The following is a 68,357-nucleotide window of genomic DNA, read 5'->3' as shown; positions in this document are numbered from 1 at the left end:
GGTGATTAAAAACCCTCCTGAGGGACTGATCAACATTGAGGGCCGTGTTGAAAGTGTAAGTTTACTCAACACACAAATGTATGTTTAAATATATATTTAAAAAAGTGTTCCCTTGCTTAAACACTGTCTGTTTGTTCCAAATTAGAAACAGCAGAGCAGATTGGTCTCTGTGCGCGGGGCTCGGTTGGTGCCATTGAGCATCATTTTCGTGAAACAAGTAATTGATTTGTCGACTTTACTGTTATTGTACTTCACACATGCGCGTACTGAAGTAATATTTGGTTTCAAACTATTGCAGGAAGAAGCTGTGGTGAGAGTGGCGGTGTGGAGGGAGGCAAACGTGACCCCAATCAAGGTCGGGGCACTTTATTCATTTTCACACCTAAATGCTGTGACAAATGAATTTGGACTGTCCCTCAACACGACCCAACATTCAAAGATATCTGTGAGTAGAAAAAGGCTGTGAAAAGGAATTTAATAAGTTTAGGTTGTTTTGAATGAACGAGTATAATATCACGAATGCCGGCTTTCCGTACAATCTCGTTCACATTTTACAACTTTACGAGAAAGGCTGTTGAATTGTGACCAGCGTGTCTGCGAACAACCCCCCCCCCCCCAGGTGGGGACAAAACGGTACAGATAATGGAAGGACTTCATGGACACCCTGTGAATTAGTAATTGCATGTGATGTGACAGTGATGAATTCACCTTTAACTTTATTGACTTGTGACCTTTTGAGGTATATAATTCTTCAGTTTTCACCTGAGCAAACCTAATTGTGTTTTTCTTCACTAGCTCTACGAGTCAACTGTCCAGTTCATTGCGATTGGAGTAATGATGGGAGAGGAGGAGATCAAGTTGGTGGATGGGGAGGGGGTAGAAATTAGTATTGGCGTGAATGTTTGGCGCCAGGCTTTCCCCCACATCCCAAAAATACCCCAAGAAGGACTCTCCCTTAAACTGGTGTACTCAGAGGGAGAAGTTTCTGAAATATATCAATAAACATTCTATTTAGCCAATGCTGTCCATTTGCCTACATTAATTTCTGCCAAAGTTTGGGGTTGGATGGGGTACAGTTGCACTATTCATTGGGAAGAGTTTAAATTTTCTGATTGAAAGTACAGCTCTTTGTGCCACTTAAATATTTGACTGCAATATTTTGTCAGATGCGGTGAAATCTGCTACAGTTTGGGGTTGGATGGAATGCAGTTGTGCCTTTCATTGAGAAGCGTTTTAATTTTCAGTTTGAAAGCATATCTGCGCACAACTGAAAAGTTCATGTAATGCTTGCTGCCATTTTTCTAATTCATAACATTTACTGTTAAGCTCAGTTAGTAGAGAATGAAATATTCAACATGTGCCATGATCCTGAGTGGGTTCGAATCAGATGTCTGACAACTTTTATCATGATTTCTTTCCTTAACATTAATTTTTTTATTCATTCATTTAATTTTAATTTAAAAACATTTACCATTTTTATTTCTTGTTTAATACCATCATTTCACCGCAGCAACACTGAGTCACCGTTTAGCTCAGTTAGAAGGGAATGGCCCATTCAACACGCTCCACGTTCCCGTGTGGGTTCGAATCTGATAGCCGCTGCTACTTTTTATTCATTTATTCAATCATTTTCATTCATTGAATTTTAGTTTAAAAACATCATTTTAATAATCCATTTGTCATTTCTTGTTTAATAGTATGATTCCACCATGTTCTACCGCTTTCATAGTTGTCTCTGTTTAGCTCAGTAAGAAGAGAATGGGGCCGTACGTACGAGCGCTGTTCCCGTGTGAGTTCGAATCCCGCTTGGCCAATAATGTTTTTTCATTCATTCAATTTTAACACATCACTTTAATAATTATTTTCATCATCATCATTAATTTCCCATTTTTATTTTATTTAATCATCAATTTACCATTTTTATGTCATTTAATCATCATTTCGAGTCCCACAATAGTGTGAAGTGCCTTCGCCTTCACACGCAATTTCTCCAGAAATTGCCAATTCTAGTTATTAGTGTGAAGGTGAAGACCTTCACACTATTGTTATTCCTGTCCTTTATTATTATTAGTGTGAAGGTGAAGACCTTCACACTATTGTTATTCCTGTCCTTTATTATTATTTTACTTATTCTGCCTGTTTTTTCGGCGCTTAACTACTTCCACATACTTCAACCAATTCACTCCGTTCCACTTTTCACTTATTCCAAATATTCAGGAATCGCGCGCTCACATTTTATACATTCAAAAAAATTTCCGTTTTCACAAAATTCACAAATTTCCGGCAATTTTTCCCCATTCATTCTTAATGGCAGATTCAACATTTCACATTTACGTTGTTCCAGTTTGAAATTCACATAGTTCAACACATTCAAATCACATTGGGGACATTCCCAAACTTGGAAAATTCAAAACATTTCACATTTACGTTGTTCCAGTTTGAAATTCACATAGTTCAACACATTCAAATCACATTGGGGATATTCCCAAACTTGGCAAATTCAAAAATTTCATGTTTTCACGTTTCAAATTTTCACAAAATTTCACTAAATTTCACAAAATTTCCTTTTTCACTTCTAATTTCAACATACTTCAACCGATTCAACTTGTTCCAACTTTCAACTGTTCATCTTTTCCCTACCTATTCCACACCTTCCCATTCAGCAAAAATTTCACATTTTTCAAATTTGAAATTCAACCAAATTTTCCAAAATTTCCTTTTTCCACTCTAATTTCAACATTCTTCAACCGATTCAACCCATTCCAATTTTCAACTCTTCATATTCTTCCTACCTATTCCCCAAATTCCCACTTAACAAAAATTCCACATTTTTCAAATTTGAAATTCAACCAAAATTTCCTTTTTCCACTCTAATTTCAACATTCTTCAACCGATTCAACCCATTCCAATTGTATTCACTTTGTTCAACTTATGCATTTTCGCTAACTTTTTCAATTTTTGTCCGATTCAACCCGTTTCAACATTTAACTCCGAAAGTGACAACTAGAAAGCCGTATATTTCGTTTCGTTCCAAATTTCAATACTTTTTGGCGCAATTTTTTTTTTAAATTCCCATTCATTCTCAATGGGGATTTATCATTTGCTCTAACTTCTACATTTTTCAACCGATTCAACCCATTCCAACTTTCAACTCTTCATATTCTTCCTAGCTATTCCCCAAATTCCCACTTAACAAAAATTCCACATTTTTCAAATTTGAAATTCAACCAAATTTTCCAAAATTTCCTTTTTCCACTCTAATTTCAACATTCTTCAACCGATTCAACCCATTCCAATTTTCAACTCTTCATATTCTTCCTACCTATTCCCCAAATTCCCACTTAACAAAAATTCCACATTTTTCAAATTTGAAATTCAACCAAAATTTCCTTTTTCCACTCTAATTTCAACATTCTTCAACCGATTCAACCCATTCCAATTGTATTCACTTTGTTCAACTTATGCATTTTCGCTAACTTTTTCAATTTTTGTCCGATTCAACCCGTTTCAACATTTAACTCCGAGAGTGACAACTAGAAAGCCGTATATTTCGTTTCGTTCCAAATTTCAATACTTTTTGGCGCAATTTTTTTTTAAAATTCCCATTCATTCTCAATGGGGATTTATCATTTGCTCTAACTTCTACATTTTTCAACCGATTCAACCCATTCCAACTTTCAACTCTTCATATTCTTCCTACCTATTCCCCAAATTCCCACTTAACAAAAATTCCACATTTTTCAAATTTGAAATTCAACCAAATTTTCCAAAATTTCCTTTTTCCACTCTAATTTCAACATTTTTCAACCGATTCAACCCATTCCAATTTTCAACTCTTCATATTCTTCCTACCTATTCCCCAAATTCCCACTTAACAAAAATTCCACATTTTTCAAATTTGAAATTCAACCAAAATTTCCTTTTTCCACTCAAATTTCAACATTCTTCAACCGATTCAACCCATTCCAATTGTATTCACTTTGTTCAACTTATGCTTACCATATTCAGCCCCTTCAACCCCACTTCCACTATGCTTCCAAAATTCAACCATTGACCCCCACTTCCACTGTGGTGGCCATCTTGGATTGACCCAGAAGTGACCCCAATGACCCCTGAATGGACCGGAAGTGACCCCAAATGAACTGGAAGTGACCTCAGGCAAACCGGAAGTGACCCTTAATAGACTGGAAGTGACCTCAGGCAAACCGGAAGTGACCCTAAATAGACCGGAAGGGACATTAGGCAAACCGGAAGTGACCCCAAATGAACCGGTAGTGACTCCAGATAGACCGTAAGTGACCTCACGCAAACCGGAAGTGACCCCAAATAGACCGGAAGTGACCTCAGGGAAACCGGAAGTGACCCCAAATAGACCGGAAGTGACCTCAAATGAACCGGAAGTGACCCCAAATAGACCGGAAGTGACCTCAGGCAAACCGGAAGTGACCCCAAATGAACCGGAAGTGACCTCAGGCATATCGGACTAGACCCCAAATAGACCGGAAGTGACCCCCAATGAACCGGAAGTGACTTCAGGCAAACCGGAAGTGACCCTAAATAGACCGGAAGTGACCTCAGGCAAACCGGAAGTGACCCTAAATAGACCGGAAGTGACCTTTGGCAAACCGGAAGTGACCCTTAAAAGACCGGAAGTGACCCTAAATAGACCGGAAGTGACCTCAAATGAATCGGAAGTGACCCCAAATAGACCGGAAGTGACCTTTGGCAAACCGGAAGTGTCCCCAAATGAACCGGAAGTGACCTCAGGCATATCGGAAGTGACCCTAAATAGACCGGAAGTGGCCCAAATAAACCGGAATTGACCTCAGCTAAACTGGAAGTGGCCCAAATTGAATCTGAAGTGACCCAAAAAAAACTGAAGTGACCACTGCTAAACCGGAAGTGGCCCAAATTGAACCGGAAGTTACCCGTGCTAAACCGGAAGTGACCTGTGCTAAACTGGAAGTTACTCAAATCTAACCGTAAGTGACCCTATTCCAAGACAAAGTGCACCAAATAGCTACATTTTCGCCAACTTTTGCAATTTATGTCCGATTCAACCCGTTTCAACATTTAACTTCGAAAGTGAAACTTTTGAAGCCGTATCTTTCGTTCCGTTCCGAATTTGAAAACATTTTGGCGCAATTTTTTTTAAAAGTTTTTTCCCCCCTCGCGTTTACGTGGATGCCACAAGTATATCGAACACAATGTTTTGATTATTCTTAAGCATACTGTAAAATAAATACATTTTGTTGTTTACTCGTCAGACAACGCATCTTGACAACCGGTTGTGTTTCACAGTGCCCAATGTTGAAAAATCAATGTATATTTTGGATTGTTGCGTTGGAAAGTTACGTCACCACGCCAAGTCTCGCGTGAGTTATATCCGCTTATCGCGATTGTTGCCGCCCGCGCGCAGTGCTAAGTCACAGACGGCGGATATCGAATGAGACTGTAGCTGTGATCTTGCGCGTATTTGCCAAAAAGTGAGTATAAATATTTAAGTGTTAATCCTCTTTACGGTTGTGCTGTTTGTGTAATCCCAGATTGTCTCGTGTGTGCGCTGTTTGGTTGGTAGCTTCGGCGATGTTCACAAAAGAAGTCATTTTCATTACAATCGTTTGAGAATCAAAAAAGCCCTGGTTCAATTTCTCTGTGTAGCATCGCCACGAGCTAGCATTAGCGAAACGGACAATAGCAACTACCTTGGTTGGAGCTCGGCTCCGGAGTTCAATAGGCGTAAAGAGGTTTAACATAAGAGGTGGTTGCTGTGTCGAATTATTTTTTTTATATATAACTTTGATTCTTTCAATAATCGTAATAAAATGTTAAGTCTTTATTTCATCGAAATTTTGACGGTGGCGCACGGAGACAGGATATGGCGTCATATTGTAGTTTTTTTTCCCCCTCGTGTTTGCGTGGATACCACAATTATTTCGAACTTAATGGTTTTAATTATTCTTAAGCATACTGTTAAATAAATACATTTTGATGTTTCCTTGACAAACAACGCATCTTGACAAGCGGTTGTGTTTCACAGTGCCTTATGTTGAAAAATCAATGTATATTTTGGGGCTGATTGTTGCGTTGGAAAGTTACGTCACCACGCCAAGTCTCGCGTGAGTTATATCCGCTCATCGCGATTGTTGCAGCCCGCGCGCAGTGCTAAGTCACAGTCGGCGGATATCGAATGAGACTGTAGCTGTGATCTTGCGCGTATTTGCCAAAAAGTGAGTATAAATATTTAAGTGTTAATCCTGTTTACGGTTGTGCTGTTTGTGTAATCCCAGATTGTCTCGTGTGTGTGCCGTTTGGTTGGTAGCTTCGGCGATGTTTCACAAAAGAAGTCATTTTCATTACAATCGTTTGAGAATCAAAAAGGCCCTGGTTCATTTTCTCTGTGAAGCATCGCCACGAGCTAGCATTAGCGAAACGTCCAAAAGCAACTACCTTGGTTGCAGCTCGGCTCCGGAGTTCAATAGGCGTAAAGAGGTTTAACATAAGAGGCTGTTGCTGTGTCGAATTATTTTTTTTATATTCAACTTTGATTCTTTCAATAATCGTAATAAAATGTTTAGTCTTTATTTCATCGAAATTTTGACGGTGGCGCACGGAGACAGGATATGGCGTCATATTGTAGTTTTTTTCCCCTCGTGTTTGCGTGGATGCCACAATTATTTCGAACTTAATGGTTTTAATTATTCTTAAGCATACTGTAAAATAAATACATTTTGATGTTTTCTTGACAAGCGGTTGTGTTTCACAGTGCCTTATGTGGAAAAATCAATGTATATTTTGGGGCTGATTGTTGCGTTGGAAAGTTACGTCACCACGCCAAGTCTCGCGTGAGTTATATCCGCTTATCGCGATTGTTGCAGCCCGCGCGCAGTGCTAAGTCACAGACGGCGGATATCGAATGAGACTGTAGCTGTGATCTTGCGCGTATTTGCCAAAAAGTGAGTATAAATATTTAAGTGTTAATCCTCTTTACGGTTGTGCTGTTTGTGTAATCCCAGATTGTCTCGTGTGTGCGCTGTTTGGTTGGTAGCTTCGGCGATGTTTCACAAAAGAAGTCATTTTCATTACAATCGTTTGAGAATCAAAAAGGCCCTGGTTCATTTTCTCTGTGAAGCATCGCCACGAGCTAGCATTAGCGAAACGGACAATAGCAACTACCTTGGTTGCAGCTCGGCTCCGGAGTTCAATAGGCGTAAAGAGGTTTAACATAAGAGGCGGTTGCTGTGTCGAATTTATTTTTTATATTCAACTCTGATTCTTTCAATCACTGTAATAAAATGTTAAGTCTTTATTTCATCTAAATTTTGACGGTGGCGCACGGAGACAGGATATGGCGTCATATTGTAGTTTTTTTTCCCCTCGCGTTTGCGTGGATGCCACAATTATTTCGAACTTAATGGTTTTAATTATTCTTAAGCATACCGTAAAATAAATACATTTTGATGTTTTCTTGACAAGCGGTTGTGTTTCACAGTGCCTTATGTGGAAAAATCAATGTATATTTTGGGGTTGATTGTTGCGTTGGAAAGTTACGTCACCACGCCAAGTCTCGCGTGAGTTATATCCGCTTATCGCGATTGTTGCAGCCCGCGCGCAGTGCTAAGTCACAGACGGCGGATATCGAATGAGACTGTAGCTGTGATTTTGATTCAGCGTGATTGATCCCACGCGGCTGGACCACTGGCGTGACAACTTCACAACCATCACACTCAGCGACATCATGCGGCAGAAAGACGATATCGCCTTTGCCGAACTGCTGAACCGACTCCGCGTCAAAGAAAAGTCTGACGAACTGTCGGAACTGGACAGAGCTCTCCTTGCCACGAGGTACACTTGCCCGGAAATGTGTCCAAAGCATATTCTGCACGTTTTTGCCACCAATAAACAGGTGGATGGCCATAACTCCGCGATGCTGAATCTGCTTCATAAGGACATTGTGCAAATTGACGCGGATGACTACAAGAAAGACAAAGGTACTGGCAGAATGGCAAGGCAAGCTTACCCTGTGCAAGGCGCTAAGAATGAGCTCCCGGACTCAATCAAAGTTGCCTTGGGCGCACGTGTTATGATCACTATGATGCATGAGAGAATTTATAAGCATTTAATCATGAATATTTTTTTAAAATAATTTGGGATTCTTTGAGTTATTTTGCCACATGTTTCTTTGCTTTAGCTTTCTTCTCTTTCTTGGTGTTAATCCCGAGCTGCGTGGCGTCAAGAGCAGATCTGGACCTGGTTAGGTGGTTGACGATTGGTCGCTTAAGCTTGCTGTGGCCCATCTCTGGATCGGAGCGTACGGCCCGTGCTTGGGCAGACTGAGCAGAACCACTCAGCAGGTTGGGTTGAGAACATGAGTGCAAATTCGAAGACTTGATGAATCGGCTTGGCGTCACCCCTGCCGACATGGGCAGGTGATCACTGCTGGGGTTGGAGACCGTACCACTATTTGACATCACAATATGGTGCCAAGAGCTGAGAGGAGTAGCCGAGAAGCGATGAGGACCGGTGGAATCTTCTTTGGTGTCTCCTGGAGATATGACCACCGAGCCGTGCGGCGTCACCGCTTCCACGGCGCTCTGGAAAGTCTTGAGGATGCGATCGCTCTTGTGCTTCTCTTTCTTCTGACGGGATGCGACCTTGCGCAGTTGTCGCCGGTGATTCTGCACCATCTGCTTTCTGGTATCGACCAGTCCTCTGCAGAGAATGAACCAAGCTAAACATTAAACATAAACTAAATCTAATCATCAATCTAAAATAACTTTATTTGGTGAAACATTTAAAGTTTCTTTAAATTTCTGTACCACACAGAAACCTCACAGAGTATGACTACATAACGTTTTCGAGTCATAAATGAAACTGTTTGACAACATCATTGACGAATAAAAACAGTTGTTTGATGAGAGAATAGCCACCTCTCCATGCTTTATGACAATACACTGAGAAGAGCAATGAAAAAGACAAATATATGTCAACATTATGAGACATTGTCACCTGTAGTCCACCATTCCCGTCCCGTCGCGATCGAGCCTTTGGATAAGTTCCTCAATTTGAAATCGATCCAAGGGAATGCTTGATTGCTGTTCAAATTCCAAAAGGAAAGAAGAAATATATTAAAAGTCTCTTTCTTCTATTTTTATAGACCAGAAGGCAGTTCTTTATAAACGCACTTTACGGTCCATAAACCATAGTGGATGTTTAAAAAATATGGCCAATCATTGGTCAAACCTGAATTGCGTTCCTGAAATCGACCACAGAAACTCGCATGGTGGCATCTTTGTCAATATTTCGGAAGAAATCCCACAGACGTAGCTTGTGTTGATCCAGATAGTCCTTCAATAAATGCAAAATAAATGTATCATAAGACATTGGATATACTTTTCATGAAGACATATAACTAACCTGGATGATTTTCATTGGGTCGATGCGTTTTACTGGTTTCTTAGCAATAAACCCTCCAACTCCTCCGTACTGCACATCCAGATCAGGATGATCTTCGCTCGTCACCTCCAGCAGATGTAAAAAGGTTTCATTGACCAATACATTCTGCTCGGATCAAAAATGATAATAATAAAAGGAGTGGAAAATACATCATTGATGAGTCTATTCTCACTTACGCATATATTAATCTCCTCCAAGGTCGTTTTCGACATTTTCTTCACCATATTGAGAAGGGACAGCGCTCCCTCTACTGTTAGTGAATTGTAAGCCAGCTGTGGGAACAATTAGAAACATGATTTTATATCAGACTGTCGTCTGGTTACCACTAGTTTACTCACCATCAGTACCCGTAGGGTGTCGTTGTATTCGAGACCCCTGCAGAGCAAGCTGACACCTTCATTGGTGATGCGATTGTTGTTGAGATTGAGGTGCACCAATGTGTGATTGAATTTCAGAGCTTCACCTATAGCTAGGGCTCCTTCGTTCCCAAAACCATTCCATGATAGGTCAAGGTGCTTTAACATTGTATTCACCTAAATATGGAGAGAAGCAATATTCACACCGGGGCCGATTTATATTCGTTCAAGTGTTATATTTTAAGGCTCCAAGGCCCATGTACCTTGAGTCCGGCGCAAAGCGCAACAGCTCCTTTCATTCTGAGTTGATTCCAACAAAGATTCAGCACCTCCAGATGCTCGGCATTTGCTGTAAATATGTAAAATAGGAATAAACCTTCAGCTATTATCCAACGGTCATGCCAACGCATTAACAAAAACATGCTAGCATACCTAACAACAGTCCTAGATACTCTCCTCCTCGTCCACAAAACTTATTATGGCTGACGTCTAATTCCTTAATACTTACGTTGACCTAAATGTGAAAATATTTGTATCGTAAGAAAAGAATGCAAGGGTCAGATGTCAACGGATCGAAGAACTCACAGAAAAAGCTTCTGCAAAATATTTTGCATCATCGTCTATAAATCCATTTCCTGTTGGATGAGACAAAACATAATGACAAACTAGGTACAATAGCTATAGCTTGCTAATAATATTATTGACAGTGATAATATGACATGCAATGACATTGATTGATAATATATCCAATCCAGTAATGAGTATTGTCCACATTATGAGTTCATAACAGTATAAAAATAGAATTTAAACATTTATATCATTATATACTGCACATACCTGAAAGTTTGATTGATTTTAGTGAAAAGCTGTCCAGCAACATTTTACCCACATGCTCTTGTTGACACTTAGTCGTTTTTTCGCCGATTTTGCTGGGACCTCCAGGCGAGGACCGGCGTTTTTCGTCTTCCGGGTCCGACCCGGGAACCAGCACCGAGCGGACACATTCGCTCGCAAGTGCCGTTGGCACTTAGAAAATTTTTCGTTTGTCATGAGCTCCGGGCGGAGACCGGCGTTTTTCGTCTTCCGGGTTCGACCCGGGAACCAGCGCCGAGCGGACACATTCGCTCGCAAGTGCCGTTGGCACTTAGAAAATTTTTCGTTTGCCATGAGCTCCGGGCGGAGACCGGCATTTTTCGTCATTCGAGGCCGACGGGGGAACCAGCCGGAGCGGACACGTTTGCTCGGAAGAGCCGTTGGCACTTAGAAAAAATTCCGTGTCTCGTGAGCTCCAGGGGGGACAGGCTGGTTTTATTCATCCGTAGCCGACATGGGAACCAGCGCGGAGCGGATTGGTGTTGCGCTGGCATATACCTCATCTCTCTCAGGAGTCCCCCCCTTATACGTGCCGATTGTGTTTTGGAAAACGGGGGGTAACTGGATGAGTACACTGACTAGGGGGACCAGTACACTAGCGAGTGGGACCAGTACACTGACTAGTGGGACCAACACACTATGAGCGCCTGGTACCTAAAATGGAAGTATAGAGGCCGAATTTCGGGCAAGATCACGCCGGGTTAGGCTTCCAGGACCTCGGCTAAGCAATTTTAACGGGTCGCCCGGTTCTTTTTTGATCCAGCCCGGTTCTTTTTTTTATCCAGCCCGGTTCTTTTTACACTTCCAGCTGGAGCTCGGGAGCGGCTTTTTGCACAAGATCACGCCGTGTTAGGCTTCCAGGACCTCGGCTAAGCAATTTTAACGGGTCGCCCGGTTCTTTTTTTTATCCAGCCCGGTTCTTTTTTTATCCAGCCCGGTTCTTTTTACACTTCCAGCTGGAGCTCGGGAGCGGCTTTTTGCACAAGATCACGCCGTGTTAGGCTTCCAGGACCTCGGCTAAGCAATTTTAACGGGTCGTCCGGTTCTATTTTTTATCCAGCCCGGTTCTTTTTTTTATCCAGCCCGGTTCTTTTTACACTTCCAGCTGGAGCTCGGGAGCGGCTTTTTGCACAAGATCACGCCGTGTTAGGCTTCCAGGACCTCGGCTAAGCAATTTTAACGGGTCGCCCGGTTCTTTTTTTTTTATCCAGCCCGGTTCTTTTTTTATCCAGCCTGGTTCTTTTTACACTTCCAGCTGGAGCTCGGGAGCGGCTTTTTGCACAAGATCACGCCGTGTTAGGCTTCCAGGACGTCGGCTAAGCAATTTTAACGGGTCGCCCGGTTCTTTTTTTGATCCAGCCCGGTTCTTTTTTTATCCAGCCCGGTTCTTTTTACACTTCCAGCTGGAGCTCGGGAGCGGCTTTTTGCACAAGAACACGCCGTGTTAGGCTTCCAGGACCTCGGCTAAGCAATTTTAACGGGTCGCCCGGTTCTTTTTTGATCCAGCCCGGTTCTTTTTTTTATCCAGCCCGGTTCTTTTTACACTTCCAGCTGGAGCTCGGGAGCGGCTTTTTGCACAAGATCACGCCGTGTTAGGCTTCCAGGACCTCGGCTAAGCAATTTTAACGGGTCGCCCGGTTCTTTTTTTTTTATCCAGCCCGGTTCTTTTTTTATCCAGCCTGGTTCTTTTTACACTTCCAGCTGGAGCTCGGGAGCGGCTTTTTGCACAAGATCACGCCGTGTTAGGCTTCCAGGACGTCGGCTAAGCAATTTTAACGGGTCGCCCGGTTCTTTTTTTGATCCAGCCCGGTTCTTTTTTTATCCAGCCCGGTTCTTTTTACACTTCCAGCTGGAGCTCGGGAGCGGCTTTTTGCACAAGAACACGCCGTGTTAGGCTTCCAGGACCTCGGCTAAGCAATTTTAACGGGTCGCCCGGTTCTTTTTTGATCCAGCCCGGTTCTTTTTTTTATCCAGCCCGGTTCTTTTTACACTTCCAGCTGGAGCTCGGGAGCGGCTTTTTGCACAAGATCACGCCGTGTTAGGCTTCCAGGACGTCGGCTAAGCAATTTTAACGGGTCGCCCGGTTCTTTTTTTGATCCAGCCCGGTTCTTTTTTTATCCAGCCCGGTTCTTTTTACACTTCCAGCTGGAGCTCGGGAGCGGCTTTTTGCACAAGAACACGCCGTGTTAGGCTTCCAGGACCTCGGCTAAGCAATTTTAACGGGTCGCCCGGTTCTTTTTTGATCCAGCCCGGTTCTTTTTTTATCCAGCCCGGTTCTTTTTACACTTCCAGCTGGAGCTCGGGAGCGGCTTTTTGCACAAGATCACCCCGTGTTAGGCTTCCAGGACCTCGGCTAAGCAATTTTAACGGGTCGCCCGGTTCTTTTTTGAACCAGCCCGGTTCTTTTTTTTATCCAGCCCGGTTCTTTTTACACTTCCAGCTGGAGCTCGGGAGCGGCTTTTTGCACAAGATCACGCCGTGTTAGGCTTCCAGGACCTCGGCTAAGCAATTTTAACGGGTCGCCCGGTTCTTTTTTGATCCAGCCCGGTTCTTTTTTTATCCAGCCCGGTTCTTTTTACACTTCCAGCTGGAGCTCGGGAGCGGCTTTTTGCACAAGATCACGCCGTGTTAGGCTTCCAGGACCTCGGCTAAGCGATTTTAACGGGTCGCCCGGTTCTTTTTTTTTTATCCAGCCCGGTTCTTTTTTTATCCAGCCTGGTTCTTTTTACACTTCCAGCTGGAGCTCGGGAGCGGCTTTTTGCACAAGATCACGCCGTGTTAGGCTTCCAGGACGTCGGCTAAGCAATTTTAACGGGCCGCCCGGTTCTTTTTTGATCCAGCCCGGTTCTTTTTTTTATCCAGCCTGGTTCTTTTTACACTTCCAGCTGGAGCTCGGGAGCGGCTTTTTGCACAAGATCACGCCGGGTTAGGCTTCCAGGACCTCGGCTAAGCAATTTTAACGGGCCGCCCGGTTCTTTTTTGATCCAGCCCGGTTCTTTTTTTTATCCAGCCTGGTTCTTTTTACACTTCCAGCTGGAGCTCGGGAGCGGCTTTTTGCACAAGATCACGCCGGGTTAGGCTTCCAGGACCTCGGCTAAGCAATTTTAACGGGTCGCCCGGTTCTTTTTTGATCCAGCCCGGTTCTTTTTTTTATCCAGCCTGGTTCTTTTTACACTTCCAGCTGGAGCTCGGGAGCGGCTTTTTGCACAAGATCACGCCGTGTTAGGCTTCCAGGACCTCGGCTAAGCAATTTTAACGGGTCGCCCGGTTCTTTTTTGATCCAGCCCGGTTCTTTTTTTTATCCAGCCTGGTTCTTTTTACACTTCCAGCTGGAGCTCTGGAGCGGCTTTTTGCACAAGATCACGCCGTGTTAGGCTTCCAGGACCTCGGCTAAGCAATTTTAACGGGTCGCCCGGTTCTTTTTTTTATCCAGCCCGGTTCTTTTTTTATCCAGCCCGGTTCTTTTTACACTTCCAGCTGGAGCTCGGGAGCGGCTTTTTGCACAAGATCACGCCGTGTTAGGCTTCCAGGACCTCGGCTAAGCAATTTTAACGGGCCGCCCGGTTCTTTTTTTTATCCAGCCCGGTTCTTTTTTTTATCCAGCCTGGTTCTTTTTACACTTCCAGCTGGAGCTCGGGAGCGGCTTTTTGCACAAGATCACGCCGGGTTAGGCTTCCAGGACCTCGGCTAAGCAATTTTACCGGGTCGCCCGGTTCTTTTTTTGAACCAGCCCGGTTCTTTTTACACTTCCAGCTGGAGCTCAGCAGCGGCTATTTGCACAAGATCACGCCGGGTTAGGCTTCCAGGACCTCGGTTAAGCACTTCTAACGGGCCCTGGTCCACCCCTGCCAGCGCAATTCAAAACTTGGCATTAATTTCGACCTAAGAGACGAAGTCTGATTTTTTTCTACCACTTGGGCGGCCTTTTTGCACCCAGAACACCCGCACCGGCACCATAAATTCGAAGGGTGCCGAGTGCGTCGGCGCAGATTCTGCGACGGAGTGACACTTCCCTCTTGTGGACATTCGGCGGTAGGTGAAATGCGCACTCGGTCTTCTCTTTTCTTTTCCTTCCAGTGAAACTTTGGCAACATTCTGCGAGCTGCTGGCTTCCAGAACCTCGGCCAAGCAGGTGGAGGATTTTTTTCCACTTCCAGCTGGAGGTGAGGAGGGACTTTTTGGGCAAGATCACGCCGACTTAGCAAGCAAGGTGGAAGTGCCAGCATGCTCCGTGGCTGGAAGTGTGGATGTGCCAGCACCCTCCGTGCCTGGAGCTATGGAAGTGTGGAGCTCCAGCACCCTCCGTGCCTATGGAAGTGTGGAGCTCCAGCACCCTCCCTGCCTATGGAAGTGTGGAGCTCCAGCACCCTCCCTGCCTATGGAAGTGTGGAGCTCCAGCACCCTCCCTGCCTATGGAAGTGTGGAGCTCCAGCACCCTCCCTGCCTATGGAAGTGTGGAGCTCCAGCACCCTCCCTGCCTATGGAAGTGTGGAGCTCCAGCACCCTCCCTGCCTATGGAAGTGTGGAGCTCCAGCACCCTCCCAGCCTATGGAAGTGTGGAGCTCCAGCACCCTCCCTGCCTATGGAAGTGTGGAGCTCCAGCACCCTCCCTGCCTATGGAAGTGTGGAGCTCCAGCACCCTCCCTGCCTATGGAAGTGTGGAGCTCCAGCACCCTCCCTGCCTATGGAAGTGTGGAGCTCCAGCACCCTCCCTGCCTATGGAAGTGTGGAGCTCCAGCACCCTCCCTGCCTATGGAAGTGTGGAGCTCCAGCACCCTCCCTGCCTATGGAAGTGTGGAGCTCCAGCACCCTCCCTGCCTATGGAAGTGTGGAGCTCCAGCACCGTCCCTGCCTATGGAAGTGTGGAGCTCCAGCACCCTCCCTGCCTATGGAAGTGTGGAGCTCCAGCACCCTCCCTGCCTATGGAAGTGTGGAGCTCCAGCACCCTCCCTGCCTATGGAAGTGTGGAGCTCCAGCACCCTCCCTGCCTATGGAAGTGTGGAGCTCCAGCACCCTCCCTGCCTATGGAAGTGTGGAGCTCCAGCACCCTCCCTGCCTATGGAAGTGTGGAGCTCCAGCACCCTCCCTGCCTATGGAAGTGTGGAGCTCCAGCACCCTCCCTGCCTATGGAAGTGTGGAGCTCCAGCACCCTCCCTGCCTATGGAAGTGTGGAGCTCCAGCACCCTCCCAGCCTATGGAAGTGTGGAGCTCCAGCACCCTCCCTGCCTATGGAAGTGTGGAGCTCCAGCACCCTCCCTGCCTATGGAAGTGTGGAGCTCCAGCACCCTCCCTGCCTATGGAAGTGTGGAGCTCCATAGCTCCATACTTCCAGAGCTCCATAGCTCCATACTTCCATAGCTCCATACTTCCATACCTTCCATACATTTAACTTCGAAAGTGAGCAAATTCTGAATGTACTTAACTAAATATCTAAAACATTTTCAAAAAGATGACAAAAATGACTTACATGCGGATTCCTTCCACAAATATGCCATTATGATTACTCCTCAGGAACCACTCTTTAAGATTAATAGCATTCTCCTGCCAAGGAAAAAAACAACAACAAAAAATGTAATCTGCCTGTAGATTGATTTTAACAACAATAAATTACATTGTAATATTATAAAAATAATAGTCACTCTTGAAAATTTTAAATCATAATTTCACAAGTTACTTTATTTTCGTGACAACCTCTCCACTTATAACTGATGTGCCTCATAAATATGAATCTTATCAAAAGTACCAAAAATAAATAATGTTTTTTTTTTTAGGAGGAATTAATTTTTATTCAACTTGTACTCACATAGGGTATTTTTGTCAAGTTTTCCTTTTGCTTGTTCTTGAACAGTGAGTTGTGTTTCTTTGGAATGGAGATGGAGGGCTCGTTGAGGAGGATGGGATCGAAAAAAATATTCTCCGACGTGACATTGAGGGGAGAGTCCTCTTCGTGATGGAGTGTTTCTGACTGGTTGTCTGCAAACCCCTGGGTGACTCCTGGCCCAATTTCCGGCCTATGACATCCAACTAATCATAAACAATAATAAACACATCGAACACTTGTTGATTTTATGATCAGGCAAAGAATTTTGTGGTTAAGCATTACCTCCATCAGGGGGTTCACCTGGTTCTTGGCAATCTCTGTTGTCTTGTTCTCTCTCTCTTCTGGTTACTCTCTCTTTCATGAAAGCGAATATCTTAGCGGGAGACATGAGTCGTTCCAAAGAGACACTGCAACCTTTGCGAATATATTAATGGATTACTTAAAATAAGTACTGCATAAATGACAAGCAGGTTTCAGGCAACACTGTATTCAAATTGCCTTACTTTCCATCTCACGTGTTTTCTTTGGGGTGCAGTGATACCCAACTGGAGCATTGCACGGCTTTGCTTTGGACCGCCGTTGGGGGAGCTTCTTGGGTTGACTTGACGGGAGTGCATTGTCAGTTCTGGACTCTTCATCGACGGCGTGGCGGCTCGGCATCTTCACTGCTGCTTTGGGTGAAACAGAGTGATTGGCTTCAGGTAGACTTTGAAACTGACTACGCTTGCGAAGCGGCCTCTTGTCTCTTTTCGGTGTCGATGACGGAACGCTATCTCTGCTGGATTCGCTTTGTGTGTGACCTAGAATCATAAATACAGTCATTTTTATTTTTTATGATTTGATTTCTTTATTGGCATGGTAAAAGTCTATGTGACTTTAAGTGAACTGCTTTGAGTTTATTCAAGGTGGCAAACGTTTGCTGCTCAAATTAACATTTACCTTTATCACTGAGAGGGATAGCCTGGGCAGTTTTTTTAGACTTTTCCTGAGGCACCACTTTTGAAACATCCTGCTAAAAGCCAAATAAAAATGATCACAAATTCATCACACATTGGGGCATCTGTTGTAAATGTACACAAGAAAAACAATGGCATCACTAGTTTGTACTTACGGAGTTGAGGCTAGGGCTGTTGTAATCGTCATAGATGGTAGCATTCATGTCTGCATCCAGGAAGATCCTGCCTCCTTTCCAGTATTCCAGGGGTGGTTTGATCGTCCGACCGCTCCGGGTCACTTTTTGGAAAAACGCGCTGGTGTTTGCTACAGAAAAAGAGAGTGTTGAAATGTTAAATGCTGGAGATTGATCAATATTTAAATTTGATCAATTATTCCCTTCTTCTACTTACTCGTCTGGACAGTGGCTTCCTTGTGTCTTTTTATTTTTGGGGTGGGAGCAGACTTCTCAGTTGTTTTACTTGCCTTTACGGTGTTTGCTTTTGTCCTGTTGCTAACATAAATCAAACCCAGCCTTTATTATTTCATTGAAATAAAGGGGGTCCCAACCAAGACAGTCCCCCAACATGCAAGATTTTGAGGTTACAGAAGGCACTCGGTCGCTCATTTATTATCCTACTTGACTGTTTCTCGTTTATTGTAACATTGTCAGAAGAATATACGGGTCTGAAATTTTGCAGAAAAAACTTCTTACTCTTTAAATTCTGCAAAAAACTTGTGGTAAAGCGCTTTCCAATTTTCAGGGAATCCATGAGAAAACATCCTCAAAAGCCAGCGGGGAAAGTCTAACAACAAAATGTGACTCATGAGTCAGTGAAAGGATCACACGCAACGTTAGGTACACCATTACAATTCAGTATTCCATTTATCTTACCACTCTTCACGTGCAGATTCATCTTCCCCACCAAGATGTAAACATTGCCGGACAACGTTTTCAACACAGTGCTGGAAATTCTCTCCACAATGATGTTGCTGTTCCACGGTGTCCTGTTCTCCCTGTGCCAGATGAAACACACACACAAAAAAAAACAAATTCTGAATGTACTTAACTAAATATCTAAAACATTTTCAAAAAGATGACAAAAATGACTTACATGCGGATTCCTTCCACAAATATGCCATTATGATTACTCCTCAGGAACCACTCTTTAAGATTAATAGCATTCTCCTGCCAAGGAAAAAAACAACAACAAAAAATGTAATCTGCCTGTAGATTGATTTTAACAACAATAAATTACATTGTAATATTATAAAAATAATAGTCACTCTTGAAAATTTTAAATCATAATTTCACAAGTTACTTTATTTTCGTGACAACCTCTCCACTTATAACTGATGTGCCTCATAAATATGAATCTTATCAAAAGTACCAAAAATAAATAATGTTTTTTTTTTTAGGAGGAATTAATTTTTATTCAACTTGTACTCACATAGGGTATTTTTGTCAAGTTTTCCTTTTGCTTGTTCTTGAACAGTGAGTTGTGTTTCTTTGGAATGGAGATGGAGGGCTCGTTGAGGAGGATGGGATCGAAAAAAATATTCTCCGACGTGACATTGAGGGGAGAGTCCTCTTCGTGATGGAGTGTTTCTGACTGGTTGTCTGCAAACCCCTGGGTGACTCCTGGCCCAATTTCCGGCCTATGACATCCAACTAATCATAAACAATAATAAACACATCGAACACTTGTTGATTTTATGATCAGGCAAAGAATTTTGTGGTTAAGCATTACCTCCATCAGGGGGTTCACCTGGTTCTTGGCAATCTCTGTTGTCTTGTTCTCTCTCTCTTCTGGTTACTCTCTCTTTCATGAAAGCGAATATCTTAGCGGGAGACATGAGTCGTTCCAAAGAGACACTGCAACCTTTGCGAATATATTAATGGATTACTTAAAATAAGTACTGCATAAATGACAAGCAGGTTTCAGGCAACACTGTATTCAAATTGCCTTACTTTCCATCTCACGTGTTTTCTTTGGGGTGCAGTGATACCCAACTGGAGCATTGCACGGCTTTGCTTTGGACCGCCGTTGGGGGAGCTTCTTGGGTTGACTTGACGGGAGTGCATTGTCAGTTCTGGACTCTTCATCGACGGCGTGGCGGCTCGGCATCTTCACTGCTGCTTTGGGTGAAACAGAGTGATTGGCTTCAGGTAGACTTTGAAACTGACTACGCTTGCGAAGCGGCCTCTTGTCTCTTTTCGGTGTCGATGACGGAACGCTATCTCTGCTGGATTCGCTTTGTGTGTGACCTAGAATCATAAATACAGTCATTTTTATTTTTTATGATTTGATTTCTTTATTGGCATGGTAAAAGTCTATGTGACTTTAAGTGAACTGCTTTGAGTTTATTCAAGGTGGCAAACGTTTGCTGCTCAAATTAACATTTACCTTTATCACTGAGAGGGATAGCCTGGGCAGTTTTTTTAGACTTTTCCTGAGGCACCACTTTTGAAACATCCTGCTAAAAGCCAAATAAAAATGATCACAAATTCATCACACATTGGGGCATCTGTTGTAAATGTACACAAGAAAAACAATGGCATCACTAGTTTGTACTTACGGAGTTGAGGCTAGGGCTGTTGTAATCGTCATAGATGGTAGCATTCATGTCTGCATCCAGGAAGATCCTGCCTCCTTTCCAGTATTCCAGGGGTGGTTTGATCGTCCGACCGCTCCGGGTCACTTTTTGGAAAAACGCGCTGGTGTTTGCTACAGAAAAAGAGTGTGTTGAAATGTTAAATGCTGGAGATTGATCAATATTTAAATTTGATCAATTATTCCCTTCTTCTACTTACTCGTCTGGACAGTGGCTTCCTTGTGTCTTTTTATTTTTGGGGTGGGAGCAGACTTCTCAGTTGTTTTACTTGCCTTTACGGTGTTTGCTTTTGTCCTGTTGCTAACATAAATCAAACCCAGCCTTTATTATTTCATTGAAATAAAGGGGGTCCCAACCAAGACAGTCCCCCAACATGCAAGATTTTGAGGTTACAGAAGGCACTCGGTCGCTCATTTATTATCCTACTTGACTGTTTCTCGTTTATTGTAACATTGTCAGAAGAATATACGGGTCTGAAATTTTGCAGAAAAAACTTCTTACTCTTTAAATTCTGCAAAAAACTTGTGGTAAAGCGCTTTCCAATTTTCAGGGAATCCATGAGAAAACATCCTCAAAAGCCAGCGGGGAAAGTCTAACAACAAAATGTGACTCATGAGTCAGTGAAAGGATCACACGCAACGTTAGGTACACCATTACAATTCAGTATTCCATTTATCTTACCACTCTTCACGTGCAGATTCATCTTCCCCACCAAGATGTAAACATTGCCGGACAACGTTTTCAACACAGTGCTGGAAATTCTCTCCACAATGATGTTGCTGTTCCACGGTGTCCTGTTCTCCCTGTGCCAGATGAAACACACACACAAAAAAAAACAAATTCTGAATGTACTTAACTAAATATCTAAAACATTTTCAAAAAGATGACAAAAATGACTTACATGCGGATTCCTTCCACAAATATGCCATTATGATTACTCCTCAGGAACCACTCTTTAAGATTAATAGCATTCTCCTGCCAAGGAAAAAAACAACAACAAAAAATGTAATCTGCCTGTAGATTGATTTTAACAACAATAAATTACATTGTAATATTATAAAAATAATAGTCACTCTTGAGAATTTTAAATCATAATTTCACAAGTTACTTTATTTTCGTGACAACCTCTCCACTTATAACTGATGTGCCTCATAAATATGAATCTTATCAAAAGTACCAAAAATAAATAATGTTTTTTTCTTTAGGAGGAATTAATTTTTATTCAACTTGTACTCACATAGGGTATTTTTGTCAAGTTTTCCTTTTGCTTGTTCTTGAACAGTGAGTTGTGTTTCTTTGGAATGGAGATGGAGGGCTCGTTGAGGAGGATGGGATCGAAAAAAATATTCTCCGACGTGACATTGAGGGGAGAGTCCTCTTCGTGATGGAGTGTTTCTGACTGGTTGTCTGCAAACCCCTGGGTGACTCCTGGCCCAATTTCCGGCCTATGACATCCAACTAATCATAAACAATAATAAACACATCGAACACTTGTTGATTTTATGATCAGGCAAAGAATTTTGTGGTTAAGCATTACCTCCATCAGGGGGTTCACCTGGTTCTTGGCAATCTCTGTTGTCTTGTTCTCTCTCTCTTCTGGTTACTCTCTCTTTCATGAAAGCGAATATCTTAGCGGGAGACATGAGTCGTTCCAAAGAGACACTGCAACCTTTGCGAATATATTAATGGATTACTTAAAATAAGTACTGCATAAATGACAAGCAGGTTTCAGGCAACACTGTATTCAAATTGCCTTACTTTCCATCTCACGTGTTTTCTTTGGGGTGCAGTGATACCCAACTGTATCAATGTTGTCATCTTCGATTTCTGATGTGACATTTGCATCGCAGCAAATCTTGTTCAGCTCCTCTGCTTTTCTTCTCCGCTGTTTCTTCTTCGCAGGGGAAAAATTGGACACTGAAGCCATGCAGGAGTCAGTAGGAGAGATTTCATTCTCCAAGCTGGCGACGTTTTTGTCAATCATCTGTCGAGGGTCTCTTGTTGAACGTGGGTCCGTGCAGACGCGAGGTTCATACGTCGACCCCAAAAAACGTCCCATTGGTGTTTTGAATCGATGTAAAGCGTTGGTTGTATATGGGAGCTCCACTGCCTTTGAATAACCAACGCTTTTTTGGGGAGTTTTTATAGGCGAAATAGTTAAAGCCTCTTCCTCACCAAACTTGTGCTGAAGTTCATTCGAGTCCCAGAAATTGTCTCTTCCGCTCCAACCTCGCGTTCCATATTGTCCAACTCTACACGTCGTTTGTTCTTCGCCCTGTACTTTGTTTTTAAGTTTGGCAAATACTTTAGCCGGAGATTGGTACAGAGTGTGTGGACATTGTAAGGCACATTGATACGACGCCATGGCTACTTTAAACTTTGTATGGTCGCCTAGTTGTTGTTGCTAAAGACTAGCTTAAAATTTAAAACGACCGCCTTTGGGCGGTGACGCATGACGTATTACGAAAAATAAGACGTCACTTCCGTTCTTAGTTTTTTTTTCTTTATTGAAAAATTATTTCAGAACAGCCATCTATCCATTCATTATCTGAAAAAAAAATGCGGATTATTCCTTCATTTTTATTCTATTCATATTCTATACTATCTAATGTCTTTCAATAGGGGAACTCTGATGCCTGCTCAACAAGACACACATGACTGATGATGCATGAGAGAATTTATAAGCATTTAATCATGAATATTTTTTTAAAATAATTTGGGATTCTTTGAGTTATTTTGCCACATGTTTCTTTGCTTTAGCTTTCTTCTCTTTCTTGGTGTTAATCCCGAGCTGCGTGGCGTCAAGAGCAGATCTGGACCTGGTTAGGTGGTTGACGATTGGTCGCTTAAGCTTGCTGTGGCCCATCTCTGGATCGGAGCGTACGGCCCGTGCTTGGGCAGACTGAGCAGAACCACTCAGCAGGTTGGGTTGAGAACATGAGTGCAAATTCGAAGACTTGATGAATCGGCTTGGCGTCACCCCTGCCGACATGGGCAGGTGATCACTGCTGGGGTTGGAGACCGTACCACTATTTGACATCACAATATGGTGCCAAGAGCTGAGAGGAGTAGCCGAGAAGCGATGAGGACCGGTGGAATCTTCTTTGGTGTCTCCTGGAGATATGACCACCGAGCCGTGCGGCGTCACCGCTTCCACGGCGCTCTGGAAAGTCTTGAGGATGCGATCGCTCTTGTGCTTCTCTTTCTTCTGACGGGATGCGACCTTGCGCAGTTGTCGCCGGTGATTCTGCACCATCTGCTTTCTGGTATCGACCAGTCCTCTGCAGAGAATGAACCAAGCTAAACATTAAACATAAACTAAATCTAATCATCAATCTAAAATAACTTTATTTGGTGAAACATTTAAAGTTTCTTTAAATTTCTGTACCACACAGAAACCTCACAGAGTATGACTACATAACGTTTTCGAGTCATAAATGAAACTGTTTGACAACATCATTGACGAATAAAAACAGTTGTTTGATGAGAGAATAGCCACCTCTCCATGCTTTATGACAATACACTGAGAAGAGCAATGAAAAAGACAAATATATGTCAACATTATGAGACATTGTCACCTGTAGTCCACCATTCCCGTCCCGTCGCGATCGAGCCTTTGGATAAGTTCCTCAATTTGAAATCGATCCAAGGGAATGCTTGATTGCTGTTCAAATTCCAAAAGGAAAGAAGAAATATATTAAAAGTCTCTTTCTTCTATTTTTATAGACCAGAAGGCAGTTCTTTATAAACGCACTTTACGGTCCATAAACCATAGTGGATGTTTAAAAAATATGGCCAATCATTGGTCAAACCTGAATTGCGTTCCTGAAATCGACCACAGAAACTCGCATGGTGGCATCTTTGTTGTGCCACTTATCCCCAGTCAGCACAGCACAGGTGTGGCTCATCCCAATCAACCAAGCTGTTCCACATCATCTCGTCGGAGGCGGTCTACAAAACCCCCTGAGAGACAGTGCTCGACGCTTCGACGTTAACCTTCCGTGGTCAGCGCTCAACTACACGTCAAACCAGCGTCTCCTCCCTCCTATCCACTTTGGATCACCCCTTTTTTTGTGAGAGAAGTAAATATATTGTTTTTTGCCCTAAAACCTCAGTTTTTGTGTCTTGTCTCCTGGGTTCTCTGCATTTTTGGCTCACCACCCCAGCTGAGCGTAACAGAACGTCGAAGCCATCATGAGCCAAGCCGGGACCCCGGGGGCCGGGCAGCCAAGATCATCCGAATTACTTGGTTCTGTGGCAACACTTTCCAACCAAGTGCAGTCTATTGCAGGAGCGCTATCTGGCATTCAACGGTCCCTGGATGCACTTACTGTCCGTGCCTCAGCCGAAGGAAATCCCGCTCCCGTTCATGGCCCTGCCTCTGCTTCCAACCAACAACCCAGCCCTGTCCTTCCCAACCCACAGCAGTCTCAGTCCGAGCCTGGCCTAGTCAGCCCTAGGCCTTTCAACGGTGACTTCAATCTGAGCAGAGGTTTTTTGGCACAATGTGAGTTACTTTTTACCCATCAGCCCTCTAAATATTCCTCTGACGGGTCTAAAATTGCTTTTGTCATGTCCCTTCTGGTCGAGGACGCCCTCCGCTGGGCCATTGCGGCAGTTGAGAACAACCCAGTTTTTTTTACCGACTACTCTCAGTTCAAGAGTGAGTTTCGGGCTGTGTTTGATCACCCTGCAGATGGTCAAGATGCTTCTAGCCGCCTGCTGGTTATCCGCCAGGGGTCGCGTTCAGTGGCTCAATATACGCTGGAATTTCGGATCCTTGCTGCAGAGAGCCGTTGGAATGACCAAGCCCTCCTCAGTGTCTTTCGCAAGGGGCTGAGGGATTCTATTAAGGACCTCATTGTCCGTGACAGCCCGGAGACCCTTAACGGGCTAATATCCCTGGCTCTCAAGATGGACGCACGACTTCAGGAGCGGCGTACAGACCGAGCCCAACGTAGCCCCCTACAGTCTGTCCCCCGTCGTTTTGCTTCTGTGTTCCCCACCTCACCTTCCAGGCCAACTCCTCATACTCAGGACCCTATGCTTCCCCCGTTCCTATCTACTTCAGGGTCTGGGGAGCCCATGGAGGTTGGCCGATCACGGATCTCGCCAGCAGAAAAGCAGCTGAGGCTGAGCGATGAACAATGTTTCTACTGTGGAGAATCAGGACATTTTCATCCGGTCCTGCCCAAAAGGCCCAGCTCGCCAGTAGGGGCTATACAGGTGAGCAACACCACCATTCCCCAGCCCAAGGTTTGTTCCAACCGTCTTTTCCCCGCAACCCTGGCCTGGGGCAAAGAAACATTGTCTGTTAGTGCATTTATTGATTCTGGTGCGGACGAGAGCCTTATGGACATTTCCTTCGCACGCCAGGCCGGAATTCCTTTGGTTCCCTTAGATCAATCCCTGTCTCCCAGAGCCATCGATGGTCACTCGTTAGGAACCATTTCCTTCTCCACTGAACCTCTTATGCTCACGCTCTCAGGGAATCATACTGAGCCCATCCGTTTTTTTGTCCTTCATGCCCCTACTGCTCCCTTGATATTGGGGAGACCTTGGTTGGAGAGGCATGAACCTCACATCTCCTGGGCCTCTGGTCGGATTTTGGGATGGAGCACAGCCTGTCATGCGACCTGTCTACGCTCTGCCCTTTCACCTCCAAGTAGTCCCAGACCCATGCCCGTAACCCCTGATATCTCTGGAGTTCCGAGTATTTACCATGACCTTGCCTCAGTATTTAGTAAGGATAAAGCCCTTTTACTTCCCCCTCACCGGCCATACGATTGTGCGATCGACCTCCTTCCCGGGGCCCCCTATCCTAAGGGGCGACTCTACAACCTCTCCCTTCCAGAGAAGGAGGCGATGCGCAATTATGTTGCAGAGTCCCTGCTCTCAGGTTTCATAAGACCATCATCATCTCCCTTAGGGGCAGGTTTTTTTTTTGTGGACAGGAAGGATGGCGGCCTGAGACCTTGCATTGACTACCGTGGTCTTAATGACATCACAGTAAAAAACAAGTACCCTTTGCCCCTTATTAGTTCCACTTTTGAGCCTCTTGCTCATGCCCGGGTGTTCACCAAGCTAGATCTCCGCAACGCCTACCACTTAGTCCGGATCAGAGAGGGCGACGAATGGAAGACAGCTTTCAACACCCATCTCGGCCATTTTGAGTACCTCGTGATGCCTTTTGGCTTGTCCAACGCACCAGCAGTTTTCCAATGCCTGGTAAATGATGTGTTAAGAGACATGTTGAACATCTTTGTGGTGGTGTACCTGGACGACATCCTCATCTTCTCCAGGTCATTGAAGGAACACCACCAGCATGTGCGTTTGGTTCTCCAACGGCTGTTGGAGAATCGCCTGTTCGTTAAAGCCGAGAAGTGTGTCTTCCACTCTGACTCTGTTACGTACCTGGGAAACATAGTGGAGGCTGGACGGATGAGTGTCGATCCCTCCAAAGTCAAGGCTGTGGAGGAGTGGCCGCGTCCTACCAACCGGACTCAGCTCAGACGATTCCTGGGTTTCGCAGGCTTCATACGCCGCTTCATCAAGGGATATAGTCAGATCGCTGCCCCTCTCAATGCCCTGACCTCCATCACACGCCCCTTTTCCTGGACGCCCGAAGCCGAGACGGCCTTCACCAGACTCAAGGGTCTGTTCTCTTCAGCTCCAGTGCTTGTCCACCCTGACCCTGAGAGACAATTCATTGTGGAAGTGGATGCTTCTGATACGGGCGTTGGGGCAGTCCTCTCCCAGCGGTCGGAGGAGGATCAGAAGGTGCATCCGTGCGCTTATTTCTCTAGAAGTTACGACCCAGCGGAGAGGAACTATGATGTGGGAAACAAGGAGCTGCTGGCGGTCCATGATGCCCTGAGGGAGTGGAGACACTGGTTGGAGGGAGCAAAACTGCCTTTTGTCGTGTGGTCAGATCACAAGAACCTGACCTACTTAAGAACAGCAAAAAGGATCAACTCCAGGCAGGCCCGCTGGGCTCTGTTCTTAAGCCGGTTTGATTTCACTCTCACATACCGCCCAGGGTCAAAGAACGTCAGAGCTGACGCCCTTTCCCGTCAGTTCTCTGAGGGCCCTGCTGTCCCGGAGATATCCGACACCATCCTTCTTCCTGCCCGTGTGGTTGGGGCAGTCTCCTGGCCCATAGATTCTGTTGTAATGGAGGCCCTGCAGACCCAACCTGACCCTGGCAATGGACCCCCGAACAGGCAGTTTGTTCCAGATGCTGCCCGTCCTCGAGTGTTAGAGTGGGGTCACTCCAGCCGTGTTTCATGTCACCCCGGAGAGCGCCGGACAGCGGAGTTCGTCGGCCGGAGATTCTGGTGGCCCACCCTTAAGAAGGATGTGAAGGAGTATGTTGCTGCCTGCACAGTCTGTGCCCGTAGTAAGGCTTCCCATCGCCCTCCAGCAGGCCTCCTACAACCCCTTCCAATTCCGAGTCGGCCGTGGTCTCACATTGGCATGGACTTTGTCACTGGACTTCCCTTGTCCCAGGGTTATGACACCATCCTGACTGTGGTCGACCGGTTCTCTAAGGCCGTCCACTTCATTCCCCTCCCCAAGCTTCCTTCTGCTGCTGAAACGGCTGACCTCCTCACCCTCCATGTCGTACGCCTCCATGGTATTCCCTCAGACATTGTGTCGGATCGTGGTCCCCAATTCATCTCCAAGGTGTGGCAGGCTTTTTGCAAGGGAATTGGAGCCACGGCCAGCCTTTCCTCCGGGTACCATCCTCAGTCCAATGGGCAGACTGAACGCGCCAACCAGGCAGTGGAAGAGACCCTTCGCTGCGTTGCCTCCAGCAACCCCTCTTCCTGGGCTAAGTACCTACCCTGGGTTGAGTATTCCCTCAACACATTGGAGAGCTCTGCCACCGGAATGTCTCCATTTCAATGCTCTCTGGGTTACCAGCCTCCCTTGTTTCCTCAGCAGGAACTGGAGGTGGCAGTTCCATCCACCAGGGCCCACCTCCGCCGGTGTCGACACATCTGGAGGACTGCTCGGGCTGCGCTACTCCGTGCCTCAGTACGATCTCAGCGTGATGCTAACCGGCGGAGGAGGCATGCCCCGGTTTACCAGCCTGGCCAGAAAGTTTGGCTATTGGCCCGGGACTTGCCCCTCCAAACCTCTCAGACGTCTACCCGCAAGTTGAACCCTCGGTTTGTCGGTCCCTACACCGTGGACCGCATCATCGGCCCTTCCGCAGTGCGTCTGAATCTCCCTCCTGCTCTCAAAGTGCACCCAGTTTTCCATGTGTCCCAGCTGAAGCCAGTCGCCACCAGTCCCCTGGCACCGGCGGTTTCTGCTCCCCCGCCACCTCGACTACTGGCTGATGGTGATCCTGTTTGGTCGGTTCGTAAACTGCTGGCCGTCCGTCGCCGGGGAAGAGGCCTCCAGTTCTTGGTGGACTGGGAGGGCTTCGGCCCTGAAGATCGTAGCTGGGTGCCCAGGTCCTACCTTGCTGACCCTTCGTTGTTGGATGACTTCTACCGGGACAATCCGGGTGCCCAGGGACGGTCGTCCGGTGCCTCCCCTCAGGGGGGGGGTACTGTTGTGCCACTTATCCCCAGTCAGCACAGCACAGGTGTGGCTCATCCCAATCAACCAAGCTGTTCCACATCATCTCGTCGGAGGCGGTCTACAAAACCCCCTGAGAGACAGTGCTCGACGCTTCGACGTTAACCTTCCGTGGTCAGCGCTCAACTACACGTCAAACCAGCGTCTCCTCCCTCCTATCCACTTTGGATCACCCCTTTTTTTGTGAGAGAAGTAAATATATTGTTTTTTGCCCTAAAACCTCAGTTTTTGTGTCTTGTCTCCTGGGTTCTCTGCATTTTTGGCTCACCACCCCAGCTGAGCGTAACAATCTTTGTCAATATTTCGGAAGAAATCCCACAGACGTAGCTTGTGTTGATCCAGATAGTCCTTCAATAAATGCAAAATAAATGTATCATAAGACATTGGATATACTTTTCATGAAGACATATAACTAACCTGGATGATTTTCATTGGGTCGATGCGTTTTACTGGTTTCTTAGCAATAAACCCTCCAACTCCTCCGTACTGCACATCCAGATCAGGATGATCTTCGCTCGTCACCTCCAGCAGATGTAAAAAGGTTTCATTGACCAATACATTCTGCTCGGATCAAAAATGATAATAATAAAAGGAGTGGAAAATACATCATTGATGAGTCTATTCTCACTTACGCATATATTAATCTCCTCCAAGGTCGTTTTCGACATTTTCTTCACCATATTGAGAAGGGACAGCGCTCCCTCTACTGTTAGTGAATTGTAAGCCAGCTGTGGGAACAATTAGAAACATGATTTTATATCAGACTGTCGTCTGGTTACCACTAGTTTACTCACCATCAGTACCCGTAGGGTGTCGTTGTATTCGAGACCCCTGCAGAGCAAGCTGACACCTTCATTGGTGATGCGATTGTTGTTGAGATTGAGGTGCACCAATGTGTGATTGAATTTCAGAGCTTCACCTATAGCTAGGGCTCCTTCGTTCCCAAAACCATTCCATGATAGGTCAAGGTGCTTTAACATTGTATTCACCTAAATATGGAGAGAAGCAATATTCACACCGGGGCCGATTTATATTCGTTCAAGTGTTATATTTTAAGGCTCCAAGGCCCATGTACCTTGAGTCCGGCGCAAAGCGCAACAGCTCCTTTCATTCTGAGTTGATTCCAACAAAGATTCAGCACCTCCAGATGCTCGGCATTTGCTGTAAATATGTAAAATAGGAATAAACCTTCAGCTATTATCCAACGGTCATGCCAACGCATTAACAAAAACATGCTAGCATACCTAACAACAGTCCTAGATACTCTCCTCCTCGTCCACAAAACTTATTATGGCTGACGTCTAATTCCTTAATACTTACGTTGACCTAAATGTGAAAATATTTGTATCGTAAGAAAAGAATGCAAGGGTCAGATGTCAACGGATCGAAGAACTCACAGAAAAAGCTTCTGCAAAATATTTTGCATCATCGTCTATAAATCCATTTCCTGTTGGATGAGACAAAACATAATGACAAACTAGGTACAATAGCTATAGCTTGCTAATAATATTATTGACAGTGATAATATGACATGCAATGACATTGATTGATAATATATCCAATCCAGTAATGAGTATTGTCCACATTATGAGTTCATAACAGTATAAAAATAGAATTTAAACATTTATATCATTATATACTGCACATACCTGAAAGTTTGATTGATTTTAGTGAAAAGCTGTCCAGCAACATTTTACCCACATGCTCTTGTTGACACTTAGTCGTTTTTTCGCCGATTTTGCTGGGACCTCCAGGCGAGGACCGGCGTTTTTCGTCTTCCGGGTCCGACCCGGGAACCAGCACCGAGCGGACACATTCGCTCGCAAGTGCCGTTGGCACTTAGAAAATTTTTCGTTTGTCATGAGCTCCGGGCGGAGACCGGCGTTTTTCGTCTTCCGGGTTCGACCCGGGAACCAGCGCCGAGCGGACACATTCGCTCGCAAGTGCCGTTGGCACTTAGAAAATTTTTCGTTTGCCATGAGCTCCGGGCGGAGACCGGCATTTTTCGTCATTCGAGGCCGACGGGGGAACCAGCCGGAGCGGACACGTTTGCTCGGAAGAGCCGTTGGCACTTAGAAAAAATTCCGTGTCTCGTGAGCTCCAGGGGGGACAGGCTGGTTTTATTCATCCGTAGCCGACATGGGAACCAGCGCGGAGCGGATTGGTGTTGCGCTGGCATATACCTCATCTCTCTCAGGAGTCCCCCCCTTATACGTGCCGATTGTGTTTTGGAAAACGGGGGGTAACTGGATGAGTACACTGACTAGGGGGACCAGTACACTAGCGAGTGGGACCAGTACACTGACTAGTGGGACCAACACACTATGAGCGCCTGGTACCTAAAATGGAAGTATAGAGGCCGAATTTCGGGCAAGATCACGCCGGGTTAGGCTTCCAGGACCTCGGCTAAGCAATTTTAACGGGTCGCCCGGTTCTTTTTTGATCCAGCCCGGTTCTTTTTTTTATCCAGCCCGGTTCTTTTTACACTTCCAGCTGGAGCTCGGGAGCGGCTTTTTGCACAAGATCACGCCGTGTTAGGCTTCCAGGACCTCGGCTAAGCAATTTTAACGGGTCGCCCGGTTCTTTTTTTTATCCAGCCCGGTTCTTTTTTTATCCAGCCCGGTTCTTTTTACACTTCCAGCTGGAGCTCGGGAGCGGCTTTTTGCACAAGATCACGCCGTGTTAGGCTTCCAGGACCTCGGCTAAGCAATTTTAACGGGTCGTCCGGTTCTATTTTTTATCCAGCCCGGTTCTTTTTTTTATCCAGCCCGGTTCTTTTTACACTTCCAGCTGGAGCTCGGGAGCGGCTTTTTGCACAAGATCACGCCGTGTTAGGCTTCCAGGACCTCGGCTAAGCAATTTTAACGGGTCGCCCGGTTCTTTTTTTTTTATCCAGCCCGGTTCTTTTTTTATCCAGCCTGGTTCTTTTTACACTTCCAGCTGGAGCTCGGGAGCGGCTTTTTGCACAAGATCACGCCGTGTTAGGCTTCCAGGACGTCGGCTAAGCAATTTTAACGGGTCGCCCGGTTCTTTTTTTGATCCAGCCCGGTTCTTTTTTTATCCAGCCCGGTTCTTTTTACACTTCCAGCTGGAGCTCGGGAGCGGCTTTTTGCACAAGAACACGCCGTGTTAGGCTTCCAGGACCTCGGCTAAGCAATTTTAACGGGTCGCCCGGTTCTTTTTTGATCCAGCCCGGTTCTTTTTACACTTCCAGCTGGAGCTCGGGAGCGGCTTTTTGCACAAGATCACGCCGTGTTAGGCTTCCAGGACCTCGGCTAAGCAATTTTAACGGGTCGCCCGGTTCTTTTTTTTTTATCCAGCCCGGTTCTTTTTTTATCCAGCCTGGTTCTTTTTACACTTCCAGCTGGAGCTCGGGAGCGGCTTTTTGCACAAGATCACGCCGTGTTAGGCTTCCAGGACGTCGGCTAAGCAATTTTAACGGGTCGCCCGGTTCTTTTTTTGATCCAGCCCGGTTCTTTTTTTATCCAGCCCGGTTCTTTTTACACTTCCAGCTGGAGCTCGGGAGCGGCTTTTTGCACAAGAACACGCCGTGTTAGGCTTCCAGGACCTCGGCTAAGCAATTTTAACGGGTCGCCCGGTTCTTTTTTGATCCAGCCCGGTTCTTTTTTTTATCCAGCCCGGTTCTTTTTACACTTCCAGCTGGAGCTCGGGAGCGGCTTTTTGCACAAGATCACGCCGTGTTAGGCTTCCAGGACGTCGGCTAAGCAATTTTAACGGGTCGCCCGGTTCTTTTTTTGATCCAGCCCGGTTCTTTTTTTATCCAGCCCGGTTCTTTTTACACTTCCAGCTGGAGCTCGGGAGCGGCTTTTTGCACAAGAACACGCCGTGTTAGGCTTCCAGGACCTCGGCTAAGCAATTTTAACGGGTCGCCCGGTTCTTTTTTGATCCAGCCCGGTTCTTTTTTTATCCAGCCCGGTTCTTTTTACACTTCCAGCTGGAGCTCGGGAGCGGCTTTTTGCACAAGATCACCCCGTGTTAGGCTTCCAGGACCTCAGCTAAGCAATTTTAACGGGTCGCCCGGTTCTTTTTTGAACCAGCCCGGTTCTTTTTTTTATCCAGCCCGGTTCTTTTTACACTTCCAGCTGGAGCTCGGGAGCGGCTTTTTGCACAAGATCACGCCGTGTTAGGCTTCCAGGACCTCGGCTAAGCAATTTTAACGGGTCGCCCGGTTCTTTTTTGATCCAGCCCGGTTCTTTTTTTATCCAGCCCGGTTCTTTTTACACTTCCAGCTGGAGCTCGGGAGCGGCTTTTTGCACAAGATCACGCCGTGTTAGGCTTCCAGGACCTCGGCTAAGCGATTTTAACGGGTCGCCCGGTTCTTTTTTTTTTATCCAGCCCGGTTCTTTTTTTATCCAGCCTGGTTCTTTTTACACTTCCAGCTGGAGCTCGGGAGCGGCTTTTTGCACAAGATCACGCCGTGTTAGGCTTCCAGGACGTCGGCTAAGCAATTTTAACGGGCCGCCCGGTTCTTTTTTGATCCAGCCCGGTTCTTTTTTTTATCCAGCCTGGTTCTTTTTACACTTCCAGCTGGAGCTCGGGAGCGGCTTTTTGCACAAGATCACGCCGGGTTAGGCTTCCAGGACCTCGGCTAAGCAATTTTAACGGGCCGCCCGGTTCTTTTTTGATCCAGCCCGGTTCTTTTTTTTATCCAGCCTGGTTCTTTTTACACTTCCAGCTGGAGCTCGGGAGCGGCTTTTTGCACAAGATCACGCCGGGTTAGGCTTCCAGGACCTCGGCTAAGCAATTTTAACGGGTCGCCCGGTTCTTTTTTGATCCAGCCCGGTTCTTTTTTTTATCCAGCCTGGTTCTTTTTACACTTCCAGCTGGAGCTCGGGAGCGGCTTTTTGCACAAGATCACGCCGTGTTAGGCTTCCAGGACCTCGGCTAAGCAATTTTAACGGGTCGCCCGGTTCTTTTTTGATCCAGCCCGGTTCTTTTTTTTATCCAGCCTGGTTCTTTTTACACTTCCAGCTGGAGCTCTGGAGCGGCTTTTTGCACAAGATCACGCCGTGTTAGGCTTCCAGGACCTCGGCTAAGCAATTTTAACGGGTCGCCCGGTTCTTTTTTTTATCCAGCCCGGTTCTTTTTTTATCCAGCCCGGTTCTTTTTACACTTCCAGCTGGAGCTCGGGAGCGGCTTTTTGCACAAGATCACGCCGTGTTAGGCTTCCAGGACCTCGGCTAAGCAATTTTAACGGGCCGCCCGGTTCTTTTTTTTATCCAGCCCGGTTCTTTTTTTATCCAGCCTGGTTCTTTTTACACTTCCAGCTGGAGCTCGGGAGCGGCTTTTTGCACAAGATCACGCCGGGTTAGGCTTCCAGGACCTCGGCTAAGCAATTTTACCGGGTCGCCCGGTTCTTTTTTTGAACCAGCCCGGTTCTTTTTACACTTCCAGCTGGAGCTCAGCAGCGGCTATTTGCACAAGATCACGCCGGGTTAGGCTTCCAGGACCTCGGTTAAGCACTTCTAACGGGCCCTGGTCCACCCCTGCCAGCGCAATTCAAAACTTGGCATTAATTTCGACCTAAGAGACGAAGTCTGATTTTTTTCTACCACTTGGGCGGCCTTTTTGCACCCAGAACACCCGCACCGGCACCATAAATTCGAAGGGTGCCGAGTGCGTCGGCGCAGATTCTGCGACGGAGTGACACTTCCCTCTTGTGGACATTCGGCGGTAGGTGAAATGCGCACTCGGTCTTCTCTTTTCTTTTCCTTCCAGTGAAACTTTGGCAACATTCTGCGAGCTGCTGGCTTCCAGAACCTCGGCCAAGCAGGTGGAGGATTTTTTTCCACTTCCAGCTGGAGGTGAGGAGGGACTTTTTGGGCAAGATCACGCCGACTTAGCAAGCAAGGTGGAAGTGCCAGCATGCTCCGTGGCTGGAAGTGTGGATGTGCCAGCACCCTCCGTGCCTGGAGCTATGGAAGTGTGGAGCTCCAGCACCCTCCGTGCCTATGGAAGTGTGGAGCTCCAGCACCCTCCCTGCCTATGGAAGTGTGGAGCTCCAGCACCCTCCCTGCCTATGGAAGTGTGGAGCTCCAGCACCCTCCCTGCCTATGGAAGTGTGGAGCTCCAGCACCCTCCCTGCCTATGGAAGTGTGGAGCTCCAGCACCCTCCCTGCCTATGGAAGTGTGGAGCTCCAGCACCCTCCCTGCCTATGGAAGTGTGGAGCTCCAGCACCCTCCCTGCCTATGGAAGTGTGGAGCTCCAGCACCCTCCCTGCCTATGGAAGTGTGGAGCTCCAGCACCCTCCCTGCCTATGGAAGTGTGGAGCTCCAGCACCCTCCCTGCCTATGGAAGTGTGGAGCTCCAGCACCCTCCCTGCCTATGGAAGTGTGGAGCTCCAGCACCCTCCCTGCCTATGGAAGTGTGGAGCTCCAGCACCCTCCCTGCCTATGGAAGTGTGGAGCTCCAGCACCCTCCCTGCCTATGGAAGTGTGGAGCTCCAGCACCCTCCCTGCCTATGGAAGTGTGGAGCTCCAGCACCCTCCCAGCCTATGGAAGTGTGGAGCTCCAGCACCCTCCCTGCCTATGGAAGTGTGGAGCTCCAGCACCCTCCCTGCCTATGGAAGTGTGGAGCTCCAGCACCCTCCCTGCCTATGGAAGTGTGGAGCTCCAGCACCCTCCCTGCCTATGGAAGTGTGGAGCTCCAGCACCCTCCCTGCCTATGGAAGTGTGGAGCTCCAGCACCCTCCCTGCCTATGGAAGTGTGGAGCTCCAGCACCCTCCCTGCCTATGGAAGTGTGGAGCTCCAGCACCCTCCCTGCCTATGGAAGTGTGGAGCTCCAGCACCGTCCCTGCCTATGGAAGTGTGGAGCTCCAGCACCCTCCCTGCCTATGGAAGTGTGGAGCTCCAGCACCCTCCCTGCCTATGGAAGTGTGGAGCTCCAGCACCCTCCCTGCCTATGGAAGTGTGGAGCTCCAGCACCCTCCCTGCCTATGGAAGTGTGGAGCTCCAGCACCCTCCCTGCCTATGGAAGTGTGGAGCTCCAGCACCCTCCCTGCCTATGGAAGTGTGGAGCTCCAGCACCCTCCCTGCCTATGGAAGTGTGGAGCTCCAGCACCCTCCCTGCCTATGGAAGTGTGGAGCTCCAGCACCCTCCCTGCCTATGGAAGTGTGGAGCTCCAGCACCCTCCCAGCCTATGGAAGTGTGGAGCTCCAGCACCCTCCCTGCCTATGGAAGTGTGGAGCTCCAGCACCCTCCCTGCCTATGGAAGTGTGGAGCTCCAGCACCCTCCCTGCCTATGGAAGTGTGGAGCTCCATAGCTCCATACTTCCAGAGCTCCATAGCTCCATACTTCCATAGCTCCATACTTCCATACCTTCCATACATTTAACTTCGAAAGTGAGCAAATTCTGAATGTACTTAACTAAATATCTAAAACATTTTCAAAAAGATGACAAAAATGACTTACATGCGGATTCCTTCCACAAATATGCCATTATGATTACTCCTCAGGAACCACTCTTTAAGATTAATAGCATTCTCCTGCCAAGGAAAAAAACAACAACAAAAAATGTAATCTGCCTGTAGATTGATTTTAACAACAATAAATTACATTGTAATATTATAAAAATAATAGTCACTCTTGAAAATTTTAAATCATAATTTCACAAGTTACTTTATTTTCGTGACAACCTCTCCACTTATAACTGATGTGCCTCATAAATATGAATCTTATCAAAAGTACCAAAAATAAATAATGTTTTTTTTTTTAGGAGGAATTAATTTTTATTCAACTTGTACTCACATAGGGTATTTTTGTCAAGTTTTCCTTTTGCTTGTTCTTGAACAGTGAGTTGTGTTTCTTTGGAATGGAGATGGAGGGCTCGTTGAGGAGGATGGGATCGAAAAAAATATTCTCCGACGTGACATTGAGGGGAGAGTCCTCTTCGTGATGGAGTGTTTCTGACTGGTTGTCTGCAAACCCCTGGGTGACTCCTGGCCCAATTTCCGGCCTATGACATCCAACTAATCATAAACAATAATAAACACATCGAACACTTGTTGATTTTATGATCAGGCAAAGAATTTTGTGGTTAAGCATTACCTCCATCAGGGGGTTCACCTGGTTCTTGGCAATCTCTGTTGTCTTGTTCTCTCTCTCTTCTGGTTACTCTCTCTTTCATGAAAGCGAATATCTTAGCGGGAGACATGAGTCGTTCCAAAGAGACACTGCAACCTTTGCGAATATATTAATGGATTACTTAAAATAAGTACTGCATAAATGACAAGCAGGTTTCAGGCAACACTGTATTCAAATTGCCTTACTTTCCATCTCACGTGTTTTCTTTGGGGTGCAGTGATACCCAACTGGAGCATTGCACGGCTTTGCTTTGGACCGCCGTTGGGGGAGCTTCTTGGGTTGACTTGACGGGAGTGCATTGTCAGTTCTGGACTCTTCATCGACGGCGTGGCGGCTCGGCATCTTCACTGCTGCTTTGGGTGAAACAGAGTGATTGGCTTCAGGTAGACTTTGAAACTGACTACGCTTGCGAAGCGGCCTCTTGTCTCTTTTCGGTGTCGATGACGGAACGCTATCTCTGCTGGATTCGCTTTGTGTGTGACCTAGAATCATAAATACAGTCATTTTTATTTTTTATGATTTGATTTCTTTATTGGCATGGTAAAAGTCTATGTGACTTTAAGTGAACTGCTTTGAGTTTATTCAAGGTGGCAAACGTTTGCTGCTCAAATTAACATTTACCTTTATCACTGAGAGGGATAGCCTGGGCAGTTTTTTTAGACTTTTCCTGAGGCACCACTTTTGAAACATCCTGCTAAAAGCCAAATAAAAATGATCACAAATTCATCACACATTGGGGCATCTGTTGTAAATGTACACAAGAAAAACAATGGCATCACTAGTTTGTACTTACGGAGTTGAGGCTAGGGCTGTTGTAATCGTCATAGATGGTAGCATTCATGTCTGCATCCAGGAAGATCCTGCCTCCTTTCCAGTATTCCAGGGGTGGTTTGATCGTCCGACCGCTCCGGGTCACTTTTTGGAAAAACGCGCTGGTGTTTGCTACAGAAAAAGAGAGTGTTGAAATGTTAAATGCTGGAGATTGATCAATATTTAAATTTGATCAATTATTCCCTTCTTCTACTTACTCGTCTGGACAGTGGCTTCCTTGTGTCTTTTTATTTTTGGGGTGGGAGCAGACTTCTCAGTTGTTTTACTTGCCTTTACGGTGTTTGCTTTTGTCCTGTTGCTAACATAAATCAAACCCAGCCTTTATTATTTCATTGAAATAAAGGGGGTCCCAACCAAGACAGTCCCCCAACATGCAAGATTTTGAGGTTACAGAAGGCACTCGGTCGCTCATTTATTATCCTACTTGACTGTTTCTCGTTTATTGTAACATTGTCAGAAGAATATACGGGTCTGAAATTTTGCAGAAAAAACTTCTTACTCTTTAAATTCTGCAAAAAACTTGTGGTAAAGCGCTTTCCAATTTTCAGGGAATCCATGAGAAAACATCCTCAAAAGCCAGCGGGGAAAGTCTAACAACAAAATGTGACTCATGAGTCAGTGAAAGGATCACACGCAACGTTAGGTACACCATTACAATTCAGTATTCCATTTATCTTACCACTCTTCACGTGCAGATTCATCTTCCCCACCAAGATGTAAACATTGCCGGACAACGTTTTCAACACAGTGCTGGAAATTCTCTCCACAATGATGTTGCTGTTCCACGGTGTCCTGTTCTCCCTGTGCCAGATGAAACACACACAAAAAAAAAACAAATTCTGAATGTACTTAACTAAATATCTAAAACATTTTCAAAAAGATGACAAAAATGACTTACATGCGGATTCCTTCCACAAATATGCCATTATGATTACTCCTCAGGAACCACTCTTTAAGATTAATAGCATTCTCCTGCCAAGGAAAAAAACAACAACAAAAAATGTAATCTGCCTGTAGATTGATTTTAACAACAATAAATTACATTGTAATATTATAAAAATAATAGTCACTCTTGAAAATTTTAAATCATAATTTCACAAGTTACTTTATTTTCGTGACAACCTCTCCACTTATAACTGATGTGCCTCATAAATATGAATCTTATCAAAAGTACCAAAAATAAATAATGTTTTTTTTTTTAGGAGGAATTAATTTTTATTCAACTTGTACTCACATAGGGTATTTTTGTCAAGTTTTCCTTTTGCTTGTTCTTGAACAGTGAGTTGTGTTTCTTTGGAATGGAGATGGAGGGCTCGTTGAGGAGGATGGGATCGAAAAAAATATTCTCCGACGTGACATTGAGGGGAGAGTCCTCTTCGTGATGGAGTGTTTCTGACTGGTTGTCTGCAAACCCCTGGGTGACTCCTGGCCCAATTTCCGGCCTATGACATCCAACTAATCATAAACAATAATAAACACATCGAACACTTGTTGATTTTATGATCAGGCAAAGAATTTTGTGGTTAAGCATTACCTCCATCAGGGGGTTCACCTGGTTCTTGGCAATCTCTGTTGTCTTGTTCTCTCTCTCTTCTGGTTACTCTCTCTTTCATGAAAGCGAATATCTTAGCGGGAGACATGAGTCGTTCCAAAGAGACACTGCAACCTTTGCGAATATATTAATGGATTACTTAAAATAAGTACTGCATAAATGACAAGCAGGTTTCAGGCAACACTGTATTCAAATTGCCTTACTTTCCATCTCACGTGTTTTCTTTGGGGTGCAGTGATACCCAACTGGAGCATTGCACGGCTTTGCTTTGGACCGCCGTTGGGGGAGCTTCTTGGGTTGACTTGACGGGAGTGCATTGTCAGTTCTGGACTCTTCATCGACGGCGTGGCGGCTCGGCATCTTCACTGCTGCTTTGGGTGAAACAGAGTGATTGGCTTCAGGTAGACTTTGAAACTGACTACGCTTGCGAAGCGGCCTCTTGTCTCTTTTTGGTGTCGATGACAGAACGCTATCTCTGCTGGATTCGCTTTGTGTGTGACCTAGAATCATAAATACAGTCATTTTTATTTTTTATGATTTGATTTCTTTATTGGCATGGTAAAAGTCTATGTGACTTTAAGTGAACTGCTTTGAGTTTATTCAAGGTGGCAAACGTTTGCTGCTCAAATTAACATTTACCTTTATCACTGAGAGGGATAGCCTGGGCAGTTTTTTTAGACTTTTCCTGAGGCACCACTTTTGAAACATCCTGCTAAAAGCCAAATAAAAATGATCACAAATTCATCACACATTGGGGCATCTGTTGTAAATGTACACAAGAAAAACAATGGCATCACTAGTTTGTACTTACGGAGTTGAGGCTAGGGCTGTTGTAATCGTCATAGATGGTAGCATTCATGTCTGCATCCAGGAAGATCCTGCCTCCTTTCCAGTATTCCAGGGGTGGTTTGATCGTCCGACCGCTCCGGGTCACTTTTTGGAAAAACGCGCTGGTGTTTGCTACAGAAAAAGAGAGTGTTGAAATGTTAAATGCTGGAGATTGATCAATATTTAAATTTGATCAATTATTCCCTTCTTCTACTTACTCGTCTGGACAGTGGCTTCCTTGTGTCTTTTTATTTTTGGGGTGGGAGCAGACTTCTCAGTTGTTTTACTTGCCTTTACGGTGTTTGCTTTTGTCCTGTTGCTAACATAAATCAAACCCAGCCTTTATTATTTCATTGAAATAAAGGGGGTCCCAACCAAGACAGTCCCCCAACATGCAAGATTTTGAGGTTACAGAAGGCACTCGGTCGCTCATTTATTATCCTACTTGACTGTTTCTCGTTTATTGTAACATTGTCAGAAGAATATACGGGTCTGAAATTTTGCAGAAAAAACTTCTTACTCTTTAAATTCTGCAAAAAACTTGTGGTAAAGCGCTTTCCAATTTTCAGGGAATCCATGAGAAAACATCCTCAAAAGCCAGCGGGGAAAGTCTAACAACAAAATGTGACTCATGAGTCAGTGAAAGGATCACACGCAACGTTAGGTACACCATTACAATTCAGTATTCCATTTATCTTACCACTCTTCACGTGCAGATTCATCTTCCCCACCAAGATGTAAACATTGCCGGACAACGTTTTCAACACAGTGCTGGAAATTCTCTCCACAATGATGTTGCTGTTCCACGGTGTCCTGTTCTCCCTGTGCCAGATGAAACACACACACAAAAAAAAACAAATTCTGAATGTACTTAACTAAATATCTAAAACATTTTCAAAAAGATGACAAAAATGACTTACATGCGGATTCCTTCCACAAATATGCCATTATGATTACTCCTCAGGAACCACTCTTTAAGATTAATAGCATTCTCCTGCCAAGGAAAAAAACAACAACAAAAAATGTAATCTGCCTGTAGATTGATTTTAACAACAATAAATTACATTGTAATATTATAAAAATAATAGTCACTCTTGAAAATTTTAAATCATAATTTCACAAGTTACTTTATTTTCGTGACAACCTCTCCACTTATAACTGATGTGCCTCATAAATATGAATCTTATCAAAAGTACCAAAAATAAATAATGTTTTTTTTTTTAGGAGGAATTAATTTTTATTCAACTTGTACTCACATAGGGTATTTTTGTCAAGTTTTCCTTTTGCTTGTTCTTGAACAGTGAGTTGTGTTTCTTTGGAATGGAGATGGAGGGCTCGTTGAGGAGGATGGGATCGAAAAAAATATTCTCCGACGTGACATTGAGGGGAGAGTCCTCTTCGTGATGGAGTGTTTCTGACTGGTTGTCTGCAAACCCCTGGGTGACTCCTGGCCCAATTTCCGGCCTATGACATCCAACTAATCATAAACAATAATAAACACATCGAACACTTGTTGATTTTATGATCAGGCAAAGAATTTTGTGGTTAAGCATTACCTCCATCAGGGGGTTCACCTGGTTCTTGGCAATCTCTGTTGTCTTGTTCTCTCTCTCTTCTGGTTACTCTCTCTTTCATGAAAGCGAATATCTTAGCGGGAGACATGAGTCGTTCCAAAGAGACACTGCAACCTTTGCGAATATATTAATGGATTACTTAAAATAAGTACTGCATAAATGACAAGCAGGTTTCAGGCAACACTGTATTCAAATTGCCTTACTTTCCATCTCACGTGTTTTCTTTGGGGTGCAGTGATACCCAACTGGAGCATTGCACGGCTTTGCTTTGGACCGCCGTTGGGGGAGCTTCTTGGGTTGACTTGACGGGAGTGCATTGTCAGTTCTGGACTCTTCATCGACGGCGTGGCGGCTCGGCATCTTCACTGCTGCTTTGGGTGAAACAGAGTGATTGGCTTCAGGTAGACTTTGAAACTGACTACGCTTGCGAAGCGGCCTCTTGTCTCTTTTCGGTGTCGATGACGGAACGCTATCTCTGCTGGATTCGCTTTGTGTGTGACCTAGAATCATAAATACAGTCATTTTTATTTTTTATGATTTGATTTCTTTATTGGCATGGTAAAAGTCTATGTGACTTTAAGTGAACTGCTTTGAGTTTATTCAAGGTGGCAAACGTTTGCTGCTCAAATTAACATTTACCTTTATCACTGAGAGGGATAGCCTGGGCAGTTTTTTTAGACTTTTCCTGAGGCACCACTTTTGAAACATCCTGCTAAAAGCCAAATAAAAACGATCACAAATTCATCACACATTGGGGCATCTGTTGTAAATGTACACAAGAAAAACAATGGCATCACTAGTTTGTACTTACGGAGTTGAGGCTAGGGCTGTTGTAATCGTCATAGATGGTAGCATTCATGTCTGCATCCAGGAAGATCCTGCCTCCTTTCCAGTATTCCAGGGGTGGTTTGATCGTCCGACCGCTCCGGGTCACTTTTTGGAAAAACGCGCTGGTGTTTGCTACAGAAAAAGAGAGTGTTGAAATGTTAAATGCTGGAGATTGATCAATATTTAAATTTGATCAATTATTCCCTTCTTCTACTTACTCGTCTGGACAGTGGCTTCCTTGTGTCTTTTTATTTTTGGGGTGGGAGCAGACTTCTCAGTTGTTTTACTTGCCTTTACGGTGTTTGCTTTTGTCCTGTTGCTAACATAAATCAAACCCAGCCTTTATTATTTCATTGAAATAAAGGGGGTCCCAACCAAGACAGTCCCCCAACATGCAAGATTTTGAGGTTACAGAAGGCACTCGGTCGCTCATTTATTATCCTACTTGACTGTTTCTCGTTTATTGTAACATTGTCAGAAGAATATACGGGTCTGAAATTTTGCAGAAAAAACTTCTTACTCTTTTAATTCTGCCAAAAACTTGTGGTAAAGCGCTTTCCAATTTTCAGGGAATCCATGAGAAAACATCCTCAAAAGCCAGCGGGGAAAGTCTAACAACAAAATGTGACACATGAGTCAGTGAAAGGATCACACGCAACGTTAGGTACACCATTACAATTCAGTATTCCATTTATCTTACCACTCTTCACGTGCAGATTCATCTTCCTCACCAAGATGTAAACATTGCCGGACAACGTTTTCAACACAGTGCTGGAAATTCTCTCCACAATGATGTTGCTGTTCCACGGTGTCCTGTTCTCCCTGTGCCAGATGAAACACACACACACAAAAAAACAAATTCTGAATGTACTTAACTAAATATCTAAAACATTTTCAAAAAGATGACAAAAATGACTTACATGCGGATTCCTTCCACAAATATGCCATTATCATTACTCCTCAGGAACCACTCTTTAAGATTAATAGCATTCTCCTGCCAAGGAAAAAAACAACAACAAAAAATGTAATCTGCCTGTAGATTGATTTTAACAACAATAAATTACATTGTAATATTATAAAAATAATAGTCACTCTTGAAAATTTTAAATCATAATTTCACAAGTTACTTTATTTTCGTGACAACCTCTCCACTTATAACTGATGTGCCTCATAAATATGAATCTTATCAAAAGTACCAAAAATAAATAATGTTTTTTTTTTTAGGAGGAATTAATTTTTATTCAACTTGTACTCACATAGGGTATTTTTGTCAAGTTTTCCTTTTGCTTGTTCTTGAACAGTGAGTTGTGTTTCTTTGGAATGGAGATGGAGGGCTCGTTGAGGAGGATGGGATCGAAAAAAATATTCTCCGACGTGACATTGAGGGGAGAGTCCTCTTCGTGATGGAGTGTTTCTGACTGGTTGTCTGCAAACCCCTGGGTGACTCCTGGCCCAATTTCCGGCCTATGACATCCAACTAATCATAAACAATAATAAACACATCGAACACTTGTTGATTTTATGATCAGGCAAAGAATTTTGTGGTTAAGCATTACCTCCATCAGGGGGTTCACCTGGTTCTTGGCAATCTCTGTTGTCTTGTTCTCTCTCTCTTCTGGTTACTCTCTCTTTCATGAAAGCGAATATCTTAGCGGGAGACATGAGTCGTTCCAAAGAGACACTGCAACCTTTGCGAATATATTAATGGATTACTTAAAATAAGTACTGCATAAATGACAAGCAGGTTTCAGGCAACACTGTATTCAAATTGCCTTACTTTCCATCTCACGTGTTTTCTTTGGGGTGCAGTGATACCCAACTGGAGCATTGCACGGCTTTGCTTTGGACCGCCGTTGGGGGAGCTTCTTGGGTTGACTTGACGGGAGTGCATTGTCAGTTCTGGACTCTTCATCGACGGCGTGGCGGCTCGGCATCTTCACTGCTGCTTTGGGTGAAACAGAGTGATTGGCTTCAGGTAGACTTTGAAACTGACTACGCTTGCGAAGCGGCCTCTTGTCTCTTTTTGGTGTCGATGACAGAACGCTATCTCTGCTGGATTCGCTTTGTGTGTGACCTAGAATCATAAATACAGTCATTTTTATTTTTTATGATTTGATTTCTTTATTGGCATGGTAAAAGTCTATGTGACTTTAAGTGAACTGCTTTGAGTTTATTCAAGGTGGCAAACGTTTGCTGCTCAAATTAACATTTACCTTTATCACTGAGAGGGATAGCCTGGGCAGTTTTTTTAGACTTTTCCTGAGGCACCACTTTTGAAACATCCTGCTAAAAGCCAAATAAAAATGATCACAAATTCATCACACATTGGGGCATCTGTTGTAAATGTACACAAGAAAAACAATGGCATCACTAGTTTGTACTTACGGAGTTGAGGCTAGGGCTGTTGTAATCGTCATAGATGGTAGCATTCATGTCTGCATCCAGGAAGATCCTGCCTCCTTTCCAGTATTCCAGGGGTGGTTTGATCGTCCGACCGCTCCGGGTCACTTTTTGGAAAAACGCGCTGGTGTTTGCTACAGAAAAAGAGAGTGTTGAAATGTTAAATGCTGGAGATTGATCAATATTTAAATTTGATCAATTATTCCCTTCTTCTACTTACTCGTCTGGACAGTGGCTTCCTTGTGTCTTTTTATTTTTGGGGTGGGAGCAGACTTCTCAGTTGTTTTACTTGCCTTTACGGTGTTTGCTTTTGTCCTGTTGCTAACATAAATCAAACCCAGCCTTTATTATTTCATTGAAATAAAGGGGGTCCCAACCAAGACAGTCCCCCAACATGCAAGATTTTGAGGTTACAGAAGGCACTCGGTCGCTCATTTATTATCCTACTTGACTGTTTCTCGTTTATTGTAACATTGTCAGAAGAATATACGGGTCTGAAATTTTGCAGAAAAAACTTCTTACTCTTTTAATTCTGCCAAAAACTTGTGGTAAAGCGCTTTCCAATTTTCAGGGAATCCATGAGAAAACATCCTCAAAAGCCAGCGGGGAAAGTCTAACAACAAAATGTGACACATGAGTCAGTGAAAGGATCACACGCAACGTTAGGTACACCATTACAATTCAGTATTCCATTTATCTTACCACTCTTCACGTGCAGATTCATCTTCCCCACCAAGATGTAAACATTGCCGGACAACGTTTTCAACACAGTGCTGGAAATTCTCTCCACAATGATGTTGCTGTTCCACGGTGTCCTGTTCTCCCTGTGCCAGATGAAACACACACACAAAAAAAAACAAATTCTGAATGTACTTAACTAAATATCTAAAACATTTTCAAAAAGATGACAAAAATGACTTACATGCGGATTCCTTCCACAAATATGCCATTATGATTACTCCTCAGGAACCACTCTTTAAGATTAATAGCATTCTCCTGCCAAGGAAAAAAACAACAACAAAAAATGTAATCTGCCTGTAGATTGATTTTAACAACAATAAATTACATTGTAATATTATAAAAATAATAGTCACTCTTGAAAATTTTAAATCATAATTTCACAAGTTACTTTATTTTCGTGACAACCTCTCCACTTATAACTGATGTGCCTCATAAATATGAATCTTATCAAAAGTACCAAAAATAAATAATGTTTTTTTCTTTAGGAGGAATTAATTTTTATTCAACTTGTACTCACATAGGGTATTTTTGTCAAGTTTTCCTTTTGCTTGTTCTTGAACAGTGAGTTGTGTTTCTTTGGAATGGAGATGGAGGGCTCGTTGAGGAGGATGGGATCGAAAAAAATATTCTCCGACGTGACATTGAGGGGAGAGTCCTCTTCGTGATGGAGTGTTTCTGACTGGTTGTCTGCAAACCCCTGGGTGACTCCTGGCCCAATTTCCGGCCTATGACATCCAACTAATCATAAACAATAATAAACACATCGAACACTTGTTGATTTTATGATCAGGCAAAGAATTTTGTGGTTAAGCATTACCTCCATCAGGGGGTTCACCTGGTTCTTGGCAATCTCTGTTGTCTTGTTCTCTCTCTCTTCTGGTTACTCTCTCTTTCATGAAAGCGAATATCTTAGCGGGAGACATGAGTCGTTCCAAAGAGACACTGCAACCTTTGCGAATATATTAATGGATTACTTAAAATAAGTACTGCATAAATGACAAGCAGGTTTCAGGCAACACTGTATTCAAATTGCCTTACTTTCCATCTCACGTGTTTTCTTTGGGGTGCAGTGATACCCAACTGTATCAATGTTGTCATCTTCGATTTCTGATGTGACATTTGCATCGCAGCAAATCTTGTTCAGCTCCTCTGCTTTTCTTCTCCGCTGTTTCTTCTTCGCAGGGGAAAAATTGGACACTGAAGCCATGCAGGAGTCAGTAGGAGAGATTTCATTCTCCAAGCTGGCGACGTTTTTGTCAATCATCTGTCGAGGGTCTCTTGTTGAACGTGGGTCCGTGCAGACGCGAGGTTCATACGTCGACCCCAAAAAACGTCCCATTGGTGTTTTGAATCGATGTAAAGCGTTGGTTGTATATGGGAGCTCCACTGCCTTTGAATAACCAACGCTTTTTTGGGGAGTTTTTATAGGCGAAATAGTTAAAGCCTCTTCCTCACCAAACTTGTGCTGAAGTTCATTCGAGTCCCAGAAATTGTCTCTTCCGCTCCAACCTCGCGTTCCATATTGTCCAACTCTACACGTCGTTTGTTCTTCGCCCTGTACTTTGTTTTTAAGTTTGGCAAATACTTTAGCCGGAGATTGGTACAGAGTGTGTGGACATTGTAAGGCACATTGATACGACGCCATGGCTACTTTAAACTTTGTATGGTCGCCTAGTTGTTGTTGCTAAAGACTAGCTTAAAATTTAAAACGACCGCCTTTGGGCGGTGACGCATGACGTATTACGAAAAATAAGACGTCACTTCCGTTCTTAGTTTTTTTTTCTTTATTGAAAAATTATTTCAGAACAGCCATCTATCCATTCATTATCTGAAAAAAAAATGCGGATTATTCCTTCATTTTTATTCTATTCATATTCTATACTATCTAATGTCTTTCAATAGGGGAACTCTGATGCCTGCTCAACAAGACACACATGACTGATGATGCATGAGAGAATTTATAAGCATTTAATCATGAATATTTTTTTAAAATAATTTGGGATTCTTTGAGTTATTTTGCCACATGTTTCTTTGCTTTAGCTTTCTTCTCTTTCTTGGTGTTAATCCCGAGCTGCGTGGCGTCAAGAGCAGATCTGGACCTGGTTAGGTGGTTGACGATTGGTCGCTTAAGCTTGCTGTGGCCCATCTCTGGATCGGAGCGTACGGCCCGTGCTTGGGCAGACTGAGCAGAACCACTCAGCAGGTTGGGTTGAGAACATGAGTGCAAATTCGAAGACTTGATGAATCGGCTTGGCGTCACCCCTGCCGACATGGGCAGGTGATCACTGCTGGGGTTGGAGACCGTACCACTATTTGACATCACAATATGGTGCCAAGAGCTGAGAGGAGTAGCCGAGAAGCGATGAGGACCGGTGGAATCTTCTTTGGTGTCTCCTGGAGATATGACCACCGAGCCGTGCGGCGTCACCGCTTCCACGGCGCTCTGGAAAGTCTTGAGGATGCGATCGCTCTTGTGCTTCTCTTTCTTCTGACGGGATGCGACCTTGCGCAGTTGTCGCCGGTGATTCTGCACCATCTGCTTTCTGGTATCGACCAGTCCTCTGCAGAGAATGAACCAAGCTAAACATTAAACATAAACTAAATCTAATCATCAATCTAAAATAACTTTATTTGGTGAAACATTTAAAGTTTCTTTAAATTTCTGTACCACACAGAAACCTCACAGAGTATGACTACATAACGTTTTCGAGTCATAAATGAAACTGTTTGACAACATCATTGACGAATAAAAACAGTTGTTTGATGAGAGAATAGCCACCTCTCCATGCTTTATGACAATACACTGAGAAGAGCAATGAAAAAGACAAATATATGTCAACATTATGAGACATTGTCACCTGTAGTCCACCATTCCCGTCCCGTCGCGATCGAGCCTTTGGATAAGTTCCTCAATTTGAAATCGATCCAAGGGAATGCTTGATTGCTGTTCAAATTCCAAAAGGAAAGAAGAAATATATTAAAAGTCTCTTTCTTCTATTTTTATAGACCAGAAGGCAGTTCTTTATAAACGCACTTTACGGTCCATAAACCATAGTGGATGTTTAAAAAATATGGCCAATCATTGGTCAAACCTGAATTGCGTTCCTGAAATCGACCACAGAAACTCGCATGGTGGCATCTTTGTCAATATTTCGGAAGAAATCCCACAGACGTAGCTTGTGTTGATCCAGATAGTCCTTCAATAAATGCAAAATAAATGTATCATAAGACATTGGATATACTTTTCATGAAGACATATAACTAACCTGGATGATTTTCATTGGGTCGATGCGTTTTACTGGTTTCTTAGCAATAAACCCTCCAACTCCTCCGTACTGCACATCCAGATCAGGATGATCTTCGCTCGTCACCTCCAGCAGATGTAAAAAGGTTTCATTGACCAATACATTCTGCTCGGATCAAAAATGATAATAATAAAAGGAGTGGAAAATACATCATTGATGAGTCTATTCTCACTTACGCATATATTAATCTCCTCCAAGGTCGTTTTCGACATTTTCTTCACCATATTGAGAAGGGACAGCGCTCCCTCTACTGTTAGTGAATTGTAAGCCAGCTGTGGGAACAATTAGAAACATGATTTTATATCAGACTGTCGTCTGGTTACCACTAGTTTACTCACCATCAGTACCCGTAGGGTGTCGTTGTATTCGAGACCCCTGCAGAGCAAGCTGACACCTTCATTGGTGATGCGATTGTTGTTGAGATTGAGGTGCACCAATGTGTGATTGAATTTCAGAGCTTCACCTATAGCTAGGGCTCCTTCGTTCCCAAAACCATTCCATGATAGGTCAAGGTGCTTTAACATTGTATTCACCTAAATATGGAGAGAAGCAATATTCACACCGGGGCCGATTTATATTCGTTCAAGTGTTATATTTTAAGGCTCCAAGGCCCATGTACCTTGAGTCCGGCGCAAAGCGCAACAGCTCCTTTCATTCTGAGTTGATTCCAACAAAGATTCAGCACCTCCAGATGCTCGGCATTTGCTGTAAATATGTAAAATAGGAATAAACCTTCAGCTATTATCCAACGGTCATGCCAACGCATTAACAAAAACATGCTAGCATACCTAACAACAGTCCTAGATACTCTCCTCCTCGTCCACAAAACTTATTATGGCTGACGTCTAATTCCTTAATACTTACGTTGACCTAAATGTGAAAATATTTGTATCGTAAGAAAAGAATGCAAGGGTCAGATGTCAACGGATCGAAGAACTCACAGAAAAAGCTTCTGCAAAATATTTTGCATCATCGTCTATAAATCCATTTCCTGTTGGATGAGACAAAACATAATGACAAACTAGGTACAATAGCTATAGCTTGCTAATAATATTATTGACAGTGATAATATGACATGCAATGACATTGATTGATAATATATCCAATCCAGTAATGAGTATTGTCCACATTATGAGTTCATAACAGTATAAAAATAGAATTTAAACATTTATATCATTATATACTGCACATACCTGAAAGTTTGATTGATTTTAGTGAAAAGCTGTCCAGCAACATTTTACCCACATGCTCAGCGCCAGAAGAATGAAGACGGTTGTTGGACAAGTCCTATAATATGTATGCACACCCACTTGTACAATAAAACGTATTGATTATTAATTTGATATCATGAAAAGCATTTTTTCTTCATACCAAATGCTGGATGGTGAAATTAACTTTTAGCATCTCTGCCAGATCCTTGGCTCCCTCTGCTTGGATGTCGTTGTCTGCCAGTTCCAGAGTGTTGAGATGCATGTCACTCTGAGTGCAAAATAATTTTCGATAGCGCCTATCAAAATGCTTGCTCTTGGTGACATGCTCATATTTTGCAACTCACCACCAAAGCAATAGCGAGTGCCTTGCACCCCAATGGTCCAAGACCGTAGTGGCTGAGGGTCATGGTGGGAGAGTCGAGGTTCCGAATGAAGGAGGACACGGGAACAACACTCAACAGCTTGCAGGCTTGTAGGTAGACATCAGCTACAGATGTTAAACCCAAGGGTTCGTCATCTGTAGCTTTGGGGATGCACAAAATGTTAAAAATAAATGATAATTAAGTTGTGTTCGAGAACTCATGTTACAATGGACTCACCATCTAAGCCTGGGTCCAAATCGTCTTCCAAGTCTTGTCTTAATTTGGTAGATGGATCATCATCATCCTCTAAACAGAGGGACTCAAAAGATAGAGTTGACATTTGCGTTAGCTGTGAAACTAGAAACATGCAATGGAGAAACACGGAATCAAACAAGGAGCCATATTTGTCATTGAAGTACAAGTCTGTGAGGTGAAAGAGAACACCTTTGTGTAAATCTATCTGTCAGACGGCACGTGGTGTGTACCGCACTAAATTATGGATATGCATCCCGGACTTGTTCAGTCTTGAATAACTAGAATTGTATGTCAGGAAGAGGTTGATGGATGTAGAGCTGAAGACATGAGCAGGTGCAAAAGATAAGATTTTGTTGGAAAAGGATGACAAACTGTAGCCCACGATGGAAGGAAAATTAGTTTTTAGAAATATTGAATGAAAGATAAGTTTGCAACATATCTCTGGTGAGTTCCATCAGTCGGTGTAATGAAGTTTGCTTTCATGATGAGAACTTGTCATTTAGGTCTTGACTGTGTGCTCCGCATCCAAAGCGAGCTCCGATGGCGCATGCGCAGACGGAAGAAAAGAAGCATGATCAGCTGGCTGTTATTTTACGCTATGTACCCGCTCTCACAGTACTTGCGTAGACGCCCCTCGGGTAAGCACAACTGGAAAAAAGCATGTTTATGCGTTTTATTCCATGCCACCATTATATCCACCTTTGACCAACGCTCTGCGATGCTAAATAAGCTACGTCGCTAGTGCTTAGTTTCTGATGCATTTTGCTTGTAGACTCGGTAGCTTTAATTGTCACGTGCACGAGTAAAAGCTGACGTTTTGTATGATGACATGTTATTGTGCAAAGTTAAAGTGTGGAGAAAGTAATATTTTAGAGCACAACTCAACTGTCGAGTTTGGTAAACACTGGTGGGTGAGTGGTGGTGGGGTGACATGCTAACGCGTTAGCTTGCACCTGTTAGCAAAACTCTGCGCATGACGTCATGACAAAAGGGCGTGGCAATGTTTTGAATCCCACATAGCTGTTCTTTTTCATATTTTGTAAATTGAATGTGAGGCTAACCAAAAAGTTACTTAAATGTAATGCATCGGTAACCGCTTTTGTCAGTGATTCTGTATTTTCTTGCCCTCCTGTAGTTGTCAATGGCACGGTGGTGTGTGAGAGTGCTTCTGCCACAAGTCAGATGTCCATCAACCTTCCAAAAATGCCGCCTGACGCCTAAAGGAGATTCTCTGATCCCGGTTAGATTTGGATGTTAAGTCCTGTAGCAAATGATTCCTTTGATCAGTCAAACAAATGTTGATGAGCCAGTGAACCGCATAAGCGCATGCCCTTCTAACACCCACACCACTTCCTCATAACTTTGTTAGTAATTAGCAACAACTTTTTCTTTGGGTTTTTTGTTTTTGTTTTCTTAGCATTTAACTTGCACAAAGCACTCTTTTGTCCAACCTGCTCTACCAATTTCCCATAGTAGTCTTCTTCAAACTTCAACCATTCAACCAATACTTTCATTCAGGAAATCATTCGTCCCTGCACATTTGCATCTCACACACAGTCACCAAAGAGCAGTCTTTTCAACACATTGGTCTCAAGCTATCCAAGTCCTCCACACAACATTCATTTACCATTCTCAACACAATCCCTATCCTAATGTTTCCGATAGAAGAATTCACCAGTCCAAAAAAAAAAAAAAAAATCTCAACACATAAAAAAAAACACATCTTGCGAATTAATCATTTAAATAATTAATCGTTAATCATTAATGATTTTTTTTTTTTTTAAATTCAATTTTGAAATGTGTACAATCCACAATTTTGCTTTATCCAATTCTAGAAAACATGTTTTCTCTGTCTGTCGACTTTGTCATCAGGGTGAGACACTAATGAGCACTAGTGTAAACCAGTTTTCTGTCTACAAACAGATTCCTTTCATTTCTTCTCTTATTTATTTATTTATTTATTCATTTAATTCTTCGAAATTGTTCCTGTTTTGCGGTGCAAATTGGATAGACCACAGTCTAACAAATTTCTTTTGTACACAGGTTTAGCCAATTTTATCAGTTTAACAAATATGCTCACACGTGCACAGCTCTCGGTGCGAGGGGAGGGGACCTGGCAACAATGATTTGTCGCAAGCTGGCCAGTTCTTGCGGTCGATCATGAAGTTGGTCCCACCCACGCACGCGAGGACAGCACACTCTAATTTTTCTATTTATCTTTTAGAAACAAGTTGTATTACTTTACCACTTGATTTGCAAATTTTAACTTCAGTGTGCAGACATAATTTGACCCCTTGTCATTTGCCGGGCATACAATCAGCATTTTCATAATTTTATCGTATGTACAGGAGTTCTGATAACCTAAAAAAATGTTTTTAAACCAAAGGTAGGAGCATGAGAGGTCAAAGAGGAGGAAGCCCGTTTTGCTGAAAATTTGGCTTTTCCTCTGCCCCTCCCTCCACCCTTTGATTGGTCTTGTTTTGCATATCGACACACTCTCGCAAAGTGTCCTCGTCAGAGAATGGATTAGGGATAAAGTGACAACTTTTGATGGAGTAGTGATTTATGGCCTTAATAAAAAAGTATTATTATTTTTTTTTTTTTTTTTTTTTTAAGAGTTATGAGGTCATAGAGGTTATCGAGGTTATGGGGTTATAGGGTTAATAGGGTTAGGTTGTTATTTATTGAAATGGTGAATCGTTAATGATGAAAGGTTTGAGTTTGGTATGAATGTTTGTGTGGGTGTGTGTGTGTGTGTGTGTAGGTCAAAAAAGTTATGAGGTGCTGCTTCTTCCCTGGTCCTGTAGGGGGTGTTTAAGTGTTTCATTCACTTTCATCCTGAGGGGGTGTTTAAGTGTTTCATTCACTTTCATCCTGAGGGGGTGTTTAAGTGTTTCATTCACTTTCATCCTGAGATAGGAGTGGTAAGGTGTGTAAGTTTATTTATCTCAGGATGAGTGTAAATCTTGTTTTGTTTATGTTTTGGATGGTTGGGAATATGTCTGTACATGTTTAGGGTCTTAAGATCAGGGGGGTGTCTGACCCCTCCGCGTATGTCTGGATCTGGGTTCCTGTAGGGGGTGTTTAAGTGTTTCATTCACTTTCATCGTGAGATAGGAGTGGTAAGGTGTGTAAGTTTATTTATCTCAGGATGAGTGTAAATCTTTTTGTTTATGTTTTGGCTGGGAATATGTCTGTACATGTTTAGGGTCTTAAGATCAGGATCTTAGAAGATTAAGATCTGTGGTCTGTGGGGTTGTGTTTTTTTTTTTTATGACCTCGCAATGACCTCGCAATGACCTCGCCGCGTGTATCTGTGGGATGTGTGTGCGTGCAGGCCGCCCTGAGTTTTATGAAACATACCCCCCAAAATGTTCAGTTTAAAAAAGTTTTTTAATGATAGTATGAGGTGAAAAAAATGAATCTTATCTTCCGAGGGATGAAATTAGCTGGTCCTCAGTCCAATGTTGTGTATGGAGGAGAAATGGAGTTAAAAAAAATGTTCAAACAAGATCTTTGAAAATATAACACAAATATAACACGTGACGATGAAAGGCAAAAAGTGGGTGGGATCGACAATGTTGGCTATATAGAGTCTGTGGAGTGGAGGTTGTGTATCTCGATTTTTGAACCTTCTACTGAGAAGTATGATCTGCGAAACACCGGTGACGGTCCACGTATCACCCACGGGTGCAGATGGACTTTTACAGGCCCCTAGGAAGAAGCATATGTTTGTCAGAAGATTGCAACAGAGTCCTCTAAATATGGCGGAGCTTGAGAATAAATGGTCTTTAACTCCTACTTCTTCCTGGGGTTATCATTATTTTCACGCAATCGGCGAACTAGTCTTCTTCATGCAAGAGGATGGCAAATATACTATGCCCCACGGATTTGGATCCCTCAACTCGAATGACTGGGCCATCGTCAGTCAATTGTTTCCAAAGCTCCTTCCCCAATTTGTTGGAGAAACGGGGCTGAAGGGGGAGCTCACACTAACTTGGATTTCGAGACTAGGACCGAATGGCCGTTGGTTTTTCCGCCTCAAAGTTTCACCTCAGCTATCCGAGGAGGAGGAAGACGGGGAAATATGTGATGCTCTACTTAGCCTTCAGGTTTTCAACAGTGAGTGCGGGGTTCTTCAGACGATTCTACAAGTCCCTTTATCAGAGTGGCAGAGGAGAATTAACCCCTTAACTGCCATGATAACGGAGCAGTATTTGTGTAGTAGAATGTGGATCACGGTTGTGGGGGCCCGAAAAAAATTAATATTTGAATAACATCTCAATACGTTCTAATTTTTTTTACATCCCCCTACAATCAAAGTACCGCCTACTCCAGACTCCAAGCACACCCCTAATTCTCCAGGAGGAGGAGGAGGGCGTGGACCGTTTACAACTGCTCTGTATAAGAAAAAAAGCTACCCCCAAACCTTCAAACCTCAAAGAATCTCACCAAGAAACATCTCGCTGATCGAGACAAAATGTCTGACAAACGCTGCGCCAGAAATCTTCTGCCTACCTTCCAAGATGCAGACAAGGAACCGAAACCAAAGATTCTGAAAGGCCTGCAACGTCACCACAAAGAGGTAATTAATTTGTGTTCACCTCCATCCTCCCCGCCGAGCCCCCGCGGCTGTGCTTCTGATGAAACTGACACCGGCATGCAGACTTCCACACCGATTTGCCCGGAGCGCACCGTTACGTATCCGGGGACCCGCCATCCTGATTCCGCAAAAGATGACTGCGGTCGAGAATGTTTGAAAGAATTCGCACCGTTGCTTTATGCCGATTCCATTATCATAATTTCATCGGATGAAGAAGACGGGGAGGGAAAAACAGATCGCCGATTCACACGTGTGTTGAAGGAACCGGCTACCCGGCACGCAAAGGAGGCCAGACGACAGTCTTTCACCACGCTGGACAACCCGGTGGAATCGGAGCTATGGTGTCCCGAGTTGGCAATTCCACCGTTTGAAGCAGATAATGTCTCCCTGTCTGCAAAGCAGCCTTCACCTCCAGATCACGCCTCAACAGAAGGGCCTGTAATGAACAGCGACTGCGAGAATTCACCAAAGGGGGCAGTATTGAACAGCAACCCCGACAAATCAACATCCAGGTCGGTGTTGAGCAAGAAATCATCATCATCCGCGGCTTCAACGTTACCATCCACCTCGTCATCAACCAGCGCCAGTTTTGAAAGCGAAAACGCACCACCATGGCTGTCGCCGCTTGAATACGTAAGAATCAAATTGTTGGTAGTTCTCTTACTACATAAAAAATTGCTCAAACATACCGCAAGTGATTGTTTGGCTTGTGAATTGGATGATCTTTCTCAGATGAGACATACATGTCTGTACATAAAACATAAAGATTATTATATGTTCGAGAATTTCCAATCCGTCATGAAATCAGTATGTAATAGACAGTTCTTTTCTGCTATTTACAGAATGCTGATGCACCTCGATATTCAGTTACCACAAATAGACGTTAAACAAATCATCAATGTCATTTTGTTAGATCTGTCCTATGAAGAAGACATCTTCAGGAAACTAGAAAGCTGTATTATTGAGTACAAACAGTTTGCCCAAATTTCTGATTCTGTGATTGAATTTGTGTTTCATAGACACGAAGTTGAGAGAAATGGGTAATTCTTTGAGAAGAAACGATTTGCAAAATTGGACTGAGGATTTGGAACGAGTAATTATACAGCGTGACGTTAATAACAACGGTTCTGCACAGAAATTGGTGGATATTATGGTAAAAATCAGACATATATCTCAAACTGTTTTAGAGATTACTTGGAGTAATCTAGTGTGTATTTTATCAAATTTAGAAGAAGTCTTTAACAAATTAAAACTCATTATCAACGAATGGAGTGAAATAACGCTAGCCCACCTGTTTACTCTGATGACATTGTTTCATGATTTGGTTATTATACATATACGCAATAATATTCCAATTGATATTAAAGCCGAATTGAACAAATTCAAAATTCTTATCGAATCAAATGTACCGAAACATGTGATACGGTCTATGATAGCGTATGTACGTTCTTAAAATGTAATACAAAACTATGTACCTTTTTTATTTTTATAATGTACCTTTTTTTTTTAAATGTGTCTTGTTTCTACTATACCACATTGTTTGATTATATTCTAACCAGAACAAACATGATATATATATTGTAACCAAAAAAAAAAAAAAAAATAAATAAAATTTTATAATGTACCTTTTTTTAATGTACCTTGTTTCTACTATACCACATTGTTTGATTATATTCTAACCAGAACAAACATGATATATATATTGTAACCAAAAAAAAAAATTATAATGTACCTTTTTTTAATGTACCTTGTTTCTACTATACCACATTGTTTGATTATATTCTAACCAGAACAAACATTATACGTTTACCATACTGGTTTGGAATTTTACCTGTTTTTCTCCTTTCAATAAACATTTTAAAACCACGAACGGTTTCCATATTTGTCACAACGGTTGCAACAATGGCTGAGGATAGATGTCTCAAAAAATTGTATTATAATCTTAAAAATCCAGCAAGTTTCGGTGGTGCTCAACGTCTCCACAAGGCGGCTCTCTTGAGCTGTAAAAAAAACCAACCCACTTTTAAGAAAGTGAAATCTTTTCTTTCGGGAGAAAAAGCATATACATTACATAAACCTGCGAGACTGACTTTCTCTCGAAATCCAGTATATGCCCGTCAAGCAAAAAGACAATTCCAAGCCGATTTATGCGACATGCAGATTTTGGCATCACATAATGATGGGATGAAATATATTCTCACCGTGATTGACATTTTCTCAAAGAAGGCTTATGCTCGCGTTCTGAAGGATAAATCAGCTGCCAGTGTGAGTCAAGCATTCGAGTCAATTCTGTCAGACAGCGGAATCCCAAAACGTTTACAGACAGACGCTGGTAGAGAATTCTTCAATAATCAATTCCAGAAATTAATAAAACGTCATAAAATCATCCATTTTTCCACAGCGTCGGATTTGAAAGCACAAACAGTCGAGCGTTTTAACCGGACACTTAAAACACGGATGTGGCGGTTTTTCACTGCGCATAATACAAGACGTTATGTCGACAAAATTCAAGATTTTCTATCCTCTTATAATAATTCATTTCACCGTAGTATTAAGATGTCGCCTAATGAGGTGACTAAGGAAAATACAGACGTCGTTTTCCGTAACTTGTACGGCAACGTATCTCTACAGAAGAGTGATAAAAAAAGATTCGCCGTAGGAGACAACGTTAGAATTTCCAAAATAAAGGGTGTCTTTGACAAATCGTATGAACAATCTTTCTCAGATGAGTTTTTCACTGTAGTAGAAATTCTCAATCGTTTTCCAAAGGTTTACAAACTCAGCGATTACGACGGAGAGCCGCTAGATGGCGTATTCTATGCAGATGAGCTCCAAAAAGTGAAAATTAAGAAAAATACATTTTTCAGCATTCAGAAAATTCTTAAATCCCGAACGGTCTCAGGGAGGCGTGAACTTTTGATACGCTGGGTCGGATGGCCGCCGAAATTTGATAGTTGGGTGCCAGCCAGCAGTGTTAAAGATATCTGAAATGACAAAAACATTCATTACCCAGAAATATCAAGATGGGTGAAGCAAGAGGTGGCTTTTATGTAACCCTAACCTCCAACGCTAGTATGCATTTGTATCCGAACAATACAAATACGGACTTTAGAGTCGAATTGGGCCAGAATATCGATTTAAAGGGGCCTTGGGAAGTCGCTATTTGTGAAATCACTTATGTGAACACGTGTGTAGATGTACCGGAGAAAAAAAGGGGATTCTACTTTAGAGAGATGACAAAACCAGCAACCGAGCCTCACGAGACACCCCCACCCACCCTGGTGAAACTACGGGGGGAGATATATGAAAATCTCAACTCCTTGGCTGAAGATATTAAAACGCAGTTATTGAAAGCTTCCAACAAAAAAATAAACGTGGAATACGACCAACATACTCATAGATTTAAATTTCACACCAAAGAACCCTACGAACTAAAATTTAATGAACCGTTAGCTTATTTAGTAGGCCTGCCGGCTGAGCAATGGTTTCCATTAAAAACAGATTGGACGAAGGCCCCGCGGACAGCTGATCGAAGGGGAGGGCGATACCATCTTTTCATTTACACCGATGTAATACACTATCAGACTGTTGGCGACGCCCACGCCCCTTTACTAAGGAGCCTGCCTTTAGAAGGGGAATTTGGATCGCTCATAAATAGAAGTTTCAACACTTTATATTACTTAGATGTAAACAAACGCCACATTGAGCACATCCATATTAGCATTCGCACAGACCAGAATCAACCAATCAATTTCAAATACGGGAAGATCGTTCTAGTTCTACATTTTAGACCGAAACATTAGAAAAATATGAGACTCGAGACACATCCTGATTTATATCGATTCGTCAAATATTATGAAAGTCAAATAGGTGGTTCCTATCCTGGTTTCCACGGTGCCCCAGTTCAGTACGGACGTGGGATAGGGTCTATATTCGCGAAGCTATTTCGTTTTGTCGCTCCAATGTTGAAATCAGGTTTCAACCTAGCCAGACCGCATCTGCAAAGTGCCGCGCGGAACATTGCTACGGATGTGGCGGGCCGCGTCATTGAAAAAATAAAACGTAAACCGGAAGCCGCTCAAGAAGGTGCGGGACTTGTAGTTCTTTCACGTCGTGGCCGAAGACCCTCAGGCCTCAGATTGAGAATAAATAAAAAGACGCGCAGTATCAAAAACTTCAAACCAGTCATCAAAAGGCGAGCAAGGCGTAGGACGGACATATTCTCTTAAAAAATAAAAATAAATAGATAAAATGTCGCTTTTACATTTTAATTCCCAAGAATGCAGTCTTAGCGAGCTGGATATTTTTGCTCCACCTCTTACACAATTATCAATAGATCAAACACAGTATGTGGAGATTCCTCCTTTATCGGCAATTACAGATTCGGGCCCGATTGAATTTTTTATCCCCGGAGATGGCTCTAAATATCTCGATCTATCTGATACATTGCTGCATTTACGTTTAAAAGTATTACACAAAGACGGAAGCAATCTAGCAGCGAATGAAGCTGTGGGGATTATTAATTATCCTCTTAATACCATATTTTCACAAGTTGACGTCGTTCTAGGGGACCGTCTTATATCACAATCTAGTGCGACGCATCCCTATAGGGCAATAATTGAGACTTTGTTAAATTTTTCAAGAGATACCCTCCATTCACAATTCTCAGCTGGGATGTTTGTTAAAGATACCAAGGGGCGTATGGACTCTATTGCTTTTGAAGGCCCCAATATCAACGAAGGACTATGGAGGCGCGCTTTACGAATGGCAGAATCACAAGAGTTCCAAATTATGGGGCCCATACACAGCAATATATTTTTCTGTGAGCGTCATCTACTTAATCACGTGGATCTACGTTTGAAATTATCCAGAGCCAACGATGATTTCTGTCTCATGAGCGCTTGTAACAACGACGTCTGTCTCAAGATTTTAGGGGCATCATTATTTGTGAAAAAAGTAACTGTGTCGCCAGCCGTCGCTATTGGCCACGAAGCAGCGTTACACAAGGGCAATGCCATTTATCCTTTAACGAGAATTTGTCTTAAAACGTTTTCCATTGCTCAATATTCAAGAGTGTGTCATCAAGATAATCTGTTCCTAGGACATATGCCAAAACAAATAGTGTTAGCCCTCGTAAATCATTTGAGTTTTGCTGGGAGAAAAGATTTGAATCCATTTAATTTTATCAACGGCGATATCGAATATCTCAGTCTCTCCCAAGAAGGCCGTCAGATTCCATCCAAAGCTTTTCAGCCTCATTTTGGCGGGGGGCTTTCTACACGCGAATACCTTAATCTTTTCACAGCGACGGGGCGTTTTTTGAAGGATTTACCACTCTGTATCGATCAAGATGATTTTAATCAAGGTTACTCGCTTTTTGTCTTCAATCTGAACCCCGGAGACGATTCAGGAGCCATTTCTCCAGTAAACAGCGGCGTGCTCAGATTAGATCTACGATTTCGAAGTCCTCTTCCGCAAACATCAACTTTAATTGTTTACGCCGCTTATGATTCAATTATCGAAATCAACGCCAAGAGAGAGGTGCTGATGGATTATTATTAATATTAAGATGAACGGGCGTGAATTGACCAGTTTCATGAGGCGTCAACAAGGGCCTCTCTTTGGGGGGGGTTTTTGCAGCAGACGAGTTGCATGTCACAGACACACCCCCCAGACACTACATTGTAAACACCCACCCGAGGCATCTGCCCGGGGAACACTGGCTGGGGTTAACGTTAGAAAAAGATGGTTCGGCCACATTCTTTGACCCTTTTGGTTTAGAACCCGACCATATATTTTACCCTAAGAGTATATTTGATTTTCTGAAAAAACATTCTAGCCGTATAATTTACCATAACATTCAACTGCAACACGAACTGACGAGCACCTGCGGTCATCACTGTGTTTATTATTTAAGTCAACGAGGATGCGGGTTAACTTATCAGGATGTTCCACTTCCATAGCTCCATAGCTCCATACTTCCATAGCACCAGAGCTCCATAGCTCCATAGCACCAGAGCTCCATAGCTCCATAGCACCAGAGCTCCATAGCTCCATAGCACCAGAGCTCCATAGCTCCAGAGCTCCATAGCTCCAGAGCTCCATAGCTCCATAGCTCCATACTTCCATAGCTCCAGAGCTCCATGGCTCCATACTTCCATAGCTCCAGCCTGGCTGGCTGGTGGCTCCATAGCTCCATACATCCATAGCTCCATAGCTCCCTACTTCCATAGCTCCATAGCTCCAGAGCTCCAGAGCTCCATAGCTCCATAGCTCCATACTTCCATAGCCCCAGAGCTCCATAGCTCCATAGCTCCAGAGCTCCAGAGCTCCATACTTCCATAGCTCCAGTCAGAGAGTTGGCGAAAATTGCACTAAGTGCGAAAGCCCATTCATTTACAAGGGCGTGTCCACAAGGCGGCGACATTTCCCCGTTACCGGTGGCTGCGCGGCGGGAGAGTGGCAGAGCTCATCCGAGCGGCTGGAACTCTGGGCCGGCCTGGTCGAGCGGCTGGCCTCGGTAGTTGAGGTACCAGGGGCGGGCTGGCGAGCTCCAGGCGGGGCTTGTGAGAGAGTGAAGCCGAGCGGCTGGAACTCTGGGCCGGCGTGGTTGAGCCACGGAGGGTGCTGGCTGGTGGCTCCATAGCTCCAGAGCTCCAGAGCTCCATACTTCCATAGCTCCATAGCTCCATACTTCCATAGCTCCAGACTTCCATAGCTCCATAGCTCCATACTTCCATAGCACCAGAGCTCCATAGCACCAGAGCTCCATAGCTCCATAGCACCAGAGCTCCATAGCTCCATAGCACCAGAGCTCCATAGCTCCATAGCACCAGAGCTCCATACCTCCATAGCTCCATACCTCCAGAGCTCCATAGCTCCATAGCACCAGAGCTCCATACCTCCAGAGCTCCATACCTCCAGAGCTCCATAGCTCCATAGCACCAGAGCTCCATAGCTCCATACTTCCATAGCACCAGAGCTCCATACTTCCATAGCACCAGTCACAGAGTTGGCGAAAATTGCACTAAGTGCGAAAGCCCATTCATTTACAACGGCGTGTCCACAAGGCGGCGACATTTCCCCGTTACCGGTGGCTGCGCGGCGGGAGAGTGGCAGAGCTCATCCGAGCGGCTGGAACTCTGCGCCGGCGTGGTCGAGCGGCTGGCCTCGGTAGTTGAGGTACCAGGGGTGGGCCGGGGAGCTCCAGGCGGGTCTTGTGAGAGAGTGAAGCCGAACGGCTGGAACTCTCGGCCGGCCTGGTCGAGCGGCTGGCCTCGGTAGTTGAGGTACCAGGGGCGGGCTGGGGAGCTCCAGGCGGGGCTTGTGAGAGAGTGAAGCCGAGCGGCTGGAACTCTGGGCCGGCGTGGTTGAGCCACGGAGGGTGCTGGCTGGTGGCTCCATAGCTCCATAGCTCCAGAGCTCCATACTTCCATAGCTCCATAGCTCCATACTTCCATAGCTCCAGACTTCCATAGCTCCATAGCTCCATAGCTCCATAGCTCCATAGCTCCAGAGCTCCATAACTCCATACTTCCATAGATCCATAGCTCCATAGCTCCATACTTCCATAGCTCCATAGCTCCATACTTCCATAGCTCCATAGCTCCAGAGCTCCATAGCTCCAGAGCTCCATAGCTCCAGAGCTCCATAGCTCCATAGCTCCATACTTCCATAGCTCCAGAGCTCCATGGCTCCATACTTCCATAGCTCCAGCCTGGCTGGCTGGTGGCTCCATAGCTCCATACATCCATAGCTCCATAGCTCCCTACTTCCATAGCTCCATAGCTCCAGAGCTCCAGAGCTCCATAGCTCCATAGCTCCATAGCTCCATACTTCCATACTTCCATACTTCCATAGCTCCATAGCTCCGTACTTCCATAGCTCCATAGCTCCATAGCTCCATACTTCCATAGCTCCATAGCTCCATAGCTCCATACTTCCATAGCTCCATAGCTCCATAGCTCCATAGCCCCAGAGCTCCATAGCTCCATAGCCCCATAGCTCCATAGCTCCATAGCTCCAGAGCTCCATACTTCCATAGCTCCAGAGCTCCAGCCTGGCTGGTGGCTCCATAGCTCCATACTTGCAGCCACGGAGCTGGCGAAAATTGCACTAAGTGCGAAAGCCCATTCATTTACAAGGGCGTGTCCACAAGGCGGCGACATTTCCCCGTTACCGGTGGCTGCTTAGCGGGAGAGTGGCAGAGCTTATCCGAGCGGCTGGAACTCTGCGCCGGCGTGGTCGAGCGGCTGGCCTCGGTAGTTGAGGTACCAGGGGCGGGCTGGGGAGCTCCAGGCGGGGCTTGTGAGAGAGTGAAGCCGAGCGGCTGGAACTCTGGGCCGGCCTGGTCGAGCGGCTGGCCTCGGTAGTTGAGGTACCAGGGGCGGGCTGGGGAGCTCCAGGCGGGGCTTGTGAGAGAGTGTAGCCGAGCGGCTGGAACTCTGGGCCGGCGTGGTTGAGCAGCATGCCCGCGGAGGTGGCTCTTCCATAGGCACGGAGGGTGCTGGAGCTCCACACTTCCCTAGGCACGGAGGGTGCTGGAGCTCCACACTTCCATAGCTCCAGGCACGGAGGGTGCTGGAGCTCCACACTTCCATAGGCACGGAGGGTGCTGGAGCTCCATACTTCCATAGCTCCAGGCACGGAGGGTGCTGGAGCTCCACACTTCCATAGGCAGGGAGGGTGCTGGAGCTCCACACTTCCATAGGCACGGAGGGTGCTGGAGCTCCACACTTCCATAGGCAGGGAGGGTGCTGGAGCTCCACACTTCCATAGGCAGGGAGGGTGCTGGAGCTCCACACTTCCATAGGCTGGGAGGGTGCTGGAGCTCCACACTTCCATAGGCAGGGAGGGTGCTGGAGCTCCACACTTCCATAGGCAGGGAGGGTGCTGGAGCTCCACACTTCCATAGGCAGGGAGGGTGCTGGAGCTCCACACTTCCATAGGCAGGGAGGGTGCTGGAGCTCCACACTTCCATAGGCAGGGAGGGTGCTGGAGCTCCACACTTCCATAGGCAGGGAGGGTGCTGGAGCTCCACACTTCCATAGGCAGGGAGGGTGCTGGAGCTCCACACTTCCATAGGCAGGGAGGGTGCTGGAGCTCCACACTTCCATAGGCAGGGAGGGTGCTGGAGCTCCACACTTCCATAGGCAGGGAGGGTGCTGGAGCTCCACACTTCCATAGGCTGGGAGGGTGCTGGAGCTCCACACTTCCATAGGCAGGGAGGGTGCTGGAGCTCCACACTTCCATAGGCAGGGAGGGTGCTGGAGCTCCACACTTCCATAGGCAGGGAGGGTGCTGGAGCTCCACACTTCCATAGGCAGGGAGGGTGCTGGAGCTCCACACTTCCATAGGCAGGGAGGGTGCTGGAGCTCCACACTTCCATAGGCAGGGAGGGTGCTGGAGCTCCACACTTCCATAGGCAGGGAGGGTGCTGGAGCTCCACACTTCCATAGGCAGGGAGGGTGCTGGAGCTCCACACTTCCATAGGCAGGGAGGGTGCTGGAGCTCCACACTTCCATAGGCAGGGAGGGTGCTGGAGTTCCACACTTCCATAGGCAGGGAGGGTGCTGGAGCTCCACACTTCCATAGGCTGGGAGGGTGTTGGAGCTCCACACTTCCATAGGCAGGGAGGGTGCTGGAGCTCCACACTTCCATAGGCAGGGAGGGTGCTGGAGCTCCACACTTCCATAGGCAGGGAGGGTGCTGGAGCTCCACACTTCCATAGGCAGGGAGGGTGCTGGAGCTCCACACTTCCATAGGCAGGGAGGGTGCTGGAGCTCCACACTTCCATAGGCAGGGAGGGTGCTGGAGCTCCACACTTCCATAGGCAGGGAGGGTGCTGGAGCTCCACACTTCCATAGGCAGGGAGGGTGCTGGAGCTCCACACTTCCATAGGCAGGGAGGGTGCTGGAGCTCCACACTTCCATAGGCAGGGAGGGTGCTGGAGCTCCACACTTCCATAGGCAGGGAGGGTGCTGGAGCTCCACACTTCCATAGGCAGGGAGGGTGCTGGAGCTCCACACTTCCATAGGCAGGGAGGGTGCTGGAGCTCCACACTTCCATAGGCTGGGAGGGTGCTGGAGCTCCACACTTCCATAGGCAGGGAGGGTGCTGGAGCTCCACACTTCCATAGGCAGGGAGGGTGCTGGAGCTCCACACTTCCATAGGCAGGGAGGGTGCTGGAGCTCCACACTTCCATAGGCAGGGAGGGTGCTGGAGCTCCACACTTCCATAGGCAGGGAGGGTGCTGGAGCTCCACACTTCCATAGGCAGGGAGGGTGCTGGAGCTCCACACTTCCATAGGCAGGGAGGGTGCTGGAGCTCCACACTTCCATAGGCAGGGAGGGTGCTGGAGCTCCACACTTCCATAGGCAGGGAGGGTGCTGGAGCTCCACACTTCCATAGGCAGGGAGGGTGCTGGAGCTCCACACTTCCATAGGCAGGGAGGGTGCTGGAGCTCCACACTTCCATAGGCAGGGAGGGTGCTGGAGCTCCACACTTCCATAGGCAGGGAGGGTGCTGGAGCTCCACACTTCCATAGGCAGGGAGGGTGCTGGAGCTCCACACTTCCATAGGCAGGGAGGGTGCTGGAGCTCCACACTTCCATAGGCAGGGAGGGTGCTGGAGCTCCACACTTCCATAGGCAGGGAGGGTGCTGGAGCTCCACACTTCCATAGGCAGGGAGGGTGCTGGAGCTCCACACTTCCATAGGCAGGGAGGGTGCTGGAGCTCCACACTTCCATAGGCAGGGAGGGTGCTGGAGCTCCACACTTCCATAGGCAGGGAGGGTGCTGGAGCTCCACACTTCCATAGGCAGGGAGGGTGCTGGAGCTCCACACTTCCATAGGCAGGGAGGGTGCTGGAGCTCCACACTTCCATAGGCAGGGAGGGTGCTGGAGCTCCACACTTCCATAGGCAGGGAGGGTGCTGGAGCTCCACACTTCCATAGGCAGGGAGGGTGCTGGAGCTCCACACTTCCATAGGCAGGGAGGGTGCTGGAGCTCCACACTTCCATAGGCAGGGAGGGTGCTGGAGCTCCACACTTCCATAGGCAGGGAGGGTGCTGGAGCTCCACACTTCCATAGGCAGGGAGGGTGCTGGAGCTCCACACTTCCATAGGCAGGGAGGGTGCTGGAGCTCCACACTTCCATAGGCAGGGAGGGTGCTGGAGCTCCACACTTCCATAGGCAGGGAGGGTGCTGGAGCTCCACACTTCCATAGGCAGGGAGGGTGCTGGAGCTCCACACTTCCATAGGCAGGGAGGGTGCTGGAGCTCCACACTTCCATAGGCTGGGAGGGTGCTGGAGCTCCACACTTCCATAGGCAGGGAGGGTGCTGGAGCTCCACACTTCCATAGGCAGGGAGGGTGCTGGAGCTCCACACTTCCATAGGCAGGGAGGGTGCTGGAGCTCCACACTTCCATAGGCAGGGAGGGTGCTGGAGCTCCACACTTCCATAGGCAGGGAGGGTGCTGGAGCTCCACACTTCCATAGGCAGGGAGGGTGCTGGAGCTCCACACTTCCATAGGCAGGGAGGGTGCTGGAGCTCCACACTTCCATAGGCAGGGAGGGTGCTGGAGCTCCACACTTCCATAGGCAGGGAGGGTGCTGGAGCTCCACACTTCCATAGGCAGGGAGGGTGCTGGAGCTCCACACTTCCATAGGCAGGGAGGGTGCTGGAGCTCCACACTTCCATAGGCAGGGAGGGTGCTGGAGCTCCACACTTCCATAGGCAGGGAGGGTGCTGGAGCTCCACACTTCCATAGGCAGGGAGGGTGCTGGAGCTCCACACTTCCATAGGCAGGGAGGGTGCTGGAGCTCCACACTTCCATAGGCACGGAGGGTGCTGGAGCTCCACACTTCCATAGCTCCAGGCACGGAGGGTGCTGGCACATCCACACTTCCAGCCACGGAGCATGCTGGCACTTCCACCTTGCTTGCTAAGTCGGCGTGATCTTGCCCAAAAAGTCCCTCCTCACCTCCAGCTGGAAGTGGAAAAAAATCCTCCACCTGCTTGGCCGAGGTTCTGGAAGCCAGCAGCTCGCAGAATGTTGCCAAAGTTTCACTGGAAGGAAAAGAAAAGAGAAGACCGAGTGCGCATTTCACCTACCGCCGAATGTCCACAAGAGGGAAGTGTCACTCCGTCGCAGAATCTGCGCCGACGCACTCGGCACCCTTCGAATTTATGGTGCCGGTGCGGGTGTTCTGGGTGCAAAAAGGCCGCCCAAGTGGTAGAAAAAAATCAGACTTCGTCTCTTAGGTCGAAATTAATGCCAAGTTTTGAATTGCGCTGGCAGGGGTGGACCAGGGCCCGTTAGAAGTGCTTAACCGAGGTCCTGGAAGCCTAACCCGGCGTGATCTTGTGCAAATAGCCGCTGCTGAGCTCCAGCTGGAAGTGTAAAAAGAACCGGGCTGGTTCAAAAAAAGAACCGGGCGACCCGGTAAAATTGCTTAGCCGAGGTCCTGGAAGCCTAACCCGGCGTGATCTTGTGCAAAAAGCCGCTCCCGAGCTCCAGCTGGAAGTGTAAAAAGAACCGGGCTGGATAAAAAAAGAACCGGGCTGGATAAAAAAAAGAACCGGGCGGCCCGTTAAAATTGCTTAGCCGAGGTCCTGGAAGCCTAACACGGCGTGATCTTGTGCAAAAAGCCGCTCCCGAGCTCCAGCTGGAAGTGTAAAAAGAACCGGGCTGGATAAAAAAAGAACCGGGCTGGATAAAAAAAAGAACCGGGCGACCCGTTAAAATTGCTTAGCCGAGGTCCTGGAAGCCTAACACGGCGTGATCTTGTGCAAAAAGCCGCTCCAGAGCTCCAGCTGGAAGTGTAAAAAGAACCAGGCTGGATAAAAAAAAGAACCGGGCTGGATCAAAAAAGAACCGGGCGACCTGTTAAAATTGCTTAGCCGAGGTCCTGGAAGCCTAACACGGCGTGATCTTGTGCAAAAAGCCGCTCCCGAGCTCCAGCTGGAAGTGTAAAAAGAACCAGGCTGGATAAAAAAAAGAACCGGGCTGGATCAAAAAAGAACCGGGCGACCCGTTAAAATTGCTTAGCCGAGGTCCTGGAAGCCTAACCCGGCGTGATCTTGTGCAAAAAGCCGCTCCCGAGCTCCAGC

General features: G+C 45.3%; 4 protein-coding genes and 1 long non-coding RNA gene across 33 annotated transcripts; 1 reads left to right on the top strand and 4 right to left on the bottom strand.

The window, feature by feature from the left end:
* Positions 1 to 8,109: 8,109 nt before the first annotated feature.
* Positions 8,110 to 9,360, bottom strand: LOC147038526 (uncharacterized). Its single transcript, XM_085905016.1, has 3 exons — positions 9,244 to 9,360; positions 9,010 to 9,095; positions 8,110 to 8,712 (listed from the first exon to the last, which is right to left on the bottom strand). Exons 1-3 carry the CDS (start codon positions 9,280 to 9,282, stop codon positions 8,163 to 8,165), a joined length of 675 nt encoding a protein of 224 aa, XP_085761142.1. The 5' UTR covers positions 9,283 to 9,360; the 3' UTR covers positions 8,110 to 8,162.
* Positions 9,361 to 9,958: 598 nt separating this feature from the next.
* LOC147038525 (uncharacterized) lies at positions 9,959 to 22,450 on the bottom strand. 10 transcript variants are annotated; one of them, XM_085905006.1, is made up of 25 exons: positions 21,814 to 22,450; positions 21,593 to 21,724; positions 21,293 to 21,513; positions 20,957 to 21,030; positions 20,737 to 20,858; positions 20,557 to 20,647; positions 20,255 to 20,355; positions 20,020 to 20,168; positions 19,848 to 19,920; positions 19,412 to 19,708; positions 19,191 to 19,322; positions 18,891 to 19,111; positions 18,555 to 18,628; positions 18,335 to 18,456; positions 18,155 to 18,245; positions 17,853 to 17,953; positions 17,618 to 17,766; positions 17,446 to 17,518; positions 17,010 to 17,306; positions 16,789 to 16,920; positions 16,489 to 16,709; positions 16,153 to 16,226; positions 10,398 to 10,447; positions 10,076 to 10,161; positions 9,959 to 9,989 (listed from the first exon to the last, which is right to left on the bottom strand). In XM_085905006.1, the coding sequence occupies exons 1-23, from the start codon at positions 22,418 to 22,420 to the stop codon at positions 10,426 to 10,428; spliced, it is 3,576 nt and encodes a 1,191-aa protein (XP_085761132.1). In that variant the 5' UTR covers positions 22,421 to 22,450; the 3' UTR covers positions 9,959 to 9,989; positions 10,076 to 10,161; positions 10,398 to 10,425. The 10 variants fall into 10 exon arrangements, with proteins under 10 accessions (XP_085761132.1, XP_085761136.1, XP_085761131.1 ...); XM_085905005.1 differs by lacking the exon at positions 9,959 to 9,989 and adding an exon at positions 10,245 to 10,326 and having other exon boundaries at positions 10,101 to 10,161; XM_085905012.1 differs by lacking the exon at positions 9,959 to 9,989 and adding an exon at positions 10,245 to 10,326 and having other exon boundaries at positions 10,101 to 10,161; positions 16,807 to 16,920.
* Positions 22,451 to 22,589: 139 nt separating this feature from the next.
* Positions 22,590 to 47,183, bottom strand: LOC147038524 (uncharacterized). 19 transcript variants are annotated; one of them, XM_085904959.1, is made up of 50 exons: positions 46,547 to 47,183; positions 46,326 to 46,457; positions 46,026 to 46,246; positions 45,690 to 45,763; positions 45,470 to 45,591; positions 45,290 to 45,380; positions 44,988 to 45,088; positions 44,753 to 44,901; positions 44,581 to 44,653; positions 44,145 to 44,441; positions 43,924 to 44,055; positions 43,624 to 43,844; positions 43,288 to 43,361; positions 43,068 to 43,189; positions 42,888 to 42,978; positions 42,586 to 42,686; positions 42,351 to 42,499; positions 42,179 to 42,251; positions 41,743 to 42,039; positions 41,522 to 41,653; positions 41,222 to 41,442; positions 40,886 to 40,959; positions 40,666 to 40,787; positions 40,486 to 40,576; positions 40,184 to 40,284; positions 39,949 to 40,097; positions 39,777 to 39,849; positions 39,341 to 39,637; positions 39,120 to 39,251; positions 38,820 to 39,040; positions 38,484 to 38,557; positions 38,265 to 38,386; positions 38,085 to 38,175; positions 37,783 to 37,883; positions 37,548 to 37,696; positions 37,376 to 37,448; positions 36,940 to 37,236; positions 36,719 to 36,850; positions 36,419 to 36,639; positions 36,083 to 36,156; positions 30,045 to 30,094; positions 29,892 to 29,973; positions 29,723 to 29,808; positions 29,442 to 29,636; positions 29,280 to 29,375; positions 29,065 to 29,208; positions 26,470 to 28,995; positions 23,868 to 26,418; positions 23,634 to 23,719; positions 22,590 to 23,336 (listed from the first exon to the last, which is right to left on the bottom strand). In XM_085904959.1, exons 1-41 carry the CDS (start codon positions 47,151 to 47,153, stop codon positions 30,073 to 30,075), a joined length of 6,096 nt encoding a protein of 2,031 aa, XP_085761085.1. In that variant the 5' UTR covers positions 47,154 to 47,183; the 3' UTR covers positions 22,590 to 23,336; positions 23,634 to 23,719; positions 23,868 to 26,418; positions 26,470 to 28,995; positions 29,065 to 29,208; positions 29,280 to 29,375; positions 29,442 to 29,636; positions 29,723 to 29,808; positions 29,892 to 29,973; positions 30,045 to 30,072. The 19 variants fall into 19 exon arrangements, with proteins under 19 accessions (XP_085761085.1, XP_085761083.1, XP_085761086.1 ...); XM_085904957.1 differs by having other exon boundaries at positions 23,868 to 26,403; XM_085904960.1 differs by having other exon boundaries at positions 26,332 to 26,403.
* A 139-nt stretch (positions 47,184 to 47,322) lies between these two features.
* Positions 47,323 to 51,508, bottom strand: LOC147038523 (uncharacterized). Of its 2 annotated transcripts, XM_085904976.1 has the most exons (13): positions 50,624 to 51,508; positions 50,369 to 50,547; positions 50,185 to 50,292; positions 50,007 to 50,100; positions 49,755 to 49,804; positions 49,602 to 49,683; positions 49,433 to 49,518; positions 49,152 to 49,346; positions 48,990 to 49,085; positions 48,775 to 48,918; positions 48,601 to 48,705; positions 48,367 to 48,452; positions 47,323 to 48,069 (listed from the first exon to the last, which is right to left on the bottom strand). In XM_085904976.1, exons 1-13 carry the CDS (start codon positions 50,751 to 50,753, stop codon positions 47,520 to 47,522), a joined length of 1,905 nt encoding a protein of 634 aa, XP_085761102.1. In that variant the 5' UTR covers positions 50,754 to 51,508; the 3' UTR covers positions 47,323 to 47,519. The 2 variants fall into 2 exon arrangements, with proteins under 2 accessions (XP_085761102.1, XP_085761103.1); XM_085904977.1 differs by lacking the exon at positions 48,601 to 48,705.
* LOC147038522 (uncharacterized) lies at positions 51,174 to 53,230 on the top strand. Its single transcript, XR_015063831.1, has 2 exons — positions 51,174 to 51,279; positions 51,777 to 53,230. It is a non-coding gene; the product is annotated as an uncharacterized LOC147038522 (long non-coding RNA).
* Positions 53,231 to 68,357: the final 15,127 nt, after the last annotated feature.

Source organism: Syngnathus leptorhynchus, unplaced genomic scaffold (assembly GCF_054491065.1).
Source record: "Syngnathus leptorhynchus isolate UIUO unplaced genomic scaffold, UIUO_Slep HiC_scaffold_51, whole genome shotgun sequence".
NCBI lineage: Eukaryota > Metazoa > Chordata > Actinopteri > Syngnathiformes > Syngnathidae > Syngnathus > Syngnathus leptorhynchus.
Note: the sequence above shows the minus strand (reverse complement) of the source record. Positions and strands in the feature narration are given on the sequence as shown.

What these genes read in the sequence shown, in the direction of transcription:
- LOC147038523 (XM_085904976.1), bottom strand. Translation starts at nt 50,753, where the DNA reads ATGTTTCTAGTTTCACAGCTAACGCAAATGTCAACTCTATCTTTTGAG. An exon ending in ATTTCACCATCCAGCATTTG is followed by an intron (nt 50,101 to 50,184) that starts GTATGAAGAAAA and finishes TACATATTATAG; the next exon opens with GACTTGTCCAACAACCGTCT. An exon ending in ACCCAATGAAAATCATCCAG is followed by an intron (nt 48,706 to 48,774) that starts GTTAGTTATATG and finishes CATTTATTGAAG; the next exon opens with GACTATCTGGATCAACACAA.
- LOC147038524 (XM_085904956.1), bottom strand. Translation starts at nt 47,153, where the DNA reads ATGGCGTCGTATCAATGTGCCTTACAATGTCCACACACTCTGTACCAA. An exon ending in TATCCCTCTCAGTGATAAAG is followed by an intron (nt 42,040 to 42,178) that starts GTAAATGTTAAT and finishes TTATGATTCTAG; the next exon opens with GTCACACACAAAGCGAATCC. An exon ending in TATCCCTCTCAGTGATAAAG is followed by an intron (nt 39,638 to 39,776) that starts GTAAATGTTAAT and finishes TTATGATTCTAG; the next exon opens with GTCACACACAAAGCGAATCC.
- LOC147038525 (XM_085905006.1), bottom strand. Translation starts at nt 22,420, where the DNA reads ATGGCGTCGTATCAATGTGCCTTACAATGTCCACACACTCTGTACCAA. An exon ending in AGGTGAACCCCCTGATGGAG is followed by an intron (nt 21,514 to 21,592) that starts GTAATGCTTAAC and finishes GTTTATGATTAG; the next exon opens with TTGGATGTCATAGGCCGGAA. An exon ending in GAATCTGCACGTGAAGAGTG is followed by an intron (nt 18,246 to 18,334) that starts GTAAGATAAATG and finishes TTTTGTTGTTAG; the next exon opens with ACTTTCCCCGCTGGCTTTTG.
- LOC147038526 (XM_085905016.1), bottom strand. Translation starts at nt 9,282, where the DNA reads ATGCGAGTTTCTGTGGTCGATTTCAGGAACGCAATTCAG. An exon ending in ATTTCAGGAACGCAATTCAG is followed by an intron (nt 9,096 to 9,243) that starts GTTTGACCAATG and finishes GAATTTGAACAG; the next exon opens with CAATCAAGCATTCCCTTGGA. An exon ending in ACGGGAATGGTGGACTACAG is followed by an intron (nt 8,713 to 9,009) that starts GTGACAATGTCT and finishes CATTCTCTGCAG; the next exon opens with AGGACTGGTCGATACCAGAA.